Source organism: Triticum urartu, chromosome 3A (genome assembly GCF_056163025.1).
Source record: "Triticum urartu cultivar PI428250 chromosome 3A, HENAU_Tu73, whole genome shotgun sequence".
NCBI lineage: Eukaryota > Viridiplantae > Streptophyta > Magnoliopsida > Poales > Poaceae > Triticum > Triticum urartu.
In genome coordinates this window covers 731,864,530-731,934,581 of record NC_141875.1, presented here as the reverse complement: position 1 = coordinate 731,934,581, position 70,052 = coordinate 731,864,530, and the positions used below count along the sequence as shown (strand labels likewise).

Here is a 70,052-nt window from a genome sequence, read left to right as displayed (position 1 = left end):
AATTACGACCTTTCTGACCAAAATGGTCGCAATGGTTTAGGGTTTGGAGCCCCCCGAACAGCTTTTGACCAATTGGTCTGAAATGGTCATAGATCTATGACCAATTCTTCCAGGGTCACTGACAGAAGGTCATAAGTTGACATATTTCTTGTAGTGGGCGAGGGTGGCCGCCCCGCAGCACCGACGCGTCGGGCCATGGGCGCCAAGGAGGTTCGGCGCTTCCTCTTCTTCCTCCTCTTCACGCTCTTCTTCACACTCCTCCGGCTCTCCGGCGCTGCTCGGCGTCAAGGCCGAGCCCGCGGCGGAGACGCCGCTCGGTCGGCGCACTCGCGGCGCCGGCATCGTCATCAACGAGGGCGGCCGGCGCGCCTCGTCCTCGTCGGCTCCTCCACGCTTTGTCAAGCCAAAGACAGAGCCGGGGCTGGCGCCGGTGAAGACGGAGCCGGGGCTGGCGCCGGTGAAGGCGGAGTTCGACGATGACGACGCGGCCCTCGAATGGGCGCGCCAGGACTCCATTGCGATGGAGAAGGCACGCCGGGAGAAGGAGAAGGAGCGCCAGTGCGCCGCCCTACGCCGCTTCGAGGAGCGCCGATGCGGCTGCGAGGAAGGCGGGGTCGTCGTCTTGTGCGACAGCGACGACGACGACGCGCCGCCGCCTGTTCGCCAAGGCGACGCCGGGCAGGGATCCAGCAGGGGCACCCGCGTCAAGGAGGAGAAGGCCGACGACGACGATGGCGGCGACGGTGGCGACGACTTCAGCCCCTTTCTTTTTTTCTAGATTAGGTTAATGTAATGTTTGGACGAATTTCGCCGAAATTTGCCATGTTTGGCCGAAATTTAACTAGTTTTTATCATAACTTCGCCGAACGGTTTTTTTAATACGCGCCTGGGGGCCGACGGCTGGGGGCCAACTCGCCCCCAGGGCCATTTTTTGCGCCGGCTCACCCCCAGGCGGCGCTTTTAGACGCCCCCTGGGGGGCCAACGGCTGGAGATGCCCTTAGGGATGACCTTATAAGTGGGGTGGCTTCGTCTTGCACATGAGAGGCATCTCACGAACGGAGGATAACACAACGGGACCGGGGACCTGGAGGAAGACTAGCCGGCCGCATGACAGAGAGCGATCTACATCGGCGTCGAGACTCGCGATCGGGGCCCTCGGGGGAATAGGATCGTCGCGGAGCGGCGAACTCGCGATGGGAAGAAGGAAAACAGGGATTTCTTCATGCATGTGCGTCTAGGTCGATGCCTCCTCATGGTCTGGGCCATGGGCTCCTTGCCAACCCTGGAAGGGGCCCCTAGATTTCGGGGGCCCTAGGCGGCCGCCCCCTGCCACCCCCTCAGGGCCGGCCCTGCGAGGGAGCGGGTCGGCCACAGCCTTGGACGCGCCCGAGGCAGGCGGAGCTAGCCGCGACGGCCCCCGTCTTCCCACCGGCCAAGGATACAGCCCCGCGTGGCGCAGCGCGGCTGAAGCGGGCGGAGCTAGCTTGCACGGACCCCATCTTGCCTCCAGTCAAGGCCACTGCCCCACGCGGCGCAGCACGCCGGAGGCGGGGGGCGCTAGCTACGACGGGTCACGGCCCCTGGCGGTGCAGCCAGCCAGAGGCGGGCAGCGCTAGCCGCGACAGCTCCCGTCTGGCCGCCAGCTACGGTGCCGAGTGGCGGACCTCACCTCGTCCTCGTCGGAATCCTCTTCCACGAAGTTGTACAAGGAGTGGCTATGGAGTGTGGAACAGCAGCAAGGCAAGGAAAAAAGATATTCTGTAAATTCGGCATGGCTACGCAGCAGCAGACGGCGCGATTATGTTTCTGATCGAGTTAAAAGCACCAGGAGTCCTAAAACTTGCTCTTAATGTGATAGTTTAGTCCTACAACTTGAAAAAGACCCTACCCAGTCCCTGAACTTGCTCAAGATGTGCAAAACTAGTCCTGGCGAATCAGAGAGCGCCATGTGGACTCGTGGGTGCGCACCCGGTCAGCCCGTGCTCTTTTGCAAAGAACCCCCTGGCGTTGCTCTCAATCAACCCGCACTATCAGCACCAGAGCACACCTGAATTTATTAACCTCATTTAATCTGTCGAGGGGGAACTCCTGTGGCCTATCGCAACTCATTCTTCTCCATCTTTGTCTCTATCGGCGCTTGAGCGGCCGTTGTTGACGTCAACAACAATGGCTGCCTCGCCGGAGCAGTTCGGCGGTGCAGTGCCGCCTCCATCAGCTCATCTGGTCCGGCCGCCTGCAGTCTTTCCTCCAGACTATGGTGAGCTCCTCTTCTCTCCACTTTCTCTCCTGTTCCGTTTCTTGATTGTGCCGGCCACAGTACGGCCTCGTACGGCGGATACGTGCGATTGGGGAAGCTGATTCAAGCTTGTTAGTTGCTTCGATCTAGCCAAGTGGCAATCCTGTCATGAATGCAAGCTAGGGTTATGAGCGATGCATTTAGTCTAGGGTTTACTCTTCATCGTTATGGGTTTGGTGAAGGTGAAGAAGATGGGGTTTTTGCATGAAGCTAGGGTTTTTGCATGTTGTGTTCTGTACATTCGCTTACCATGTTATGGTTTTGGTGAAGTAGATATAATCAATCTGAATTTGTTTTGCATGCAGTACATGTTCAGTTAAGTTTTACTGAATTTTTAACAGAATTTGTGCAGTTCATGTTAAGTTAACTGAATTTTTCATTGAATATATCTACTTTTTGTATGCAGTACATGTTCAGTTAAGTTAACTGCATTTTTAACTAGACTTAGGCAGTTCATGTTCAGTTAACTGAATTTTTTAACTGAATATCTCTCTTTTTGGTATGCAGTGTGTGACTCAGCAATGGGACAGAGTGTTCACACTCCTTTCTTTACACTGGAGCTGGAACATGGTGGTCTTTTCTGCGGATCTATCAGTGCCCCAAAGTATTATAACTCTTCTTTGGAGGTCCTTGACTATATTGATGCTTGCACATTTTCATATGCAGCCTTAGAAGAACACCTAAAATGGTTGGGATATCCTGCCAATGAGCACATTATTTACTGGTGTTTACCTGAGAAAACAATTTCAGATGGGTTGGTGAGAATTAAGGGTGATGAGGATTTGCAGCATCTTATCACAGCTAGTGCTCAGCACCAAGTTCTTGCAATTATGGTTGACCATGCAGACTTCATCAGCAATTTCAGAGAAGATTTGATAATGAAGCTGCCATCTGTTGTAAGCCCAGTCGGAATGGGCAACTCAATTGTTGGTGCAAGCAGTGCATCATGTGGTCAGAGCAATATTTCAATGAATGTTGAAGATCCAATTTCAGAGGTTGCAGTTGATGGGACAACAGAAGATGATGTTCTGACATATTTGCTTAATTCTGTTGCTGACCAAAATTTGCTGACATATTGTGCAGAGCCTGACCTGTTTATAAGTGCAGAGCAAGACCTTCTTAATGGTGCAGAGCCAGACCAGGTTAATGCTGCAGAGACAAATGTGATGGTTGCTGCTGCAGAGCCAAATTTGCAACCTGAAAATGCTGTGCTGTCAGATTCAGAGTTCAGTGACAGTGATTATGACATAGATGATGGAGATGATGATCTTTATGAAGAAAATATTGACTTTGATGTTGATGAAGAGGCTGAGCAAGAGGAGGTAGAGGTTGAGCCTGACTATGTCCTTGAAGATGAAGATCTCAACCTCTCCACACAAGCACAAGATCAACTGAAGTACAAATTCAGAGCTTTCAATTCCAAGGTGGACATGAAAATCCCCTGTATTTAAATTAGGTATGGTATTTGCTGATGTGGTTGAGTTGAGGAAAGCTCTCAAGGCCTATTCAATAAGGAACAGAGTGCAGATCAAGAAGCTTAAGAATGACAAGATCAGATTGGAGGTAGTTTGTCAGGGTGGTGGTTGCCCATGGGTGCTTAAGGCTGGAAATGACAACAGGACTGGAGGTTTTGTCATCAAGGCATACAATGGATTGCATAAGTGCCAGAAGAAGTGGAAGTTAAAGGATATGACAGCAAAATTCCTCTGCAACTTTTTCATTGATGAGTTCAGAGATGACCAGAAGATGTCCATTGGAACATTTTCAAGGAAAATAACAAAGGAATTCAATGTTACTCCTAATAGATGGAAGCTTGCTAGGGCTAGGAAGCAAGCACTTAAGGAGATACATGGTGATGAGGAAGAGCAGTTCAGAAAGCTATGGGATTATGGGCATGAGCTAAGGAGCAAAAACCCTGGGTCTACATTTCTGCTAACAACTACACTTGTCAAAGATACAAAATTTCCAATGGGCAGAAAATGTTTGAAAACATTATATTGGTCATATGATGCTTGTAAGAGAGGATGGCTAAAGGGCTGCAGGCCTATTCTCTTTATTGATGGTTGTCATATGAAAACAAGGTTTAAAGGAGTGCTCCTTAGTGCTATTGGAATTGATCCTAATGACTGCATATTTCCCATTGCAATGGGCTGGGTGGAAGTAGAATGCAAAGGTTCATGGGAGTGGTTTTTGACCACTCTAAAAGATGATCTAAACATTACAAACACAGCTCCTTTCACAGTTATGAGTGACAAGCAGAAAGGGTTAATAAATGTTGTGCACAAGGTTTGGCTAGATGGAGAACACAGGTTTTGTGTGAGGCATATTTACCAAAATTTTAATGAGAAGCACAAAGGAGAGGTACTGAAGCAAGATCTGTGGGCCATTGCAAGATCACCAAACAAGGTGAAATGGAGAGAGAACTGTCAGAAAATGGATGATCACTATCAAGCTGCCTTTCACTGGACTGAGAAGCTTGAGCCAAACACATGGTGCAAGGCATTCTTCAGGGAATTTCCCAAATGCGACATCCTGCTGAACAACAACTCTGAAGTGTTTAACAGCTACATTCTTGATGACAGAGAGATGGCAATGCTTAGTATGCTTAATATATCTTCTACAAGATCATGCACATGCTAGTGAGTAAACAAAGGGAATCTATAGAAAAGTGGGTAGGGCAGAGAATATGCCCAAAGATTCAGAAGAAATTGGATATGAATACAGAGTTTGCTGCAAACTGCCATGTATCTGAAGCTGGCCAACAAATGTTCAAAGTACAGTCTGGTAACAATAGTTGCACAGTGGATCTTGCTATGCACACATGTGATTGCAGAAGATGGCAGTTGTCAGGAGTACCATGTGGTCATTGTATAGCATATTGCAGGGAGGAGAGGATTGACCCAGAGACAATGGTTCATGACTGTTATACAGTTCAGACATATCTCAAGGCATATGGGTACACTCTTGTTCCTCTTGCAGACCCAAAGCATTGGGAGAAACAGAATGGGTACAAGGTGCATCCATCAGTGTTTACTAAATAGTTGGGAAGACCCAAGAAGAATAGGAAGAAAGCACCAGAGGAGAAGATCAAGAATGGTGTTAGGGTTCTGAACAGAAAAGGTGTGACAATGCACTGCTCAATCTGTGGCAGAGCTGATCACAACAGAAAGGGGCACTACAAACGGCAGGAAAGTCTCATTCAAGATGGGATAGAGGTGGTTGATGAAATCTATGATGACCCTACCTTTCTTCAGGTATATGCTACTTAACTGAATTGAACTACATTTGTACTGTACTTATGTCATTGTAGAACTTAACTACATAGCAAACACTTAACTACATAGAACTTAATGTGCTTAAATGAATATGTGCGGAACATTTTCCCAAACAATACAGACCCTCTGTTGGATCCAATTGATTCACCAACAAGTATGGTTTTCACCATGGCTCAAAGGGAAATTGCTACAAGAGCTCCTCAAAGGGCATATGGCCCATTACCACAGCAGTCTGCCGTTGTTGCTGCTGCTGGTGCTGCAATACCTCAGCCAGTGATCACCACAGAGATGCTCATTGGTAGGCAGACAAGGGCAAACACAATAGCTCAAAGAGAAGAAGGAAGATCAAATAAAAGACAAAGAAATGCACCTCCTGTTGCAGACAGAGGAACAGGAGCAGATTCAGCTCCAGGCAAAGGAAGAGGTGCAGCTCCAGCTCCAGGCAGAGGAAGAGGTGCAGCTCCAAATGCAGGCAGAGGAAGAGGTGCAACTCCAGCTCCAGGCAGAGGAAGAGGTGCAGCTCCAAATGCAGGCAGAGGAAGAGGTGCTACTCTAGATGCAGGCAGAGGCAGAGGTGCTGCTCCAGATGCAGGCAGAGGAAGAGGTGCTGCTCCAGTTGCAGGCAGAGAAAGTGTTCCAGGTGAGAGGGCATGGTGGCTGTTGTTTGGAGATCAGATTCAGAGGCAAATACCTGATCTCAATGCACCTGCCAAAGATCTGAATGCACCTGCTCCCTGATTAGCTGGCTGTTGCAAGTGCCATTTTTTTGTAAAGGCCTAGACTGATGTAACTTTAAGACTAGCCTGTTAAGTATGCCAAACTGTGGCATGAAGTGGCAAGATTTTCCTTCTTTTGGTGGCAAAATAGTGGCATTCATTGCCCTTTTTGTAACTTAACTAGTTAATGCCTCAATGTGCTCAATGACCTAGTTAACTGAATTTGCCCTCATTGTGTTGTTCTAGTTATCTGAATTTTAATGCATGTTGTTCTAGTTATCTGAATTTTTTGCCTGCTCTTCTAGTTAACTGAATGTGCATAATGATGTTGTTTAATAAAATAAAATAAAATATTCTTCTACTTATGTGAATGTGCACAATGAGCTAGCTAACTCAATGTGCACAATGATGTAGTTTCAAAAAATTGAAAATATTTTTTTTGCCCGAGGCTCGAACCCAGGACCTCAGGTTTATAACGCTGCGTGTAATGCCAGTGGGATAGAGCTAGTGATTTGTTCTAGTAGCACCTCCGGATATACATATTGTAACTTTTGTGGTCCTGCAGTTATAAGCGTGCGTTACGGCCTCTATCTGACGATCGAGCACACCATAGCGTAGTCGTTTCAGTTTCCTCACTTTAAGACGTGGCAACCTGCCGTTCTCCCTTTCCACTCACCGCTCGCACACCCCACTCCTCCACCACTCCGCCAACCACCCAAAAAACCTCGCACTCACCGTCTCGACGACCACGCCACCGCTGCCGCCATGGAGCAGAGTCTCGGATGGCATAAAGCTGTCGAAGAGCTGGCCGGCGACAACCCGGAGCTTCGCGCGCAATACAGAGAGATCGCGCGGTTGTTCCCAAGTGTTCAGATGATGAAGATCCATGCACGTGGTCTCGTCAAGGTGATGACGGATGCTGAGAAGCGCCGTGCCTTCCCTGGCGGCATCAACGTTCCTCCGGTGACCATCCTCCTCTGGGCAATGCGCGAGGTTCAGCGCTCCCCTGACCCCAGGCAGCGGGCCCGCTGGTGGATGTACCGCTCATCCACTGCGGCACCGGCCCAGCCGGATGCAGAGCGCGTTGTGTCCAGGACCGAGCACGTCCACGACTTCGTGCTTGCCCTGCCGACGCCCGTCAACGCCACCTACTGGGACCGTCAAGGTCCATCTGTCCTCTTCGGGCCTGACGACGACTCCGACGATGAGTCATCTGACGAGGAGGTGCCAGAGGTCATCGTGTTGTCAGACGATGAGCCAGAGGTGTAGATCGTTGCGCCGGTCAGAGCCGCCGTGGATGGTGGCCGCAACGTTCCCATTGAGGTGGACGACCTGCCAGATCTGCCTGAATCCGCTATCATCAAGCATGAGGTTGAGGAGGAGGAGGTGGCGCCGGCTGTTCAGGAGGTTAACAAGAAGAAGAGAGCAGCAGTGAAGAGGGCAGCTGTTGTGGAGGTGCACTGCTCCGAGCGCCTGAAGCTGCTCAAGGACTGAAGAATGATGCGTTTGCAAATGGTGCTGCTTAGGTATATTGTTATACCACAGCATATAAGTTAGAGATATGATGTTGTTTGGTAGGTATGCTGATATATATGACAGCATATAAGTTAGTAAGATGGGGCTGTTAGCTAGTTATGCTGCTATATCATCACAACATATAAGTTAGAACTCTTTTGGACATTCTATGGTTAGGTGTACTACTATATACAGCACATAAGTTATCTGTAATTATCTGAATATGCATGATGTTGGTATGCAACTAGACTGCTTTCAATCTTGCAAATGTGGTGTGCTGCACTGCTATGATGCAAATGTTGCATACAGTATTGCTTTACTTGTTTCTTTCTCTTCTTTCTGCATGTGGAAAAGCTTGATATACCAAATGGAGCACTTACTATAAATAGCAATCTGTACTTACATATGGTACATCATGCAGAAATTCAGGTTTCAGACTCATTTTTTAGTGAAAGTTCAGTTGAGTTTCAGTTCAGTTCAGTTAAGTTAGATTCAGTTTGGTAAAAATTCAGTCTAGTTCAGAGTGTTAGGTTAAAATTCTGTTAAGTTATAATTCCCTTTAGTTAGAGTTCAGTTAATTTAAATTCAGAGTGTTAGTTATAATCTAGTTAAGTTCAAATTCCATTTAGTTAGAATTCAAAGTGTTAGTTATAATTCAGTTAAGTTCAATTTCAGAGTGTTTATTACTTTGGAAACTAACATTTGACTCTAAAATTGGGCCTACCTACCACCATAAATCTACTGCCTACCTACCAGCCACCATTTCTACTATATAAAGCACCCCCATTTGCCACAAACAACAGCCACAATCCCTTCTCCTCCCCCTAGCCGCCAGAGAAAACCCTAGGACAGATAGAGATGGATCTTGGAGAGGTCGTCGATGAAGAAGAACATGTGCCAAGGGTAGCCAGGCGCAGAGAGGCAAGAAGGAGGGAGAGAAGGCACATGGCTCAGCGGATCCTTGCAGCACGCAACCGCAAGGACATGGAGCAGTTCCAGGAGGCATTCCCCCTTGGCTGCAACCCTAGTGATGATGATGTCATCCACTAGGCAAGGAGGAGGGCAAACTTCCATCCCTTTCAGGTCACTAGGATGAGGTGGAGTAGAATTCTATATCCAGATGAATAAGCTGTTATGTGATGCAGTATACAGATTCTCCTGGCTATCTACATGAATTATGTATCCAGATGAATAATTCTGTATCCAGATGAATAAGCTGTTATGTGATGCAATGTAATAAATCCTAGTTCCCCCTTCTATGCTATGTGATGCAATGTATGCAATGTATGAAGTAACTTAATGAAATCCTGGATCTACCATTCTGTGATCCAAAATACCAGTTTATGTAACTTTCAGTTAACTGAACAAAGAACAGTTAACTCACCCATATTTAGTTAACATTGTATAGCAAACTTCAGTTAACTTCAAAAATAGTCTTATACAAAAAAGTTGCTAAAATATTTCATTGTATATATAAAAAACACAGTAAACTGACATAACAAATCAGTAAACTGACATAACAAATCAGTAAACTGAAACCATGTTCAGTTAACCAAAGAAATACTCACTTCACTGAATCTACAGTCAGATAACTGAATAATAGTTAAGTTCAACAGAAAAGCAATTCAGTTAACTGGCAGAGCATTGATAATCCAAATTCACTTAACCAAATTTAGATAACATAGTGCATATTAGGTCATTGCAGCAAATAGTACAGTGCATCTGGATACAGGGCATCAAAGATAACCCAAATTAACTAAACAAGTCCACTGATAATCATTAACTAAACAAGTCCAGATGATCACTCAAATTCATCTAGCAGCTCTCTAACCTTCCTTTTCTTGCACTTGGTGTCGTCTTTATGCTTGAACAGGTCACTAATCATATACTCTAGCTTCTTAATCTCTTTCTTCAACACATCCCTTTCTTCCTTCAATTTGTCCCTCTCTTGCTTCATCTCATCCCTCTCTTTCTCTGCCTTAGCCCTGACCACCTGATGAATGTTGGTCACTGATTTGTCAGCCATTCTCTTCTTCTAAAGTTCTAGCTTTAGGTCAGACAGAGCTAGCCTTGTGTTGCCCAATTCAGTAATTGCCTGCTCTTTGTCAGCCACCATCTTAGCAAAATCAAGTTTAAAAAACCTCAGGTCTTTTTCCATGGCTTCCTTCTCTTTCACAACCCTAACATTTTCTTCGGCCTGAACAATAGCTTCCCTAATCCTGGATGTGACCTCATCTTCATACATGCCCCAGATCCTAGCTAGACTGGTCCTCAATTGTGGAGGCCACTCTGGGTCAACCCAATGCACATAGGGGCATTTAGGCCCATCCTAAAATTGGTGAGGAAATGCATAATTCAGTTAACTGAAGAAAATACAGTAACACTGAATCAAAATGCAGTTAACTGGACAAAACTAAGTAAAACTGAATCAGAATTCAATTAACTCACTGAATCAAAATTCAGTACAGCATGTCTATTTGCACAAAACTACATATTTGGACAACTAAAATAAACTAAATGGCACAGAACTATGAACTATGAACATGGCACAGAATGGCACAACACAGCAAGTTCAATATCAAATGGACCAATCATTTACAACCATGAACTAGTACTAGAGCACTACCATCTCAATCTACAACTACCAACATGTACTAACCTTTTGTGCACAACCCAGAATCTTCTTCCACTGTCAACAGACTCAAATGCAACAAGCTTCTCACACACTGCTTAGTGCTCACACCTATCAGGTAGATCTGCAGCAAGGCCTGCCCAATCGGTGCTCTCAATGGTGCGAGGACCCTAAAACAAAATCTGGTAAGAAATCACATTTTTTCCGAAACCCTAGATGCCCATTTGAAGCTGGACAGGATCTCACCCGACTGGTGACTTCGTCGCCACTTGACGCGTACGAGCTGGATCCGGAATCACTCCATGAAACCATGGCCGCTAGCTTGCTTGGTGGCTGCGGCGGGCTGGACGGCGGCGACGAGCTGCGGCGTCGAGCAGAGGAGCAAAGGAAGAAACAGAGAGGGAAGTGAGCTGCGGGTTGTCTGGATCGGGGGGGCCAGACAGTGGTCTCCTTTAATTAATTCAGGTGAAATGGTGGTAGTGCGGGTTGATTCGAAGCAACGGCAGGGGGGTCTTTGCAAAATGCGACGCGCTGACCAGGTGCGCACCCACGAGTCCACATGGCAAGCTCGGATTCGTCAGGACGTGATTTGCACATCTTGAGCAAGTTCAGGGACTGGGTAGAGTCAATTTTTAAGTTGTAGGACCAAACCATCACTTGAGAGCAAGTCCTAGAACCCCCAGTGCTTTTAACTCTTTCTGATCCTTGGGTCAGGTTCTAATAACGGACCTGATCCACGGCTCGGCTCGTCAAGCGTAACGTGCATTTCAAAAAAACGAGCCCGGGCGCTGGCGTACATCACTGTTCATCCCCGTATGCCGCCAGTCGACATCAATTTCTTCCACACGTATTTCCTGCCACGGACCCACTAGCTCTAATCCCTATAGCTGGACGTACCATCAAGATAACATGTTCAGATGCCGCCCATCTCAGTAACGCTGCTCTCGGGTGCCTAGGCCCTGTCTGTTTATGTTTTCTGTACTCCCTTTCTCTCAGTTTACAGGGCGTGCGCGTACCTGACCAACCTAATACAAGTCATATATTACAAAAAATATACCAATATAAATGTTCTATTTTCAAACCGTATATTTTTTGTGTTATATAGTTTATATTAAAGTGATAAAATTGACAACCTAGATATACGCACAGGACTTGTAAACTGAAACGGAGGGAGTACTAGATATTACTATAAATATGTTTTCCGAAACACACTAGAAAATTTACATTGAGATCCTTGGGGTGCCGAAGCCCTGTCTGTTTTAGCTTCAACAGGCCTTAAATTAGTGTTGGATTACTTCACTTGCAAAGTTGCAGTGGTTGTACTTGCAACGTTTGCCGAACACCCCAGTTGCAGGATTAGCTGCATATTTACTCTCAAACCTATATATGCCAAAGGAGATAGTATATACTCCCTCCGTCTCATAATATAAGAGCGTTTTTACACTAATATAAAGCTACAGCAAGAGGCATTTATTATTCTATTTTATTTTCATAAAAGAGAGGCCACCTTTTCCGATTTCTATTAAAGAAACCAGGGTTCAGAACTGACTGTCAAATACATAAACTGCTCAAACCAAATAAGGAAGGGCAGACCCGAACTAATTAACTTGCGGAAGCTCGAGCTAAAGCACAGATCAACATCAAGACCTGGGGGCGGGGGGGGGGGGGGGGGGGGGGGGGTAGCATAAAGAGAACAATATAAGACTCCAGCTTCATTACAGCAGAAGAGGAAACAGCTAGTCTGTCCACATGAGACATCTACATATCTGAGTTACAACCAGTCTGTTCTTGGCATGTCAATGAATGTAGCTAACTGAAAGCGCGGCAATACATACTTCATAGAAACATGATTCCTACTCCAGGTACCCTGGATGTGCGGAAGCAGCTTCATAAAGGAGCCGCACGCAATCAACAACAGAAGAAATCTCAGAATACGACCCGGCCATATAATCGAATTGAACCTCCTGCTGCTCCTTGGTAGATTCCCAGGGTGATGGTGTCCATATCAACAGCATACTTCTCTCAGCGGAAGGCATTTCTCCATGTCTTGGGCTTCAGAAGACTAGGCTCTGTTTCACAAATGATGTCATGGAAAATTGGTAAGTACTGTATATTAATGCAGCATCAAAGTTTACACTGAAAAAACGTGCACTGAAGAGACGAATAATTTACATACAATTGATATTTACTCCAGTTTTGGGTTGTAGTACTAGTCATGCGGTTATCATTATCTTTGGTGTGTGCTATTACAGTTATCTAAGAACTTGATTAAATATGCTCTCTACTCTAGTGTAGTAGTTAGTGTAAGTGTGCATGAATCAGGACCCCTTAATTATGTAGTAGTAACTAGCTAGAGCAAACAGATCCAGCTCGAGTAGTAGTATATGTGGAAGGATGTCTGAATTTGTTGCTGAGATATCACAAATCAATAGAGAAGCAAACTGGCGCGTGCGTACCTTGATGACGGGCATCTAGAAATTTTGACACAAGGCAGCTTAGCCGTTGCTGCAGGCATGCAGGGAGACTCTTTATGCCAGGGCAGTTTTTAACGGTAAGATATTGGAGGGATGAGTATGCTTGCGGCCCGTCTGGTAGGGATGACAGGGTTTTGCATCGTGCAATGTGAAGGACCTCCAACAATGGCATCTCTCCTGATTGAAATTCTACTGATCTCAACTCACCGCACCCATTAAATATTATTTCCTTGAGGGACGGCGGAAGATTGAGGACCCCTGTTAAGCTGTCACACTCCCGTATGTCTATTTCTTCTAAACATGGAAAGAGAATATGCTCCTCCATGGCCATGGCTGATGACCCTTGAATAATCGACGATGCCGACTCTCCCTGCTGCAGCCTACTGCTGGATATAGACTTGAGCTTGCTGCAACCAGTAATTCTCATTTTCCTCAGGGATGCAGGGACTTCGAAGACCTCTACCATGCTTTTACAACCATATATATTGAGATACTCGAGACGTGGCAGGAGCTCACCCGAGGATTCTGATGCTGTTGGTGGCTCAGCTACAGGAGCTTGTGCATATCCAACCAGTTGTTCACAGGATATAATCTTTAGACTCCTCAAAGATAACAAGCTTCGGAACTCTTTCTCTGGCCAGTGCACAAGCGCAGCAGAATCTTTAATGCATAAGCGCTGAATCTGCACAAAACATGCACATAGCTCAGTTACACCCGACCTAAAGCCAATTAACTCCATATTTGCCAGAGGGAAATCACGACGATTCCATTTTTCCATGACGCCCACCACTTGTGTCAGACTATGATCAGCTGCCACAGAGGTTGTTTCCGAGTCATCATCATGCCTTCGCAGTGTCAGATTGGTCAGTGAAGTCATATGTGTCGCTACCCACAGGAACATTTCTTCCTCACTTCCCAGCATCTCGAATACACTGAGCTTTGGTGATTTAGCTTTTGTTGACAGCTTTGGACAAACATTTTCTTGTTCTGATAATTCTGTCATCTTTTCACAGCCTATAACAGACAACTTCTCAAGCTGAGGAAACATTATCTCATCTTCTTGAGATCCATTGACTGCTCCCCATCTCTCAAAGCTCATTAAATCTCTCAATATGAGAACCTTCAATGCAGGAAATGCTGAGGGTGCCATACCATAATCCCCACCAAACGGTGCTTCCGGTAATGCGGTCAGCAGAGGGCAGTTCTGGATTGTAAGTTCCTCAAGCCTAGGAAATACAATGTGTCCTCTTTGAGTTCCTTCGATTGCCTCCCATCTTCGAAAGCTTTCCAAGTCATCCAAGTAGAGCACTTTCAATGCTGGAAATGCTGACCGTGCCATTGCACCATAAGATTCTGCAAGCAGTGTTGCTTCTGGTAACGCTGTCAGCTTTCCACAGCCAGCAATAGATAACTTCTCAAGCTGAGGAAATGTCATCTCTTCTCCTTGTTCCTCGTTACTTATGTCCCACCAGCTCTCCAGACATTCCAGAGATTTTAGTGTAAACTCCTTCAGATTTGGAAAAGTGAAGGGTCTATCACAACTGAATAACCGTTGCAGTTTTTTACAATGAGAAAGATGGATCTCAACCATGTTTCGCCACAAAGCCATCCATGTCGGAAAGGTGGTGCCTCCGTAGGATTCTATCCTTACAGCTTGCAGACCATCATGAGGTTTGAGACCCTCGAGCACTCTTGCATCATTGATGCAACCAACAGTCCATTTTAATGTGAGTTCTCGGAGTTCCTTCTTCTTTCCGAGATTTGCCGCTTTTGCATCTTCTTCGGTCACATTCTCTAGCTGATGTAGGTCCAGCTGACCACCGAGGTTTAACTGTTGCAACTCTCCAACACTGCTGCACTCAGAGCCAATTGGACCTGCTACAAAACATGTAAATGTCCGTAGGGAAATGAGTTTTCGGAGGTCACTAGGCATGTTCCTCATCTCTGGACAACCATGAGTGTAGAGGTGACGGAGGGCAGTCATATACTTCATTTGTCTTGGAAGCCAACGAAGCTCGCGGCAGAAAGATATGTTCAATGTTTGCAGGTTGTATAGAATGCTTATATCTTCAGGAAGTGATGCGATACCACTTCTTGAGAGATCAAGGTACCTCAGGTGATGCAGATGCTTTGATTTCAAGGGAAATGATCTGCTCCATGTACAGAGCCGTAATGCCTTCAAAGAGCTGTATTTTGATAAATGCTGCAATGGATCTTCCATATAACAATCACACAGAAGTGTCTGCATAGCTGGAGATCTTTTCGCCATAGAATCATTCAAAATAGTTTCTGGTTCTTCACAAGACAAAAGTAAGTGGCGAGCTGTATCTGAAAGCCACTCAATCTGACTTGGTTCCTCGGGTGCATGAGCACATTCTTTTTCCATTGTCGACAGTGCAACATCATGCATAAGATCGTGAATTTTACATGTATGTTGGGAATAACTATCCCCGATGTGCATAGTTTCGTGGAATGAAACTTGGACTTGCTTCACATCCACAAAGAATGACCTTGAGGCTAGCTCACTGAAAATCCGCTTGCCAATGGTTTCAGGACTAACTTCATTTTGGTGCTGAATAAACCCATGTGCGATCCACAGTTGGATCAGCTTGTCCACATCAATCTTGTAATCTTTGGGAAACATAGCACAAAAAGCAAAGCACTGCTTCATCTGCGACGACAAGTCATTGTAGCTGAGCTTGAGTATTGGTAAAATTCCAGATTCCTCAGTGCAAACATTGCTTCTGCTTGATATAGCTTTCCATTCTTCCTCGCTGCTCTTTGTATGGAGCACAGAGCCCAGTGCTGTTGCCGCCAAAGGAGAGCCACAGCATCTCTTGACAATTTCACCAACCATATTAACTAGCACGACAGGCCTTTCTTCTTCTTTCTGCAATCTGAATGCTCTCGTCTCGATAATTTCCTGTATGAAATTATCCTCCAAAGGTGCGAGATTATAGGCTTTAACTGTACCCATTATTTTTGCAACTCCTTCATCACGAGTAGTTGTCAGAACCACACTACCCTTGGCACCATGTGTTAGACGGGCCTTGAGCTTTTCCCACTTATCACTCTCTCGGTTCCACACGTCATCTAATACAAGGAGGAATCTGCGTCCACTTAGTACATCTTGCACTTGGCCTTTGTTGGGACTTGCTGCTTCAGCAATTTTTTTAGCCAGAGAATCAACATTGAAGTTGTCAGAGACACAAACCCAGATCAGCAACTCGAAATGCTTCTGAATTTCAGGTTCATTGTAAATGAGCTGCGTTAAGGTGGTCTTGCCTAGCCCCCCTATTCCAACAATGGGAACAACCATGAGACTTTCATTGCTGACTTGACCAAGTAGTATATCAACAATATTTGAAGTATCTTGGTCTCTTGATCTGCTGATGATTTTCTTTGGATCGAAGATAACAGGATCTGTCTGCCTCCACTGCATGGATGCTGGTACTTGCTGCTGATATTTAAACCCAAAGGCATTCATCTCAGCCACAAGAACCTCAATGGCCTGCACAATGCTGCAGAGCTTCTTCCCCATTTTGTCACGGAATGCAAAACGGTTGTGGGTGGGGAAGAGTTTTACTACCTCGAAGCCGAGCTTGCTGTAGTGCCCATTCTTCTTGGCTTCGCGGCGGAGCGCCTCATACTTGAACTCGTCGAAGATCTCGTTCGCCTCATAAGCCACCCTCTTGACCTCCTCAAGCCAAGCCTTGGCCCCTTCTCTGTGGGACGCCGCCTGCTCAGCATCGGCAACGACGTCCAGGATGGCCAGCAGCTTGCGTTTGAGGATCCTGTGCTGCTGCTCCATACCCTCCATCACCTTGTACTGGTCCAGCAGGTAGCTGGACGCCTTCTCCTTCACAATAGACAGCAGTGGTCCAACTACCATGGTGGCCACCAGCTCTGCCATTGGAGTGCTCAGAGCTCGCGACACACGCAGAGCACAGGGAAATACAATTGCAGTGAGGGTGGAGAAGAGAATGGTGGTGTGAGCAAACTAAGCGTGCAGTACTTGCTTCTGAGCAAAGGAAGCCAGTGCATGTATTGACTTAATGGGGGACAAGTAGATGCGTTTGGTTCTTCCATTAATTACCACAATATAAATTAGCGGTTGCACTTCTTCCGACGAGTAGAGCTTGATCTGCACTCCTTGAAATAATCACAAGTCAACTGTCGAATCTTGCAACAGCTCAGAACTGGGTATTCTTTCTAGGCAATTAGCAGAGCCTAAATAGAAATAAACTAGTCACTGCAGCTGGCAGTACCTCAGCGCAGGGCATTGTTTCTTCGTTGAGGTATAATAATAGGGACAACTAATTGAGCCTTCTGACATAGCACTTTAATAGCGGAGGCATCTTTATTTCTTAACTTGATGATGCCCCGAAGTTGCTGCGGGAATACATGCTACATACCGATGACTTTCTGCAGGCAAACCAAAGAAATGGCTATCAATTAGTGGAAGCAGTAATGTATGAGCACATCAAACCAAAAAAGCACCAAAAACAGTGAAACACAACATTGAAATGGAGTATAGTTGTACCTACAAAATTCTGAGCTAGATATCCTAGAACTACGTCTTCAACAAAAGTAACCCCTACAGCCAAAGTTTTGGGTACCGAATCCCAAAAAAATACCCAGGGGGGGGGGGGGGGGCGGTTACCGTGGTTTCCGTTCGAAATTTTTAAATGAGTTCGAATTCAAATATTTGGGGCAAGTCAATTTATTAACGATCTGAAATTATTCACAAACATGTACATGGCGCAGTGGTTGTTTGCTCAGCTTCAGCTAGATGTCTATTGGTGATCTCGAGTTCGACCACTTTTTTTAAAAAAAAATTCTGCTGCACACATCCATATAATTAGCCAAAAAGAAAACCAAGGGAGAATTCGAACCAGCAACGTTGGGTTGGCGTTGAAGGCCGGACGCGCTAGCCACTGCACCATAGATTTATACATGTGCATTGTCGGACGAAAACATCACACTCACCGTGCTTTTGAGCGAAGTACCAGGCCTCGATTATGAAATCCAACGGTACCACCATGGAGGAACTTTGAGATCCCATGGTTCTGAACCACCTTTCACAGTCCGCTAGAAGGCTCTCGACAGCGAGAAACAGAGCACCCTGAGAGGACAAAGTATCATTGTGTTGCGCCCCCATGTCAGAAGCCGAGCAGCACAGCAGGACCATACCATACACAGACATAACTGAAGCCGAAAGTAAGCAAAATGCATCATCCAACCAAATGACCACAGAGCTCAGGCACTCGAGCTAATTGGTAACATTAGTATGTAGGAGATCGCGAAGCTCCCGGGAGGTTCAAAAGCTGTATTCAAGGTTCAAAAGAAAAACTCTAAACATGCTGATTTCACTGCGATAAGCTACTGACAAGAGGATGGATACCTCCAGCAGCGGCAGGAAGTTGTCGTGGGAGATCGTGAAGCTCGCGGGGGGATCGAAGAGGTACCGGAGGACCTGCACGGCGGCGGCGAGGTCGCAGCTGATCCGCACGTAGCCGCTGCCCGATTCGCTGCAGGCACCGTTCAGAGAAATCGAGCTGACTCGCTTAGTCGCTTGCTTGGGAGATGAATCGTTAGCGCAGGAGCCAGGAGGCTGGGTGTTTGCTGACCTGAAGCTGCCGCCGAGGAGGGCGCGGAAGTAGGAGGAGCTCTCGATTAGCCTGCTCCGGTCGGCGCGGACCGCGAGGACGGTCGGGGACGGGAGGGGGCCGGCGAGGGCGGAGACGGGGATGGGGGGAGGTGGAGGCGTGGAGGATGGGGATGCTGCTGCGTCGGTGATCTCGAGGACCACCGTGCCGGCGGCGGCGGCGGCGGCGGCGGCGCCATCTTCCCCGTCGCCGGCGGCGGACATGCGTGGCTGGATACGGGCCGCTTGTTTCGAGCACGGCGGATTTGAGAGTGAGGATGAGAGAAGTCCACCCCTTGGTAAACACGGGCCGGGCCAAAATCAGTTGGGCTGTAACAACTCATGAGAGAGGGGGCGGTGGTGTTAGATCTTGATTACATCACTGCTTTGCAACGTGTTTCTTTCCTAACTAGATGATACCCCGCGCTTTGCGGCAGGAAAATTTAGGTATACATAAAAAATGAAAAGCAGGTGATGAGCATGAATATTAAGTGACATTTGCACCACATGTGCACAAGTATGCATGCCATGCATTTTCTCAAGTAAACTATCACCAAACGGCCGAAATTGTTAATCTAACCACCCTGAAGGGAACTACATTGTGATTTACTATTAGCAACACTACATTTGTTATTTAAAATAACATAACGATCTTGCAGCTAACTGAGGATATTTTTTTTTCTAGTACATTTTTTTAGCATCTGTGCATTCAGATGATGAATGTAAAATTTATTTGTAAATTGGTAAAATCCAATTATTCTCTCTGGGGACCCATAGAGATACAAAAAAGATACTGCGAGCTCCAATCAAGTTATTATGCCGAGGGCCGAGAGCTAATATTACTCAGAGAAATTAATTAACCGATTAAAAAGGGGGAAATGATGTTAGCTCTCGGCATAAGGAAAATAGCAAACCTGAATGCATCACAGATTTCAAAAGTACTTTTAAGGAACAATTGAACAAATTAGAGTGCCTAGCAATGGCATCTGCTTACATGTGGAATCTGCCTTATCTCTAAAGTCGTGGCTGCAATATAAGAGTGTTCCATGTGTGTCACCACATCTCTGTAGGTTGAGCAGGAAATAGGCTACAGGAAAAAAACACAATTAATAGAATAAAAAGGGAATGGCACACGAATAACCTAGCATCTTTTCTGTTACCGTTGCATACCTAGGTTCTTTGTATGGCGGCAACAGCAAAATCAGACAATCATAAACATAAGTAGAAACAAACATTGATGAACTTCTTATTCAGAAATGCAAGCTAGATGTGAGTTCATATTCAGATTGGGGTTTAAGCCCGAATGAAGAGACAAGGGAATTATGTACCATATTGGGCTAGGTTGCTCCGTGGCAATGGCATCAGCAATATTGGGCAGAGGATTCAACAGTGGCGGCCGCATTTTCCGCTGATTTGTTTTTTTTTTGCAATAAAACAAATCCAAATCGTTCCTGGAAGTTATATTCTGAACATCTAGAATGGCGAGAAACTTGCAAAGCATTCGTTAGTATCTTACCTTCTTGATCTGCTAATGATTTTCTTTGGATCAAAGATAAGAGGATCCATCTGCCGCCAGTGCATGGATGCTGGCGCTCGCTATTGATATTTAAAGTCAAAGGCGTTCATCTCAGCCACAAGGACCTCAATGGTCTGCACAATGCTGCCAAGCGTGTTCCCCATTTTGTCACGGAATGCAAAACGGTTGTGGGTGGGAAAGAGTTTTACTAGATCGAAGCCGAGCTTGTTGTAGTGCCCATTCTTCTTGTCTTCGCGGCAGAACACCTCATACTTGAACTCGTTGAAGATCTCGTTCGCTTCGCAAGCCACCATCTTGACCTCCTCGAGCAAAGCCTTGGCCCCTCCTTTGTGGGACGCGTGTGCTCGTCGTCAGCGATGACGTCCAGAATGGCCTACAGCTTGCACTTGAGAATCTTGTGCTGCTCCTCCATGCCCTCCATCACCTTGTACTGGTCAAGGAGGTAGCTGGACGCCTTCTCCTTCACAGTGGATGGCAGTGGTCCGACCAGAGTACTCTTCCAACCACCATGGTGGCCACTAGCTCCATCATCACTTGAAATCATTTGATAGGTGTAGAATGTTGTTGCCAAAGAAGATGGCTTCAGCCTTATTGGTGTATTCTTTTGTAACGTCTTGGTGAATGGAGTAATTAAAAAATGGTTGTATATATGCATCACCCTGATCTAGAGGCCAGGGTCATCCTCCTTTTTGAATTTGTTTTTGAAATAAGCTACTCGATTACCTTCTTCACATTGTTTTTTTCGTTTGACATAGATTAATAGGGACAACTATTCTGACATTGCACGTTAACAGGTCGGGCATCTTTAGTTCTTATCTCTACTTTTATAAAAAATCGAGTTGGTGATGATGGTGTGCCTGCCATCTTACAGTATAGACCGTCTGATCTATATCTGACGGACAGAAAGCAAACTACAGCAATTTTTCAAAAAGATACGCGCACCTCTCTGCACATTTGCAGATAAGCATTTTCATCATTCATCCTTGTCTCCCACAACCTCATTGTTGAGCAATTAAAAAACGAAGCCTCTGAAACAATCTGGCATGGTGGGCGCTGCCGGCATCGGCCATCCCCATGCCTCCGCTCAGTCTGGCCATCAATCACCACCACGCCCCACTCCTCCTCACCTTATATCTCCTCTTTTTCGAGATATCATTAGTTTCTACACATGGGATTACTCCCGCATGGGTCAATCACAACAAGTGTTTTATAAAAAAATGCATCTTGATGTTCCGTACAATGCACGGGCCACAATATAAACTGATGGTTGTACTTGATAAAATACTCCTACAAACAAATCGAGCTTTGATCTGCACTTCTTCAACCAATGGCAATTTATCGCAACTCAACTACCCAAGCTTGCAACAACTCAGCAATAGTTGTTCCCGCTGTCTGTACCTCAGCAGGTATTGTTAATTTCTGGATTGACGTGTAAAAACAGGGACAGCTAACCAAACCTTCCAAAATGTAATAGCAGGTATTGTTAATTTCTGGATTGACACACTCCAAAATGAACGGTTAAAGGGAGTATCAGCTTACACATGCAGCTGGCGATATAAAATGAGCCTTTGTACAACGGCAGTCTTGACTGATCAACTCAATCAAAGAACGGAAATACCAAAGTCCCTTTCTACACCCGAGCTCTCAAATGAGCTCGGGATGAACAGTAACTCGAAAAACATTTAAGGATGTCCAAAAACTCTGAATTTTTTTATGGAAGACTTTGCCAAATTTTCTAAGGGCTTGCAGAATTTCATTACGAAATCACAATTCTGGAAGTCGTGGCAAACAAAATTTAGTGCTCTGAAATGCTTTCGAAAGTACCATTATCAGATTATCGATTTTGTTTTTTTACCATGATTTTCACAAATGTGATTTCATGATGAAAATTTGCAGGCTCTTAAAACATTTGTCATAAAACAAATTCAGATTTTTTTAAATATTTTTCAATTTTACTGTTCACCCAAGCTCGGTTGCAAAAACTTCATGTCCCGGAAATACTACGACTCTACAAGCAGGGAGGGATGTAATAGTAGTACATGAAAAGTTAAGGGGTAACTATTCTCATCATACGTCTGGTGGAAGGAAATCGGCAGACCAATCATTTGCCGTTGATTCATGTTTCATCCCACGGCTATGATGTCGTTGCAGATATGTTGTAATCTCCCATAAGTATTCCTCTAATTTATCGGCATGTTTTTGCCTCCCCAAGGCTGTTAAGTGCCAACTTATGATTGGGTGATTAGGAGGACGGTGGTATAAGTCCTAGACTTACACGGATTCTCGCATTTGTAGGATTTATTTCAGGACATCCATAAATGTGCGTTCAGTGAGATAAGACGTTCTCGTCGACTATGAAAGCGTCTGTGGTGACTTCGTCGATCTCAAGATGATGTCTCGGCTCATTCTTTTGAAGGTACTCATGGGGTAGGGTGTGTGCCTGTCTTCATAGGATGAGAGTATATGCATATGTATGAGCGTCTGCTTCTGTATTGTGTTAAAAAAGTTATTCGGCTGCTTCCACCTCCCACAATCCTGTATATCTTCAACTAAACCATGTGCACTTGCGGTTGCAGCCTTGCAGCCCATGAACGGCAGCTGCGTTTTGGGCTGAATTACTGGCGGTGGGGGTGGCGGATGCGTTTCTAGGCTCGAGTGACAACGGCGTCGGGCGTGGGGGTTTATAGGAGGATTGAGGGGTGGTAGGCACAATGCGCTGTGGTGGCAGGCGACTCAGCGCAATGGTGGTAGGTGCATGCGGCATGTCACAGCGGAAGCGCGGCAAGCGGCGCAGCAGTGGCGTGTGGTAGGCTAGTGTGGTAGCCAGCACTGCGGTGCGTGCGGCGCAACCATGGCGTGTGACAGGCGGCACTGCCGCTCGCTCGCCTTGTGGGAAACCGCCGCCTCGAGCGATGCGATTGACTCGCTAATTGCGTATGTGCCATTTTTTTCATGATAATATGTGTCTCATTCATATCATAAAGAATCACGTAAAGACCGACATGACAAAACTAAAAAGATAGTAGAACATCTCTGAGCTTGACACCAACGCTCGTCAACTGCTTCTGGCACCACCACAGCAGCCACCGAAGAAAAGAATGACGAATCACCACCTCACCCGAGCTCGACGCGGCTCCATCGCTGATATGCAGCTTTGCGGACCTCCAAAGTGGCTCACCAAAAGTGAAGCCCTTGCCGTTGAACGAATCAGACCAGGGCAACACCCCGGACACGCCATCGAACTCCAGATCTGGCACCCCACCACGACTAAGACGCTGAAGGAGGAAACCATACCTGCCATCCACAAACCATGAGCCCAGCAGATATTCCGTCTTCCAGATGTTGTCGATGCAGACCACAATCTGCATCCGCTCCTGGACTACCTCCCAAGCTCCGCGTCGACGCTGGAGCAAACGTCGTCGCAACGGCGGAGCCCGAGGACACAGGTCCACCACGAGGATGCCGCCGCCGCCACACCATCCTTGCTTGAACAGACTGGTTTCCAAATCCATCCCTAACCATAGGACCGATGGCCTCGTCAGGGAAGGATTCGAAGATTCATTATTCAGCGCCGCCATCGTCATCACCGAAGCAAAGACGATGAACAACCTAAAAACCTAAACTATAAAGGAGAAAAATCGATCCACACGCGTGGATCCGGCGGCCCCCCTCACCACCGACGACCGAGGTCGCCGGCGGAGGGGAGCCGCCGGAGAACGGCGTTGGGAGATTGGCCCTGGCGGCGGCTAGGGTTGCAGCCGCCAGGGACGCGAGGCTGGGGCGCTGAGCGAGGCGGTTGGTTAGCTAATTGCGTATGTGCCATGCACACCGGGTCGCTATGTGCGGTACGTACACAGAACGCGTATCGATATGGCCGGACGGGCGACCAATTTTTTTAGAAAATAGACCATCGTGCCATTTATTATAAACGGATGTGGACAGATCTTCGCCGTCGATGTGTTTGTACTGAAGCAGAAGTGAAGCAATATACCTAGGAAATAGTTTAGTTGGGATTTGTGAGAGAGGCCGAGAGGGGTCTATCTTTACTAATTTTTAAATCACGATTTGTGTTGGATCCATATAACAACAGCGATACGATTGCCTTCATCCTACTGTGCATAGTTTCCCAATGTTGTATAATCCCACAAAGGTTCTCTGTGTGCAAGCCACAAACCTTGCATCTTAATCCATTTTGAGGACCTCTTTGATTCGCAGGGTTTGTAAAAAGCAGGACAAGCAAAAACGCACGAATATGTTGTCATGTCATCATCAATATTATAGGATGGCACAAACGAGAGGGGTCACATAATAAGGTAAAGCGATTGTTTGTTGTGATGAGCAAGGTGAGTTGTCTTTATCGACATACGAGGTAGAGCGATTGTTTGTTGTGATGAGCAAGGTGAGTTGTCTTTGTCGACATACGGCTCAGGTGGGCAGTTGTGCCTTGATTGGGACATGGTCGTATCGACGTAAGGGCTGCTGCCGGCCAGTTTGTGTACGAGGTGAGTTGTCTTCGTCTACAATCGTACTACGTAACAACCAGTAGTTAGTACCCAATTAACAAGAGGAGGAGACTATAGCAGCACACATCAAAGCATGGTTAATAGTATAACACCAAGAGCCGGCAATATAAAGTTGTCATGTCATTTATAAATAATCTAATAGCTCATCCATCATAGCATTAATACGTGCCCAATCTTTTTCTCTCACAAAGATTGTTGGGTCTCGTACTATAGCCGATGGTATAAGCTTGTAGCCCGCTTCTCTATCCCCTCGCCTTTCTTCTTCAAATAGGTATAAATTTTATGTGACATCTCTTGTAGCCGTCTTATACTTGCTCTAATGGGGGCGACCAAACATAACACGTGATGCTAAGCAAATAGTACAACGTAGTACTGGAGTAGTAGTACCCCATTAACACCACTGCTGTCCGCCGTGCACCCAAGCCGCGCACGCCATAAATACCTCCTACGCTGCGTGCTCCGCCCAGACACCACAAACGCACGCCCCAACGCGCATCAGCAGCAAGCCAGCAACATCAGCCAGGAGGAGGAGGAGGGCGATGGCGGCGGCGAACGGGGGAGGCGAGGCAGACCACCTGGCAGGTGAGAGGGCCACGGCGCAGTTCGACGTGGACGGCATGAAGGTCGCCTGGGCCGGCTCCCGCCACGCCCTCGAGGTCGCCGACCGCATGGCCTGCCTCGTCGCCTCAGACCCCGTGAGCACCCTTCCCGACATGATTTTCTTCCCCAAACGAATTCGACTTGTTTTGGCACTGGCAGTGCAGCGCACAAGAATTGTCTATAGCTTTAGCTTGTTTATCTGCCGGCCGAACTGACTGTCAACTTCAGCCACCATCGCGCACAGCTTTTGAGGAATAATATGTTCAACTCCATGCACCACGAATATGCTCAACTGTTGGTTTTAGAACACTACAAAAAATCACCCAGAAGCTTTACACGTACTCCCTCCGTCCTAAAAAATCACCCAGAATATTATTTTGTATGTATGCACGCAAGTACTATATATTATTATCTCCATCCCAAAATTGCTGTCTATCGTATGTAGACAAATCTCAAACAAGAATTTTGGAATGGAAGGAGTATGTGTGTAAATTATATTAGATTGCAAAAATTTGCATTATTATATGTATACTAGTCATCAACCCGTGCGGATGCACGGGCTAGTATATTTTTGGAACACATCAAGATATTAACAATAAATTGGGTACAATTTTTTTTACATATTTAAAATATACAAATTAAGAAATTCACCTATAAATCATTAGTATTGAAATCATCAAACATTTGCTTTACTGTAAGGCAAAATGTGTGTAATAGGTTATCTTAGAGAAGTAATAAGTTAATCGCAGATGAAATTCTGAAAAATAATCAAGGTTAGGATATATACTACATATAAAACGTATTTACGTGTCATGCTAAAAGATGTCAGAGGAAATACATTCTCATCTACTGTTGCAAAGTGACATAAATATATTGACAAAGAATTTCACTCTCTCATTTTTTGTCAACTACTGCACTCTCTAATGTATTGCAAGAGCCTTAACTTTAATGGACTATGATCTTTACCGAACTCCATGAGCCACAAATCAAAAATCTCCGGAAAATTAGCCACAAAAAAGGAGAATCATCATGATAGGAAAATTATCTGGCGACTCCACATGTTCATTTGTTTACCATCTGAAATATATCAAATATAAGCAAAAGGGTCTGCAGAAAAGCGAAGGAGACATTAGTTTATATCAGCACAAATAAGATAGCTATGCACCTATAGAATCTAGATGTTCATAGCCGATACAACCTCATGAATTTACAGCATTTAAAAATATCTCAATAACTATATTAGGCAATTACTATCTCTAGATACTTATGAATTTCAATCAGTTTGACTGGTTATTATTATCAAGTAAAATATCCACAAAAAGGTATTAAAAATCAATCGTCTATCAAAACAAAATTTCAAAGGGCCATCTCTGAAACAAAATGTAAATAAGTACATTAGCAATGCATCAACATTAGAAACCATTGTCTTACAAAGTAGTACACCACATATAGGACCCGACAATGAATATGTAAGTTAGATAAAGAAATATACCTATAGTCAGATTAATTGACAAAAGAACCATCTCCCTATAATTATATTTCAGTGCACCCAAGCATGAAATAAAATAGAGCTATAGGAACAATTTTATTTAGGAACATGTAGCTAAGCATACATGCAGTTCTGTAATCCAAAATGGAATTAAATGACAAAGAAACATGATAATTATTGGGAAATACAAAAATACCAAGTGATATACCATATAATAATCGAAGCTAATACGTAGAAGGTGTAGCTGAAAATGTTAGCTTTAGCATTAGATAGCATAACTTGGGCAGGGAGTTCCTTCCTACGTCCAGCACGTAGACATTTGCCATGTACCTATTTTAATTATAGATATAACCTTCTAAGATGATTCCCTTGCTTGTTAGGATAGTGAAATTGTATCATTCAGAGCTATGAACAATATGCAAGTTAGAGTCACATCCGGTTTATTTGAACATCTTATTAAGAAGGACGTAATACGTACATGCAACAACTGCAAACAGAAATTGTACCTCAGGCAAAAGTGACTAGCTCCTGATTTATGAATGTGTACTATATGTTTGCAAAAGGTGAAAATCAAGTGGAAGCATAGCACATCATTGTTCCAAAAGATTAAAAAATTAAGAGCACATCTTAATCCATGGGAGGCTACTGCTCAACACTCGCTCGGTGGCACATATACATCTGGTGCTACAATTGTTTCCAAATATGCTTTGACATGTCGTGGAGAGCATATGTGAACAGAACCTTTGTATTCTAAGTGATGACAATTCTCCATATTCTTGTGTATACAGTTATTGGATAAGCTGCGCAGACTGGTACAGTTCATCTGCTTAACTGATGACAAAGCTAGTAAAAGGTAAGGAGAAAACCAAGTGGAGCAATAGTCAGTAGATACTAATAGGCCAGAATACTAAGGGATGTTGAGCAATGTGATTATTCATAGAGCAGCCTGAAGCCTACAAATATCTCAATGCAGCAGGCAAAAAGTAAACCAATGAATATAGTATGTGTGTCGTAGTTATTTTGCATCATTGTCCGTAATGCATATATATATAAACAACAAAGTACACTTCCTTTACGAATTATTTTATTTAAATAGATGAATTCGGAGCTAAATTACTGAAATAAACTCATTTGTATTCTAAAGAGTACATATAATTAATCAAAATCTCACTTTGGCATGGTTCCAAATTATCATCTAAATGTCTGTTAATTGAACAGTACATAACATTAAAACTAAAGGAGATATTTTGAAAAGATAAGTATTTTCTTCAGGTTTTCATCTATACAAAGAATCAATGTATGGCACATACGTATCAGACCTCTGGAAAAGCAGGAAGTAACCAAAAGGAAAGAAGACACAGAATGGTAGAATTTACAGAACAACAAAAGTGAACAGTCACCTGGCTATTGTACAGGTTTGCTACCGAGGCTCCTTCGGTCCTTCCTGACAAAATCAATCCACCTGCCTGCTTGCACGGCTAGCTTGTGTAACTGTACGTGTTGCAGCCTGACAAAAGCATCGGCCATCAACTAATTCTTGGATCAAGCCTTGCTACTTACGTGTGCAAGTTTTGCAGAGGGCAAGTATTGGACAGGGTGTTCCTGGTCCTATAGTAATCGGGAAGGGCAACAATATATGCTTCAAGTCAGCTACATGGCTGCACCAAACTAATTGTTAAAAAGGAACAGAAGCCATAAGATATAAGATCTTCGTTCTGAATTTTAGACGCATTTACCAATGTATGTTTTCTATATCTTGACATGAAACTGAGTTCTCTTTCTATTGTTTATCTGTCCAATGTAGGGATGATTTGATTAAGTGAAGATTATATGCTCCTATTTTAGCCACTGTAACATGATAGATATCACGCACATATGGTTTGCTGTGCAGAGATTCCAGATATTAATCGCAAGTGTCACGCACTCATGCACAAAATCTACTACAGAATCATGTATTTCAGTGCGACAGCACAACTACATCCTATTAGTTCTACACATAAGTATTATTTCTTACAGATCTAAGGACACCACACGTATGATAAAATTTCTCTTTGGGAGATTAGGCTGCATGCAGTTTTTTGTCAACACAAACGCATCTAATCTGCCCCAACCAATGGTAGGGTGTAGGGTATAGGCATGTTCAAAACATTCTCATTCGAGTAAATATATAGCAAACTAACTTGACAAAAATGCACAATACATCAGATTCTTACCCAACCAAGACATACATACTTGTTGGTCGCTGTGTCCATCATTGGCCTGTGCTGGCTACGGCCAGAAGTGACAGCGCATGAAGAGTTGACGGAGACCTTGACCAAGAGCATAGCAAACCTAGACTGGTTACGAAGAGAGGTGATAGACACAGGGAAGAGGCGACGGAGACCTCGGCCAGAAGCACGGCCAGCGGGACGGAGCCCTTTCATAGGGGCCAAGAAAGCAGCGGGGTAGGCAGAGGCGATCTCTCAAGGAGTAGATGAACGTGGATATAGGGTAGGGAAAATAGAAATTAACGATCCTATAGATACAATGCGACCGATCGGATGAATCTGATTTAACTTGGGAAGAGGCTGTCCAGCGTATGAAGAAAGGAGACCGTGGAGGGAGTTTTTACTTATATTTTCAAAACTGAGAAAAGAGACCAAGGACTTGTAGATAGATTGAGAGGTAGGAGTTTTCTTTTAGGATTCTGATTCCACGAACGACCAAGAAAGGATTTGACTTTTTCTATGACTCAATCTACACCATAATAATTTGACTTTTTCTATGACTCAATCTACACCGTAATAATTCGGTCCCACCAGATGAACGGTTAGTAATTTCTGATTAACGTGGTAATTACTTGGGAGTCTGTAATTAGTATAGGTAGGTATAGGTATAGAGGTATAGATATAGATAGATTTGCTGCATATTAGAAAAAGTTTTTTGTTTCATTAAGAGTAATACCAATGCCACTAATTTATTCTCTCTTTGACAATTTTATTTTTGTATTATCTTTTAGTTTTTATTTCATTTTATTTTATAGGAACAATACCAATGCTACTAATTCATTCCTTGTTTTAAAACTTTTTTATGTAAATTTCACTACTATGTGTAAGTTGTCTGCAAATTTTATCATTTTTTTCAATTTTTTCTTAAAGGGTAGTACCAATGCCACTATACTTCAATTCTTCTTACAAAATGTTTTTTTTTCTGTTTGTAAGTAAGTAGTATACACGCAAGTACATAAACCATGTGTGAAATTATATTAGAGGGAAAGTTTGTAATATATATGCTTATTTTTTTACAAATTACAAAAAAGTGCAGTTTCATGGCAAACTTGTGTGCATTTTTTTTTCATTTTGTGTTCTTCTTAAAGGGTTTCGTTCTTCCCTAGAAAACTTCATTATTTTGTTATTTTTCTTTCTTCTTAAAGGGTTTTATTCTTCCCTAGAAAACTTCATTATTTTTTCTTCCTAGTTTTAGTACTTCTATTTTCTTTCTGCTTAGAGGATTTCATTCTTCCCTAGAAAACTTCATTGTTTTTAATGGGTTTCATTCTTTCCTAGAAAACTATATTATTTAGCTATTTATTTTTTTATATTATTTCAGTTTTTTCTTTAAGGGTAATACCAATATCATTCCACTGTTATATGGTTCTGCTTGCATATTAGGAAGAGCATTTTATGTGTAAAATGTGTGCAATATTTTTATTTGTTATCATTATTTTCATCATCTTCTTCTTAAAGGGCAATACCAATGTCAATAATTCAGTCTTTCTTCTTCTTCCTCCTGCTCCTAAGGCTGTGTTCGGTTGATAGGGTTGTGAAGGGGTTTTGGCAGGGATTGAGATGGATTTAATCCCCTACAAGTCACCCCACCCCCAAAAAAATCCCATCCAATCCTCTTCACAATGGGTGTAACCGAAGAAGGTCTAAAGGGCAATATCAATGGCACAAATTCATTTTTCTTTCAAAAACTTCATTATTATTTTTATGTCCATACAATTACTAAAGATTTATACAAACGTGTGCGTGCCTTTATGACTCATGTATGTACTCATATCCATCAAACCTAAAAGGTTCAACTAAGAATGGTGATGTACGTGCGACGCATCCTCACCCACTTCAAACCTATGGCCTTATGGTTCGGAGGTCGGGTTATCAAAGTCCAAGTGTCATTGCTCTTAATCGCCTTTATCTCCTCATCGATGGTGTGTGTCTAGTTAGGACTCTTGCTCGCCTTTATGAAGTACGCCTATTCCTCAACTCCAAGTAAACACAGTCCGAAGTACTTGAGCATAACAAGGTTTGCATACTTGTAGACTTTCTTGAGGGTCGTTTAGCGATGAGGCCCGGAGGAGTCCGTTGTAGTTTGTGAATGAGACGGCACAAATTCTTTCGGCGTCGATACACTTGAGGAAGTCGACAGAGTCCCGGGCGTGGTAGATGCCGGGTCGACGGCATCATCGTCGTGACCATGACCATCATCTTGATTGCCATCATCACTATGCGCCCCGTTGTCAATGTCTTCACCGAGATCTCCACCCGTGTCATGCGCGTCATTGTCTCTATCACTTTGCGACCCATGCTCGTCGTCATTGGTGTCGGCGCCGTGGTGATTGCTGACACCATGGTCACCTTAGTTGGTCATCTTGCCATCCACCTGGATGTCCTCCCCTATATCATCATCACTTGGAAATTCAACCATGAATATGTTACTGTTTGGAGCGTCGTCGGCTGCCATCTTGGTGTCACATGAACGATCGAGTTTCTTCAAACACAATCACGTGAAACTTGTAGACGTTTGATTCGTGGGTCATAGAATAGGTATGCCTTGGTGTCAGAACTTCTCTCGCATCTGATAAACACCATCTTGGTGCTGCTATCGGCAAGCTTTGAGTGATGAGGCTCCGTTGTCTTCACATGCGCCACACACTACATCTTCCGTAGATTAGAAAAATTTGGCCTACGTCCGTAATTTCTTCATATAGAGTTGCCGATCACAGGACATTGGCGCCGCTCGTTCCTCCACCATTGGTCTCTGATTTCTCTCCCTTCTTCACCTTGTCGCCGTTCTTGTTCATTGTATCAGTAGCTTTTGTGAGCATGTTCATCCTGTTACTAGGATACTCAAGCTCTGCTTCTCCTGTTCCAAGCTTGATGATAGTCCGCCCATTGTATGGTGACCAATGGTCAGATAGCCCGCAAGAATCATCTGTAGCATGTGTTTTTTTTTAGCAAAACCGTCTGTCAACATCAATCAAACATGATCGCTCCCAGGCTTCAACACTCCACCTTCCTCATACAGTGCCTCTACTTCTTCAGTCTTCCCCCTTGTGCTTGGCTTGCTCGCTCCTTGACCTCTTCTTCAGAATGCTCCGAATACTGTACTAGTAGCTCTTATAAATTTGTTTGTTAGATTACCCTGTTGTGTATGCTATGTTTTTCCAGCTTGAAAACCGGTAGTCCACCCATTGTATAAGCAGCAGTGAGGCAGTTTCTAATGGCTGTTCTAGCAGTAGCATTTGGTTTTGTATTGAATTTTGTGTCGATGAAATATGTTTTGCTCAAGTAACCTGTGGTGACAATTAAGTATGAAATTCCCCTCGTTGAAAAGGGGTCACTTACTCTGTTACTTTTCGATCTAGGTGTTCCGCAAGGATACCAGGACGATGCTCTCCAGGAAGGAGCTGTTCAAGGATACGCTGAAGAAAGCGGCACATGCGTGGAAGCGCACCGTCGAGCTGCATCTCACAGGTTGCCCAACACAAACCCCATGCTTTCTCCAGCGTTTATTTGTTCTATGTCTGTACTGTTCACTGAGATACGTCCATGTTCTTTTTTGTGGATTAACAGAGGAGGAAGCAAACTTGCTGAGGCTGTACATCGACCAACCTGGTTATGTTGATCTCCATTGGGTATTTCTTACTTTTTCAAGAATACGCACAAGCATGAAATATATAGAAGAAATGGAAAGACACCCAACCATGCCAAGTTTAAAACATGGGCTGCAAAGAGATCTACGGCATGGACTACTCGCGAGCCAACCACCTATACAACTCCCGCAAGAAAACTGTCAACTCCCCTCTAAACAAGCCAGCCTTGGACCATGCCTTACTCTCCGCGCTGAAATCCTACCCAAAACATACCTCATTGTTTTTTTAACCCTACATACCACATTGGTCAACAGATAGATTCTCTTTGTGCAGGTTTCATCCACACTATTGAACTCTGATAAGTTTATCCTCGGTGTGCTTCAATGATATTTGATTTTTTTAGTCACTTGCAACTAAGAATATAAATCATTTTATCAAATTTTAAGCAACACTTAATGCAATAATCCTTGTGTAGGTCATGTTTGTTCCTTCCATAAAAGGGCAAGGAACGGAAGAGCAGCAGAAGAAGTGGTTAACGATGGCGTACAAGTTCCAAATAATTGGAACCTATGCCCAGACTGAACTTGGTCATGGTTCAAATGTTCAGGGTCTTGAGACAACTGCCACATTTGATCCAAGTACCGATGAGTTTATTATGCACAGCCCGACTCTGACCTCTAGCAAGGTAATATTTTGTTAAATTTACTTATTTATTCTAGGACTTTGCTTTCTTAGTTATATTTCCTTGGTGATTTAAAATTCATCAATGGCTTTTTTTCTTGGTTCATGATTTCCCCTCCCCTTGTGCAGTGGTGGCCTGGTGGCTTGGGAAAAACTTCGACTCATGCAGTCGTCTATGCTCGTCTCATAACGGAAGGAAAAGACTATGGCATACATGGTAAAGCCTTGTGCATCGCGGTGAGGTGACGCTTAAGTGGGCTTTTCCTTTGCGAACTGTAACTTATGTGCATCCGTATTTCAGGTTTCATTATGCAGTTGCGAAGCTTAGATGACCACTCTCCGCTCCTTGGCATTACTATCGGTGATATTGGTGGAAAATTTGGCAGCGGGGCATATAACAGTATGGATAATGGTGTTATGCGCTTGGACCATGTGCGCATCCCAAGGGATCAAATGTTGATGAGGTTGGTCCATTGGCATGCCTTGTTTTCTGCCACTTCATTTATGTGTTCACCGAATATATCTTGTTAATTTGATGTAATCCTCCTAAAGTATGCCATGCTTATTTCTTCTAGGCTTTCCCAAGTTACAAGGGAGGGAAAGTATGTGCACTCAGACGTGCCGAAGCAGCTGCTATACGGGACAATGGTTTATGTCCGTCAGACAATTGTCGCAGATTCTGCCAGGGCTTCGTCCCGTGCTGTTTGCATTGCTGTAAGGTATAGTGCTATCCGGAAGCAGTTCGGTTCAAAAGCTGGTGGCCCTGAGATTCAGGTACCATACTACAGTCCGCCTTTCTAATCGTCATTCTCAAGTAATCTGTTACTCTGGCCACACTCGAAACTACTTCCTCCGTTCCTAAATATTTGTCTTTCTAGAGATTTCAACAAGTGACTAAATACGGAAAAAAAATGAGTGAGTCTGCACTCTAAAATATGTCTATATACATCCGTATGTGGTAGTCCATTTGAAATCTCTAAAAAGACAAATATTTAGGAACGGAGGGAGTAGAAGTAAAGAAGTTGGATAAGATGTCAAGACAATTTCTTAGTGATGTTTCCTTAGCTATCTCACCACCAACAAGTGGGTAATGTATTTTACACTGCCTACAGGTCCTCAATTACAAGACTCAACAGAGCAGGCTGTTTCCTTTGCTGGCTTCAGCTTATGCATTTAGATTTGTGGGTCAGTGGCTTAAGTGGCTATACACGGATGTCACACAAAAACTGGAAGCTAAGGATTTCTCAACGCTGCCCGAGGCTCATGCCTGTACTGCTGGGCTCAAGTCCGTGACAACATCTGCAACAGCTGTACGTATATAATCAACTAATCCAGCAATGCCTTCAACAAAATACTCCCTCCATCCCATAATATAAGACGTTATTGCATCCAATATGTGAGTATATTGAATATAATAACGTTTTATATTATGGGACAGAGGGATTACTCGTTTACTGGTTTATCACCTGCATGGTCAAGCCAGTTTATATAATGGATGCATTTCACATTGAATTTTTCTGTAATATTAAAGCTAGCCTCTCTGTTATGCAGGATGCGATTGAAGAATGTCAGAAGCTCTGTGGTGGACATGGTTACTTGAACAGCAGTGGGCTTCCTGAATTGTTTGCGGTCAATCTTCCTGCCTGCACTTATGAAGGAGACAATGTCGTTTTGCTCTTGCAGGTCAGTTTGTTGTTTCATCATAGTTCCAATGCAACGCAGCTGGTCCATTTTAACCTGTTTTTTGTACTCCCACCGATCCATATTGCTTGTTGATCAAACGGACGTATCTGTATTTCATTGCTAGATACATCCGTTTGAGAGACAAGTATTATGGATCGGAGTGAGAACATTGGTTCAGTAAAGTAGTATAACTATGACCACAACCTCTGGTGCTCTCTACAGGTTGCAAGGTTTTTGATGAAGACTATTTCTCAGGTGGCCAGTGGAAAGCAGCCTGTGGGCACAACAGCTTACATGGGCAACATACAGCACTTGATGCAATGCAAAAGCGTTGTAAAGACAGGTATATCTTCAGGCAGGCTTTTTATATGATAGTAACTTCCAAACTGTATGAGACATTTTGTCTGGAGCTACTTTTTGGTTAAGCGATTGACCTTATGATCGATTGTCGTACTGATTCATGCATTTATTTATCATTCTCTATAGTGGAAGACTGGCTTAGCCCTGCTGCCATAAAGGAGGTGTTTGAAGCTAGGGCCCTGAGGATGGCGGTGAACTGTGCCCAGAACATCAGCAAGGCACCAAGCCAAGAAGAAGGTTCGTATTGCACATACTGAAATTTTTTTAAGAACCACATCACGAGGGCAGGAGGTTCCTACATTTCATTAAGAAGAAGAGAGAGATTGTCCAGTTTATAAGGGAAACCGGACGAAAAACCTAACATTTCCGGGCCGGGTTAATAATTAGGGAAAACCGAGTGAAAACCGAAAAACAGGAAAACAAAGACACTAGAGCTTGGGGTAGGCAAAAAAACATAGATGCAACATCAGGGACATCGAGCCAAACACGAGAGCACCAAGGCCCAAAGCCAGTTGGCGTGGCTCCAGTGCAACCGAACTGACCACCACACGCTCAATATAGCTCATCCATAACGAACCTCGCAACCGCCTACTGAATTAGAATTTAGAAACATCAAAGTGTACGTGGGTGCAACCTTGCAAGTGGCATCGTATTGGTGAATTACTAGGTGCACTCGGTTATATTGAATGATCTCGTGTGCCTTGTAGGTTTCTCCGAGCTTTCCCCAGATCTACTCGAGGCTGCTGTGGCTCACGTTCAGCTCATCATTGTGACCAAGTAAGCTGAACTTTGCTCTGGAGCCTGTATTTCCATATTTCGGAGCAACCAAGTACTCATCCATCTTTGTTCGCCCTATGCATATGTGTGCCAGGTTCATAGAGAAGCTGCAGGAGGACATCCCTGGGCATGGGGTGAAGGAGCAGCTTCAGAAGCTGTGCGGCATCTACGCGCTCCACCTGATCCACAAGCACCTGGGTGACTTCCTGTCGACGGGGTGCGTCACCGCCAGGCAGGGCGCGCTGGCCAATGAGCAGCTCGGGAAGCTCTACGCGCAGGTAATAAGAAGAATCAAGGCCAATCGATCTATGTTGGTAGGTAACAACACCTCCGGCAGAGACAGCAGATGACTCAAGTGAATGTTGTGGCGGTTGCAGGTTCGTCCGAACGTGGTGGCGCTGGTGGACGCGTTCGACTACACGGACCACTACCTGGGGTCGGCGCTGGGGCGGTACGACGGGGACGTGTACTCGGCGCTTTACAAGGAGGCGTGGAAGGACCCCCTGAACGAGACGGTGGTGCCGGACGGGTACCAGGAGCACCTCCGGCCGCTGCTCAAGCAGCAGCTCAAGCTCTCCAGGCTATGATATAATGAATCAATGAATCATCCTTCCCGAATCTTTCTCCCCAGTCTACGAGTACAAGGATTCATGTCGGAGTCCGTAATAATTTGATTTGATTGTTCACCTGGCAATGCAAAGGGAGCCACTGTTGTTAGCACAGCTATATTGTGAGAGCATCATTTTTAAGCCGCAAACTCTACATTATTTTATGTATGAATATGTTTCTAATGTTAAAGATCAAAAATGAAATAAGGTAAACATATTATTTTGTTTTTAATGGTTTCAACATCATATTTATACATTTGTTTTCAAGTTAGAGATATTATACTGCAGATAAAAGATATATTTCCAATGATATTTAATACTCCCATCGTAATTAAATATAAGACGTTTTTGCCGGTCGAATATTTAGTTTATGGGCGTCACATGACGCCGCGTGGCAAGGTGGACCCATCGTCGCGTCAGCCTAACCTGTCACATCGTGTGGTGGTCAGCTGTTTGACCGTGTGGATCATGTCGGGCCGCGTTTCCGGTCCAGAGTCCAGACATGCATTGGGCGCATCGCTTTGACCCGTCGAGTCTGTCTAACCACGACTTGGCGTGTGGACGACAGTTGGGCACCGCGAGACGACTATTGCCGACTCCGGAGGCCACCATTGATGGTGCCTTGTTGGCTTCTGAGGCTACCATTGATGTTGGGTCTCGTCGACCACCGGCCTCCCCGGTTTGCCCGGCCATAAATAGCCTGAGTACGCCGTGCTGCCGATGCACCCCTGCCCTCAACTGCCTTTAGCCAAATCTACTTCCCTCCTCGCCTCTGAAGAACTTGCATGGACCCGACTATGATGTCGGCCAGCGGCAGCGCCGACAGCAGCTGTAGGCGCGGAGCAGCGCCGGCGGGGTTCTAGCCATTCTCGCTGACAGTGGGTCAGGCCAACGACCCCACGCCATAAAACATCTTCGTGCCGCCCGCCTCCCGCCTGCAGTTGTGCTGGCATATCGGCGGCATCGGCTACGTGGTCGAGGGACCCGCCGTCCGCCGCGCTCAGCAGCGGCTTAGCCTTAGCGGCTGGTTCAACACGCCGGGCTGCCGCGAGTTCTGGGACGGCAGGAACTCTGACAAGGTCATCGTCATCTAGCTGCCCACCTCCTCCGGCGCCGCCCGCGGTCGTCTCCCCAACAGCAGCGCCGGAGATCCCACCCGAGCTGGTGGCCGTTTGAGAACCCGCCGACCCCGAGGACATGCCGGGGCATTCTTTTGCCGTCCGCGGGACCTCGATGGCCCCGGGATGGGTTCTGCCGCGCGCGCCCAACGACCTGAAGGACATTTCGCGACTGGGCGAGACGTGTCTGTCCGTGGCGGTGCCGGCGGGTGATGGCTTCGACTTCATCGGCACAGGCTGCAGCGTCGACAACGAAGATGGCGTGGGCTCCGTCGACGCCAGCGAGGTGGATTTCATCGTGCTCGCCGCCGCAAGCGGCGACGATTAGATTAGGTCATTTTATGGTTTAGTCAAAATTTTGATCGAACCTCTGTAAAAAAAATTCTAAATATGAATAAATTTTTTTACAGTTCGTCCATATTTTGTTTGAATTCGATTGGAAAAATATATTAGAAAGGACCGCCAGAGCGGTCCATAATCTATGTCAATTCTTTGAATAAACTTAAAAATATTGGAAATATGCCCTAGAGGCAATAATAAAGTTGTGATTATCATATTTCCTTATTCTTGATTAGTGTTTATTCTCCATGCTACAAATGTATTAACCGGAAGCTCAAATACATGTGTGGATACATAAACAAACATTGTGTCCTGGTGAGCCTCTAATAGACTAGCTCGTTGATTAAACATGGTTAAGGTTTCCTAACCATAGACACAGTAATATCCCTGGTGAGCCTCTACAAGCAATTACCAAAATTGAATATATATAACTTTATCTTTACTTTTTTCTTTCAGAAGATGATTTGGTTTAAATATTTTTTAAAGGTGCAAAATAAGAAAACTAGTATAGCTTTTGTAATGCCAATATACTTGATGTGGTTGTGATTCAACAAAATTATAAAGGTTTAGTATAATTGAAAATATTGAATTTTATGAGAAATGTTTAGTATAAGTAGTAGTATTTAATTTTAATTGCCAAAAATAATATTCATCATCGCAGCACAACAAACCAAAGCCACAAATGAATGTAATTCACAAAGTTCCACCACTTGTCCCAAAATAGGGAAGGACCACTTCAGATTCGTCCTCACATTTAGTATGTATATCTGGATGAAATATGTCATCATTGGGTTATTTAGTGCATAGGAATTTGTTGTGGCGTATCAGTTCCACGATTGATACTGCAGTAGCGAAGGAGGGGCGTCTGCCTTGAAAAAGGACAATGCTTACAAGGCTGTTAAATATGAAGCTTATGAACACTCAAGACCAATTTCAAGGATTCATTGTTGTGTTGAACTGCGTCGCCAAGAAGATGGAGACCACAAAGTCATAGAATTTCTTTAAATAGCCATCATGTGGCCCCACTATTTTTCCTTTCTCCAATGTGAAAATAAGATTTTCCACCATTGATTTTGAGATGGAAATTTTACGAATCAAGTCATGGACATGGCAGGAGTCGATTCCTTTCATACTATACATTGACTGTTGAGATGGCAGAAGCATGCTCCTGCCAATGAGTTCTATGAAGTAATATTCCAAAACTTCCTCCATAGACTTGCCATGCACCTAACTTGAGTAACCCTCTGCAATCCACCGATGCAATAAAAGCCAGTTCTTTTGAATTGTGGCTTATGCATAAGTTCATGCGAAAATAAGCCCCAGATAAGATCCTATGAAATAAAACCCCTGAAAATAAGCCTGCGAGATTTTTTCAGTTCATCTCCCTCCATCATAATTTTGATATTCAAATTGAAAAGTCGGCAATGCACTTGGTTTGTAATTCGTTCTGATATTGAGTTGTGTTTTAGCGTTTTATCGCCCATATGAACATAAAAAATTGAATTTTTTTCAAACATCATTGTCTCACATAGAGATATCATAAAAAAATATTGTCTCGCATAAGAGTACTGCAGATAAAGGCATGAATAGGACGATCTTCAAAGTATTACATGTTCTTCCAACAAAAACATAAGCAAAGGGATAAGAATACTTATTTCATGAGCATAAGATCCATTCTCCTCATTGAGCGCATTAAAGAAATCATGATGTTGCTTCTTTGTGAAGATATTTAGAGCATGGAAATACACTTCACTTCTAGGTAGAGTTCCACTTTCACCACGATGTCCTTCATCTCTTTGATCTCATCCCTCATAGCATCCTCATTCATTTCAGATGTCACTGAATTGTGACTAGTCTCCCTCTTTTCCCAGAGGTCAGCAATACGGTTGAATGCAATCTTTGCACCATAGCAGGACTAGGTGAATATGGACACGATCTTTTTCTCCGACCATTAGCTTTGGTAGGTGTGACATGGGTAGCATCTAATCACAGCCTGAGCCATCCACGTCATCATCATCATCATTGTGAATTTGAGAGCCCCCAAATTCAGACTAGGGAAGTGGCGCACTCACATAATTATTTGTCAACACTAACATCATCAAATATCATACTCATTTTCTCCTCATTCTCTAGTGACAGGTCCACACAACTTGAGAAGAAGTCCATGACATGTCCACACAATTTTCTTAGTTTCATTATTTTTTCCTTTATGTTTTCTTTTTAAATTTTGTTAATATATCGAAATATTCTAAATAAAATATATGTAAAAAATGATTTAATTTAAATTTTATAAAAAATTTCACTGTGCGTTTCATGAAATGTAAAACAATTCACACAGTTTTCAAAAATATTAATACCATTTAAAAAATTGTGACATTTAAAGACATTTCACACGTAAAAACTATGTACATGATTTAAATATTTATGATTTTTATAAAGTGTAATTTGTAAAAAAATATCTGTGAAAAACATGTTACATAAAGTTTTGCAATAAACAATTAGGGAAAATTGTTCTCGCAATTTTGGAAAATGTTCGTAAACTAGAGTTTTTTTAACATGCTCCCTCTTACCTCTCCTTTTCACATGCGAGGTAAGTGTATAAAATAGATCTGAGCTGTTAATTGTATTAAGTAGTGAGTTTGATTAACTCTTAGCTTCTTACCTCTCATGTGAAAAGAGAGGGTAAGAGGGAGCATGTTAAAATTGCTCAATAAACTATAAAACAATCATTGTATCATTAAAAAAAAGTTATGAGATTTAAGAAATGTTTGCATGTAAATATTAAATGCGTGTTTAAAAATGTTCACTTATATTTTTTAAATGTCCACTCTATATTTTTAAAAAATTCAATGCACATTTCACGAATGGTCAACATGTATTCGACTAATGTTCAACGTGTAATGACAAAAATATTCGACATGTATATAGAAAAAGTTCAACCTATATTCAGTAAAAACTTGACATGTATTTGAAAAAAATAAAGAAAAAAAGAAACCAAAATGGAGATAACGAAAAACTTAGAAAAGAAAAAGGGAAAAAAATGCATGTAACCTTCCGAAAACCAGACAAAACTAGGTGAAGGGTTCTGCAAACCGGACGTTAGAAGCTTCTCGAAAGCGCTTCTGGGGCCGGCGCACTACAGTGATCCTGGTTAGCGCTGGTGCATTTCGCTGTAAGCGAAAGATAACACTCTTGTTTTTTTTTTGTAGCTGCTGAAAGGATATCCCTCTCTACTCATACACCTTTCGTAATTTATATTTGCAACAAAGACATAGTTCTAATTTTTGTGTGTAGTTGCACACATTTTTTCCATTTCTCCCACTTCCTTTTTTTAGGAAAGTGAGATTTCATTCAATCAGAGTTGTCCAACTTGGATGAATCAACAGAACTCCCTATTGTCAGCCATCAGGTGTGTAAGAAACTTTAAAAAAGAACAATATTCGGAGCTGATTTTTTTGTATGAGTTCCTCAGATGTCGAAACACCACGAAACTTGCATGCGCCTTGCACGCATGAGCATCTTGAATTCCTAAATTTTTAGATCTTTTATGTTTTTTTTTTAATTTACTGTTCGTCGGGTGTATATGAGCCTTGGCACCGTTTTGAATTATCAGGATACACCTAATATTATTGTGCGTGCTTCATTCCTTTTCTTCAGAAACTAAGGGAAAGTTGTAGCTATGTGGCCATGTAGCTACACCTCTTATCTAGGTCACACTCACTAACTAATTAACTGAGCACACCATTGCAAGGCTAGCTGACCACACCATTGCAAGGCTAGCTGACCACCGAGTCCAGGATGCAGCTGACAACCATGAGTGTTTCAGTAGGTTCTGTAAATGCTTTCTCTCACTGAAACCATATTATAAAGGTCTCACACAAGTGTTCCAAATCAGAGGCCAACACGCATATGTTCATGCCATAACTTGGTAGTACATTCTTTGGGACAGGAAATACAGTGACATGCCCAAATCAAATGTCAAAGAATTCTTGGCATATGAATGTTGGCAAACGATATCGCGACAATACATACTCTTTTCAAACATGATCTCTACTCTATCCAGGCTGTATGGACAGAAACAGTTCTGCGAAAAGGCAGAGCCGTGCACAATCAACACCAGCAGAAGATATCCCAAAATATAGCGATGGCCCATGCATATAATCAAATCTTTTGCTTGACTGCTGCAGCTTGGTAGCTTCCCATGGTGATTTTTTTTTCCGATCAAAGTAGGCCACATGGCCCCCATTTTCATTGAGAAAATGGAGTCTTGAAACAAGTAGCAAACCATAACACAAAGCGGGGCGAAAGCCTTTTTCGGTATAACACAAAGCCTACCAACAATGCTTCCCATGGTAATGGTGTTGCATACCGACAGCTCACTAATCTCTGCGGATGGCATTTCTCCACGTCTTGGGCTTCAGTAGTCTGGGCCCTGATCAATGATCACAAATGGTGTCACATACAGTAAATTTGTAAATGATAATCTAGCATCAAAGTTGACACTGTAAAAGCATGCATCGAAGGAACAGAGACTATAGGTAAAAGGAATATTCACTTCCAATTGTGGGTGTCGGGTTGTAGTACAAGTCACGCTGTTACTGTTATCTTTGATTCCTTGGTGTGTGCTGTTATCCTTGACATCAATATAAACTCTACTGTAGTAAGTAATAACTATTAAGTGTACATGTTTCCTGTTACACCCCCAAAAAATATTCAAGACCCTCCTCATTTAATTATGTACTATCTACGGAGTATTAGTTAGAACAACTCTGCTCAAGCAGTAATATATCTGGAAGGATTCTGAATTTGTTGCTGAAATGTGACAAATTAATCTGATATTTCAGCTCGAGACTGCTTAGAGATTGCTGCAGGCATGTAGAGAACCTAAGGGCAGTTTCTAACAAAATTCTAACAAAAAACAGAATTTGCTAGAAGGATGTCTGAATTTGTTGCTGAGTGTGAAAGATTAACAGACAGCCGGACTGACATGCGTACATACCTTCAAGATGGGCATCTAGACATTTCTTCTCGATGCTGCTCATACGCTGCTGCAGGCATGTAGATGTAGGGAGCCTCTTCATACCAGGACAGTTTCCAATGTAAAGAGCTTGGAGAGACGAGCATGCTTGCAGCCCATCTGGTAGGGATGACAGGGTTTCACATCCTCCGATCTCGAGTTTCTCCAACAACGATGGCATCTCTCCCGAGTGAGATTCCACTGATCTCGACTCACGGCACTAACAAACAGTAATTTCAATTTCATTGTGCGACGGCAGAAGATCAAGGATCCCTGTTAAGCTATGACACCCCCGTATGTATATAGATTCTAAACATGGAAAGAGAGAATGCTCCGCCCTGGATACAGCTGATGATGACGACAACTCCGAACATACAGGTGATCGCCCTTGAAGATTCGATGATGATCCCTGTTCCAGTTGCAGCCTCCTACTGAATATGGACTTGAGCTTAGAACAATCAAGAATTTCCATTTTCCTCAGGGATGCAGGGAGTTTGAAGATCTCTACCATGCTTTCACACTGAAATATCTTGAGATACTCGAGGCTTGGCAGGAGCTGAATCGAGGAATCTAATGTTGCTGATGGCTCAGCTGCAGGAGCTTGTGCGTATCCAACCAGTTGCTTGCAGTACGAAATCTCTAGATTCCTCAAGGATACCAAGCCTTGGAACTCTTTCTCTGGCCAGTGGACAAGCGCAGCACAATCATTGATGCACAACCATTCAAGCCGTACAAAACATGCACATAGCTCAGTTACACCCGACTTAAAGCCACTCAAGTGCATAATTGCCATAGGGAAATCATCTTGATTCCATTTTTCCATGGCGTCCACCACTTGTGTCAAACTATGATCAGCCGCCTCCAAGGCTGATTGCGTGTCTTCAAGGTTCTTCAGTTTCAGATTGGTCAATGATGTCATATGTCTAGGTACCCACAGGAACATCTCTTCCTCATTTCCCTCCATGTGTAACATGCTGAGCTTTGGTGATTTAGCTTTTGTTGTCAGCTTTGGACAAAACTCGATACGGATCTCCTGAAGGCTAGGGAAGGTCCGTTGTCCACATAAAGTTGTCATATTTTCACAGTGTATGACAACCAATTGCTCAAGCTGAGGAAACATTAAGTTTTCTCCTTTATATCCTTCGACTGCATGCCAACTCTCGAATCTGCTCAAGCATTTCAATTTCAGAACTTTCAATGCAGGAAACGCTGACTGTGCCATACTATAATCTCCATCAGCCGGTGTTTCCGGTAATGCTGTCAGGATAGAACAATTCATAATTGTAAGTTTCTCAAGCTTAGGAAATACCATGTGTCCTCTCTGTGTTCCCTCGGTTGCCTCCCATTTCCAAAAGTTGTCCAAGAAATCCAAGTAGAGTTCCTTCAATGCTGGAAATGCTGACCGTGCCATTGTATCGTGAGGTTCTCCAAGCAGTGTTGTGTCCGGCAACGCTGTTAACTTTGCACAGCTAACAATAGATAACTTCTCAAGCCGAGGAAACATTATCTCTTGTCCTTGTACCTCATTACTTGTTTCCCACCATCTGTCCAAACAATGCAGATCTTGTAGTGTAAGCTCCTTCATATTTGGAAAAGTGAAGGTGGTATCACAACCGAATAGCCATTGCAGTTTTTCACACTGGAAAAGTTGGATCTCAACCATGTTTCTCGACATAGCCATCCATGTCGGAAAGGTGGTGCCTCCGTAGGATTCTATCCTTACACCCAGCAGTCCGTCATGAGGTTTGAGACTCTTGAGCACTCTAGCATCATCAGCACAACCAACACTCCATTTTAATGTCAAGCCTCGCAGTTCCTTCTTATTGCCGATATTTGCCGCTTTTGCATCTTCTTCTGTCACATTCTCTAGTTGAGTTAGCTCTAGCTGACCACCAAGGTTTAAATGTTGCAACTCTCCAATGGCACTGCACTTAGAGCCAGTAGGACCTGCTATAAAACATGCAAGTGTCTGCAGGGACATGAGTTTTTGGAGACCACCAGGCATGCTCCTCAACTTCGGACAACAATGAGTGTATAGGTGACGGAGGGCGGTCAAATACTTCATTTGTCTTGGAAGCCGACGAAGTGAGTAGCAGCAAGATATGTTCAATGTTTGCAGGCTATATAAAATGCTTATATCTTCAGGAAGTGATTCGATATAACTTCTTGAGAGATCAAGGTACCTTAGCTGATGCAGATGCTTTGGTTTCAAATGGAATTGTCCGCCCCAATTTAAAAGGAACCGTAATGCCTTCAAAGAGTTGTATTTTGATAAATGCTGCAACCGAACTCCCATTTCTATATAACAATCACACATAAGTGTCTGGATAGCCAGAGATCTTTTCGCCACAGATCCATTCAAAATAGTTTCTGGTTGTCCACAAGACAAAAATAAGTGGCGAGCTGTATCTGGAAGCCACTCAATCTGACGTGGTTCCCTAGGTGCAAGAGCACATTCTTTTTCCATTGTAGAGAATGCAACATCATGCATAAGATCTTGAATTTTACATGTATGTTTGGGATAATCACCCACCACCGGGCGCGCATATTCATACCGTGAGACTCGGACTTTCTTCACATCCACAAAGAATAACCTTGAGGTCAGCTCATTGAAAATCCATTTGCCAATGGTTTCAGGACTAACTTCTTTTTGGTCCATGATAAAGCCATGTGCGATCCATAGTTGGATCAGTTTGTCCACGTCAATCTCGTAATCCTTGGGAAACACAGCACAGAAAGAAAAGCATTGCTTCATCTGTGATGACATGTCATTGTAGCTGAGCTTCAGTATTGGTAAAATTCCAGACTCCTCGGTGCAAATGTTGCTTCTTCTCGATATAGCCTTCCATTCTTCTTTGCTGGTCTTTGTACGCAGCATAGATCCCAGTGCGGCTGCAGCCAAAGGAGAGCCACGACATCTCTTCGCGATCTCACCAACCATATTAACTAGCATGACCGGCCTTTCTTCTTCCTTCTGCAGACTGAATGCTCTTGACTCGATAATTTCCTCAATAAAGTTATCCTCCAAAGCTGCGAGATTATAGGCCTTAACTGTACCCATTATTTTTGTGACTCCTTCATCACGAGTAGTTGCCAAAACCACACTGCCCTTAGCACCATGTGTAAGGCGGACCTCGAGCTTTTTCCACTTATCGCTCTCTCGGTTCCGTACATCATCCAAGACAAGGAGGTATCTACGCCCGCTTAGTACAATTTGGAGGCTATCCAATGGGCCCTTCTTAAAAGGTGCTTTAATTATACTATTTTTAAGATGAAAGTCAACAATTCTTCGAGCCAAGGAATCCACATCAAAGCTGTCAGAGACACAAACCCATATCAGCAACTCGAAATGCTTCTGAACTTCAGGTTCATTGTAAATGAGTTGCGCCAAGGTTGTCTTGCCTAGCCCCCCTATCCCAACAATGGGAACAACTGTGAGATTTGCATTGCTAGCCTGACAAAATAGTGTATCAACAATATTCTTAGTATCTTGGCTTCTCGATCTGCTAATGTGTAGAAAAGAACGTTGTGCAAGCACTTTGTTTCTTTCAGAAAGTAATTACGACAATAGCTGTACACATCATGCAGGAATCAATTGCAAGGCTACGTGGAGGTAAATCCTGGACTAGCAAGTCCAAGATAAAGGAGTTGCATATATACTGAAGATTAAGTAATACTACATAGCACACAAATATGAACATTCCAGGCCAGTTCTATACATACTTGCTCTGACTGAAACAATACTGAAGGAGACGTATAAACGTCATGGAAAACTTATTTAGAACAAGAATGCAGAGACATACCTAAACCAAGTGTCACGGAATTCTTGCCATAAAGCATGAAATACTCCAACTTTATCCAGACATGAGTCCTACTCTACCTAGGTTGTGTGTGAGCAAACAGTTCCACCATGCACAACCGACATCAGGAGATAGCTCTCCGTTTTAAAAAAAAGGAGATAACTCAAAATATATGTATAGCTTCACATGGTGATGGTGTCACACACACGTCGACAGCTCAACTATCCTCTACAGATGCCATTTATCCATGTCTTGGGCTTCGACAGAATAGGTCCTGGTCACAAATGATATCATGAGAAAATTTCTAAGTATTAATGTAGCATCAAAGTTTACAATGAAATTAAAGTGTGTGCTGGAGGAACAAAGGATTTACACGAGAAAGACATCTGCTCTGATTTTGGGTTTTGCAGTACTTATTACCATTCATATCTAAACTACTCAATTAAATGATACTCACTTGTACATGCCTTCGCAACGCGTGTTTGCTGTTACATGGAAAAATTGAGACACGATTCTTTTAATTAGGTATCTCGCTAGCTGGAGCACTAAATCCAGCTCTAGCAGTAGCGGACTAGCGGTAATCTGGAAGGAATTAAGAAAAAAGGGGTATATCTGGAAGCAAGGGATGTCTGAATTTATTGCTGAAATGCAGCAGCTAAAATAGAGGAGGACACTAACCTTGATGATGGGCATCTAGAGTTACCCCCTCGAGGCTACCTATCTGTTGCTGCAGGCAAGCAGGGAGCTTCTTCATACCAGGACAGTCGTAGACCTTGAGCACTCTGAGAGACGGGTACGCTCGTGGGCCATCCGGTAGGGATGACAGGGTCTCGCAGAGCCCGACGGAGAGGCCCTCCAGCGACGGGAACTCTCCCGAGTGAGATTCCACTGACCTCAACCCGCCGCACCGATAAACGCTGATGTGCTTGAGGGATGGGGGAAGATCAAGGGCCCCTGTTAATCCGTCGCAGCCACGTATGTCTATCTCTTCTAAGCATGGGAGCACCTCTGAATATACAGGTGGTGAGCCTTGAACGATAGATGATGCTGATGGTTGTCCCTGCTGCTGCAGCCTCCTGCTGAATATGGACCTGAGCTTCGCGCAATCACGAATCGTCATCTTCCTCAGGGACGCGGGGAGTCTGAAGACCTCTACCATGCTCGTACAGCCATATATCTTGAGAGACTCCAGGCATGGCAGGAGCTGGCTCGAGGATTCTGATGTTGTTGTTGATGGCTCGGCTGCGTATCCAACCAGTTGTTCGCAGGACATAATGTTTAGACTCCTCAAGGATACCAAGCTTTGGAACTCTTTCTCTGGCCAGTGGACAAATGCGGCACAATCATTGATGCACAAGCGTTGGAGCTGTACAAAGCTTGCACATAGCTCTGTTACGCCTGACTTAAAGCCAATTAACTCCATATCTGCCAGAGGGAAATCGTGATGTTTCCAATTCTCCATGGCGCTCATCGCTTGTGTCAAACTATTATCAGCCGCTGCTGCCGAGGTTGTTTCCGAGCCTTCACAGTTCTGCAGCTTCAGATTGGTCAGTGAAGTCACATGTCTAGCTATCCACAGGAACATCTCTTCCTCACTGCTCTGCATCTCTAAAACACGGAGCTTCCGTGATTCAGCTTTTGTTGTCAGCTTTGGACAAACCTTTTGTTGTCCTGATGATGCTTTGATCTTTCCACAGTGTGCAACATACAACTCCTCAAGCTGAGGAAACATTATCTCTGCTCCTTGAGGTCCATCGACAGCATCCCATCTCTCAAAGCTCCTCAAGTATCTCAATTCAAGAACCTTCAACGTAGGAAATGCTGACCGTTCCATCCTACCGTAAGATTCTCCAAGCAGTGTTGCTGGTAATGTTGTCAGCTTTGCACAGTCAAGAATATGCAACTTCTCAAGCTGAGGAAATATTACCTCTTTTCCTTGTTCCTCATTACTTGATTCCCACCATCCCTCCAAACATTCCAGACCTCGAAGTGTAAACTCCTTCAGATTTGGAAAACTGAAGGATGCACTAGAACTGAATAGCCATTGTAGGTTTTTACAATAGGAAAGATGGATTTCAACCATGTTTCGCGACATAGCCATCCATGTTGGGAATGTGGTGCCTCCGTAGGATTCTATCCTTAGAGACTGCAGGTCATCATGAGGCTTGAGACACTCAAGCACCCTTGCATCATCCCTAGAACCAATAGTCCATTTTAATGTCAGTTCTCGGAGTTCCTTCTTCTTTCCGAGATTTGCTGCTTTTGCATCTTCTTCTGTCACATTCTCTAGCTGATTTAGCTCTAGCTGACCACCAAGATTTAAATGCTGCAACTCTCCAACATTGCTGCACTCAGAGCTAGTACGGCCTGCTACAAAACACGTAAGCGTCTGAAGGGACATGAGTTTCCGGAGGTCACCAGGCATGCCGCTCATCTTTGGACAATCATGACTGTAGAGGTGACGGAGGGCAGTCATATACTTCATTTGTCTTGGAAGCCGACGCAGTTCTTGACAGCCAAAGATTTTCAATGTTTGCAGGTTATATAGAATGCTTATATCTTCAGGAAGTGCTTCAAAATCACTTCTTGAGAGATCAAGGTACCTTAGGTGATGAAGATGCTTTGATTTTAAGGGGAATGAACTTCTCCGCGTATGGAGCTGTAGTGCCTTCAAGGTGCTATATTTTGACAAATGCTGCAGTGGGTGTTCCATATAACTATCACACAGAAGTGTCTGAATAGCTGGAGATTTTCTTGCCAGAGAATCATTCAAAACAATTTCTGGTTTTTCACAAGACAAAAGTAAGTGGCGGGCTGTATCTGGAAGCCACTCTATCCGATTTGGTTCCTCGGGTGCAAAACCACATTCATTCTCCATTGTAGACAGCGCAACATCATGCATAAGATCATGGATTTTACATGTACGTTTGTAATAACTACCCCCCACCATGCGTTCATAGGATGTGGCTTTTCCTTGCTTCACATCCACAAAGAATGAACTTGAGGCCAACTCGCTGAAAATCCGGTTGCCAATGGTTTCAGGACTAACTTCTTTGTGGTCCTGGATGAAGCCATGTGCGATCCATAGTTGGATCAGTTTGTCTACATCAATCTCGTAATCCTTGGGGAAAACAGCACAGAAAGCAAAGCACTGATTCATCTGTGATGACAAGTCATTGTAGCTGAGCTTGAGTATTGGTAAAATTCCAGACTCCTCGGTGCAAATGTTGCTTCTACTTGATATAGCCTTCCATTCTTCTTCACTTGTCTTTGTACGCAGCACAGAGCCCAGCGCTGTTGTGGCCAAAGGAGAGCCACGACATCTCTTCACGATCTCATCAACCATATTAACTAGCACAGAAGGCCTTTCCTCTTCCTTCTGCAAACTGAATGCTCTTGTCTCAATAATTTCCTTTATGAAGTTATCCTCCAAAGCTGCAAGATTATAGGGTTTAACTGTACCCATTATTTTTGCGACTCCTTCATCACGAGTAGTTGTCAGAACCACACTGCCGTTGGCACCATGTGTAAGGCGGACCTTGAGCTTTTCCCACTTATCACTTTCTCGGTTCCAGACGTCATCCAATACAAGGAGGTACCTATGCCCGTTTAGTACGTCTTGAAGACTATCCAGTGGGCTTTTCTTGGAAGCTGCTGCTTCAACTACATCTTTTTCTAGATGAAATGGAACTATTCTTTTAGCCAGGGAATCCACATCAAAGCTGTCAGAGACACAAACCCAGATCAGCAACTCGAAATGCTTCTGAATTTCAGGTTCATTGTAAATTAGCTGCGCCAAGGTGGTCTTGCCTAGGCCCCCTACTCCAACGATGGGAAAGACCGAGAGATCCGCATTGTTGGCTTGACCAAGTAGTGTACCAACAACATTCTTAGTATCTTGGCTTCTCGATCTGCTGATGATTTTCTTCGGATCGAAGATAACATGGTCCATCTGCCTCCACCGCATGGACTCTGGTGCTTGCTGCTGATACTTAAACCCAAAGGCGTTCATCTCAGCCACAAGGACTTCGATGGCCTGCACAATCCTGCACAGCTTCTTCCCATCCTGTCGCGGAATGAAAAACGATTGTGGGTGGTGAGGAGCTTTACTGCATTGAAGCCAAGCTCGCCATAGTGCCCGTTCTTCCTGGCCTTGCGGCGGAGCGCCTCGTAGTTGAACTCGTCGAAGAGCCCGTTAGCCTCGTAGGCCACCCTCTTGACCTCCTCGAGCCAAGCCTTGGCCCCTGCTCTGTGGGATGCAGTCTGCTCAGCGTCATCGATGACGTCCAGGATGGCCGGCAGCTTGCGCTTGAGCACCCTGTGCTGCTCCTCCATGCCCTCCATCACCTTGTACTGGTCAAGCATGTAGCTGGACATCTTGTCCTTCACGACTGAGAGCAGTGGCCCGACCACCATGGTGGCCACCAGCTCTGCCATCTGAGCTCGCAACACACAACTGCAGTCCAAGGTGGAGGAGAAAAAAATGGTGGTGTGAGATCCCTGATCCACTGAAATACTCTATTGCATATCTTGATCGCCCGGGTCTGCAAAACATATGTACTCAAAGTAAGATTACCAGGATGTTACTATAAATGATGCATTAATAGCATCGCTTGGAATGTAGCAGATTTACTGCCTGTGGATTAAAAGGCTGCATTCAGCTCAAAACCCTGGGTTATCCAGCAAAGTAGAACTGCAAACCAAAGGGGGATCCTGGGCGTAAATAGCATGGTATTGTAACACATAGGAAAATAGCATGGTGCCTGAGCCCTGAGCTAGTAAATTCCAGAACATCTCCAACTCCAAAGGCAGTTCCTGGGCGTAAATGACACATAACAACCCATGCAGCAAGCAATGCCTTATCTGGTGCCTCATAGGCATGTGAACAGAACGATGAAACCGACACTTGTCTAGTTCTCTGATGGTCCTATACTTTGCATTAACTGGTTTCAGTTCAACGGTACAGTCTGATGGTTGTAGTTCTATACTGGCACTTCTCTGATGGTTGTAGTTCTATACTTTGCATTAACTGGTTTCGGTTAAACGCACAAATGAACAGCATACGCCTGGGACAAATGTACTGTCTCTGATCTAACAAAGTAATTGCGACACATGTGGAAACAGAAAATAGCATGACACTTGAGCTGGAAAAATTCGAGAATATTCAGAGTGAAGGTACTCCTGGGAGGTCAATGCCATGGAACCACAACAACTGCAGCAAGCAATGAAATATGTGGTGCGGTGCCTCATAGCACTTAGCAGTTTGTATCCCTACAGGTATGTGTCTATGTGAACAGAGTTGATGGTACTACTTCTCTGATGGTCCTAGGCCTTTGCACATTAAGTGGTTTCAGTTCAACGGAAAATAGAACAGCATACTGCACATTTCCTTGTATCTGTAAACACACAAACCCCGGTTCTACAGAAAAGATACAGGCTATTATTTCCCTGCATTTAGAGGCTGCATTTAGCTCAAAATCCTGGGTTATCTAGCAAAATAGAAATGCAAAAAAAAGGGAGATCATGTAACAACATGGTAACTGTAAGACTGTAAGAGTGTAACAGATAGGCAAATGGCATGGTGTCCGAGCTAGTAAATTCAAGAACATCTCCAAAGGTAGTTCCTGGGCGTAAAGCGCCAGAAAACAACGAATGCAGCAGGCAATGACTTGTATGGTGCCACATTACAGCTAGCAGTTTGTATCCCTACTTCTCTGATGATTGTAGCTGTATACTTTGCATTAACTGGTTACAGCTCAACGATACAGTCTGATGGTTGTAGTTCTATACTTGCACTTCTCTGATGGTTGTAGTTCCATACTTTGCATTAACTGGTTTCGGTTAAACGCACAAATGAACAGCATACACCTGGGACATATGGACTGTCTCTGATGTAACAAAGTAATTGCGACACATGTGCAAACAGAAAATAGCATGACACTTGAGCTGGAAAAATTCGAGAATATTCAGAGTGAAGGTACTCCTGGGAGGTCAATGCCATGGAGCCACAACAACTGCCGCAAGCAATGAAACATCTGGTGCCTCATAAAAGGTAGTAGCAGTTTGTAAGTTTAAAGATATGTGTCTATTCGAACAGAATGGATGGTACTACTGATTCTCTGATGGTCCTAGGTCTTTGCACATTAAGTGGATTCAGACTTTCAGTTCAACGGAAAATAGAACAGCATACTGTGCAATTTGCCTGTATTTGTAAACATTCAAAAACCGGTCCTATAGAAGAAGATACAATACAAGCCATCCCCAGCATAGTATACGCCCCTCTGGTTTCAGAACAGTTCCACAGCACTGTGCTTGTAGAAGTTGAGATCGCACAATTGCGTCGTGTGAATAAGAAAAAAAATGTGTGAGGCTTGGAATCACATGGCAACTACTCCCTCCGTTCGGAATTACTCGTCCAAGAAATGAATGTATCTAGATGTATTTTAGTTGTAGATACAACCATTTTTGTGACAAGTAATTCCGAACGGAGGGAGTAGAATAAAAGGTTACAATTTCATCGCCCTCGAAGCTAGAACATGCCATTAAATGGCCACACTTTCGTAGGGTCCAGATTCTAGTTCAACCATATTCCCAGGCACCAACATATACCAGTGTTAATACGGTTCAATCTGTCTTGATTATTCTGTGAATTCAGTTCATAGAGCCCTTTGTTTTCAGTGAAATGATTTCATGAGAAGATATCGGGATCCCATCCCAGTGGCATCTTATCAGTGAATAATTGGTTATGATTGCTTCTGAAGAAAAATGGAAGCAGAGGATAGTACCTTCGCGCACCCAACGGTGAGAACCTTGGCGCTGAACCTGGAAATGGGGTGGGAGAGGCCCGCCCCCGCGCCCGGCGGCCGTCTCGTGCCGAACCCGGGGGCGCTCCAGGGGCTAGGTGAGGTCCGGGTGTGGACACTGTCGAGGAGGTCGGAGGCTTGCTCCGTACCCGGCGGCGCCGCGCTCCGATTCGTCCGGCGGCGCAGCACAGCACGGGCTAGGGGATTCAGATTCTTGGAGGGGGATTTTTGTGTGGGAAGCACCATATCCATCCACGTATGTTTCCAAGCTGATAACATTATTTATTTTGGACCCCTTAGCCAGAGAGAGCGGCATTTGCCACTGATTCCCGGGCAGTTTTCTTAACACACTAAAATTGAAGCTCACATACACGAGCATACACTCATCTCTATGAACACATGCACGTATATCGTACCTCTATGAGCACCTCGAAGAGACTGCGTCGGCATAGCATATTGAGATTTTACGAAGTCACCATAGATGCCTCGCAGTCAATGGAAACGTGTCCTCTCACTGAACGAACATCGCCAGAAGTCTGGAATAAACCCAGGAATAACCATGTGAACTCTGGTTTGCTGGGATACCACTGTCCTCCTAACCAACCAATCACAAGTTGCTTCTCGATTCCGTGGCGGTTTTAGTTGAGGGGGTGGGGAGAGGTGGCAGTTTCTTCAGGCGACATGGCAATTTCTCCCCGAGAAGGCAAATCTTCGTTTAAAATCTACCGTCGTTTGGTCTCGTTTTACAACTAAAACTGCCAACAAAGATGGTCCGCTTACCATCTCCCCTGCAACGAACATTCGCCCGGTACAATTACCATATTTAGAAAAAAATTATGAGCATGTTTGGTTACCTGCATCTTTTTTGCTCCTTGCATACTTGTCCTAGTTGGGCATCAGACAACTAATCATGATCTGCACATCGTTTGGTTACATGCATTGCGGGAGCGAATTTTGCCTGGCGTTTGGTTGCCTGGGTTGGCTGGGTTGATACAAATACATGGTGTCTGATTGTATACATTGGACATGATTAAGGGTTAACGCCACATGACACAGCTACATTAGAGTGCCTCGACAACTGCGCTGGATGGTGGCCGCGGCTTCACGTCCAACGCGACGAGCACAGATCAGTCTTGTCATTGGCGCGGTCGCTTCCGCAGAGAAAAGGGACGAATAGGAGGACACTCTTGTAAAGGATGAGGAAGAGAAATTCAGTGTGATCATCCCAACGTTTTCTAGGCACGACGGTTACAAGGCGAGTAAGATGACGAGGCTTGGTCTGCTGTTCGGTAGTTCATGGTCTCTCTATGTTGTGAGGGGAATGCGGTTCTTCTTCTACGGCCACAACTCCTTCAACCTCCAGCTCCAGGCCCTTCTATGGGTCAAAAGGAGGCCTTTGTTGCGGCCTTGTGGGCACATCTCTACATCTTTGGTGGTGACCAGAGATGTGCTTTGTTGATGGCTCTTCTGACCTGGGTCAATGGCGGTGGAGAGCATTCGTCTTCGACCCAATGGGAGGCCGTGTGACTCCCCTCGCTGCTTATTGTGACGCTTGTTCTAAGATGCTTAGAGTATGTAATTATTATTTTCATGGAGCTCCTTGTGCTGCTCATTCAGACCTGGTGGCCGAGATTTCTTACTGCACAGATCAGACGACCATGATGAGGTTGAGTGAGAATGAGCCGAGAGCACAACATTCTAAGCGGCGGGTGAGTTTAGTTCCTATATAGGCCGGCCCATGTAGATTTTGGGGGAAGGTTCCATTGGTTTTTCTAGGGCGGTTTTCCTCTGCGCTTTTTCAGGTTGGTCTTTGTTTGTTTCCTTTTTCTTTTTCCTATTTTAAAGACGAACTTTCTGAAAATCCCAATCTTACTGTTTAGCTTTGTGAATTTGTCTATTGTGGAATTTTATTCAATTCACCCAAAAAATCAAATTCATGGACATTTTTTAAAGCTGTTTACACTTTTCATCTTCATGATTTCTTTCAAATTCATGAACTTTTTCTCAATTCAGAGAACATGTTTCAAGTTTGTGATTTTTTCCAAGTTCATGAGCATTTTTCAAATTCATGTTTTTTTTCTAAAAAACTTATAGTTTATTTAAAGTCAATTCTCTACTATTTCTTAAAAAAATTCCACCAAAACCTAGGAAAATCTAGGCAACAGCTGAATAAAAATCCCAAATACGTGTCGAGAAAAGGAAAACAAACCCGTGCTCCCGCGTGGTGCGCTGGCGTGCAACACATGTCGGCGTTGGGGGTGTGCCACATGGGTGCACTGGGAGCGATGGTAGTGCCAGGAATTGCTCACTGCGTGGGGTTAGGGCATCTCTAGCCGCGCCTCCAAGAAGGTCCCTCAGGCGTTTTTTCGTCCGCCAGCGCCAAAAAATCGGCCCAGTCGCGCCCCCAAGAGCCCAGTTTTCGCCGGCTCGGGCTGAAATTGGCGTCGACGGACCCAGCCCGAACCCGGCGCGCTGGGAGTCGCTCGGGGGCGCCGGGCGAATCGTTTTTGGCGCGAAGAGCCGCGGGCCCGCCACGTCAGCGACTCTACTCTCTTCTCGCCCCTTCGTCGTCCTCATCGCCTCGTTTCCCGCGGCGAATCAATGCCAAAGCTGCCGCGTGCTGCCGCGCCGGTCAGCCTCCATTGATGCCTCACGGGCGGCGCAGTGAAGGCTGGGCGACGTGTCCCTCGGCCGCCACGCAATCACGCCACGCGTAACGCGCCGGCCAAGCCTACCACGCGGCGTCTCCGCCTATAAAAGCCGACTGCAAGCGCGCCAGAGAGACTCACCCCGATCATCCACCGACGACGCGCTCATTTCTCCCCCTTTCCTCCTCTCGCCGTCACCAATTGAGAAAAGCATGGTCGAGCGTTTCCCAGGCGACGGCGAACGGGTTCGGGCGCCGTCATCTGCACGAGGACGAGGCTCGCCTCCTTTTCGAGGCCGAGTACCCGGTCCCGCCGGACATGCGGGTGCCGGGGCGTGGAGGATCAGCGCTGGCGGTGTGCCGGTGCCCCCGGTACCCACCGGCGCGGCGCGGCGTGCGGAGATCGCACGCATCCGCTCGTCCCTGCCGCGTGCGGCGAGAGAGGGGCCCCGGTACGTCCCCGACAGCCCAATCTGGGAGCCGTACTTCCGCCGCCGGCACGACGAGCAGCTCGAGGCCACCAACGGCGTCGTGCCCTCCGGCAGGTTCAACGCCGCCGGCCGGCGGCGGTGGTGGGGCGTGCCCGGGCGCACGTTGGAGTCCGTCCTCGAGTACATCGAGGGTGGCAACACGCCGCGCCTCGAGTACCCCGCTCCCCCGTCCTTCTCACGCCGCCGGGGAAGCTCCTGGACGCCGAGGCGCATGGAGACCGGGGTGTCCTCCTCCTCGTCCGACGGCTCTCCCTGCCTCCACCTCCGCCCCGTCAAGCGGGAGCCCCAGGACACGCCTATCAGCGCGCGTACCCGCAGCTCCGGCGGCTCTCCCTGCCTGCACCTCCGCCCCGTCAAGCCGGAGCCCCAGGACACGCCTGTCAGCGCGCGTACCCGCAGCTCCGGCGCCCTCGTCGAGCCCAAGGTGGAGTCCAGCCTCCCCCAGGAGTACGAGGAGATAGCCCGATGCGGCTTCTCCGACGAGGACGCCATGCGGTGGTCGCGCGACGACTACGTGGGCGGGCGGCGAGGCGGGCGGCGGGGTAGCCCGCGGTAGTTTTTTTTTCTTTTTTTTGTAAAATATGTTTAAATTTGAACGAACTTGCCCGTGTTTGCGTTGTGTTTGCGCCGAATTTGAACATTTTAAAAACCAGTGGGGGGCCGTGACTGGGGGCATCACGCCCCCAATGCGCGGTTTAGCGCCGGTGCGCCCTCAGGGGACGATTTTTTGTCCCTCCTGAAAGGCCAACGGCTGAAGATGCCCTTATCCACTCGTTAGTGGCTCCAGTGTTGCTTTTTTATAGATGAGACTCCAATGTTGCTGAGCGAGCAAGTAACAGGAGGCTATCGGGCCGCAACCCATGTAGCCGTGTGCGAGCGCCAGGCAAGGCACTGGGGGAAGGTCTCGAAGCCCACTCATTTTCACATTCGATTAGGCTGGTGTCTCACACTACCACATTCAGGCCCAAGCCCAACTATGATCAGTGGTACATTTTTTTTCCTAGAAAACTTTCTGATCTATTTATCATGCCATTTCAGTACAAAGAACACAGAAAAAAAATACGTCCATATCCGTAGACCACCTAGCGACGACTACGAACACTGAAGCGAGCCGAAGGCGCGCCGCCGTCATCACACCTCCCTCATTGGAGTCGGGCCAAACTTATAGTAGTAGATAGTCGGGAAGTCGCCGTGCTAAGGCCCCACAGGACCAGCACACCAGAACAACAACTCCCGTCGATGAAGTGAAGTACTCCCTCCGTAAACTAATATAAGAGCGTTTAGAATACTAAAGTAGTGATCTAAACGCTCTTATATTAGTTTACAGAGGGAGTATAGATTAAAAGCATCCAACCTGTAGACACATGAATAAAGACGAACAAAGACTGGATCCAAGTGGATCCATCGAAGACCAGCACAGATCAAATACTACGAAATATGGCGGAGATACACCTCAACACACCCTCCAATGATGTTAGGCGCACCACTGGAACGGGAGCCGGGTGGGGAAAATGTTATTCCACCATCAAGGAGTCGTTGCCTCATCTTGCTGAGTAGGACATAAACTTTAAACAAACTCACGAAAACACCAAAAAACGGAGCAAGATCTCTCCCACCGGCAAGGGCTGGGGTCCACCTCACCTCCATGGCCCTAGGGCTACTAGAGACGAGGCGAGCGGCGGCGGCACCTATGGGGGTCAGAGGAACCCTAAGTTCTTTCCTCGAGGGGAGGAGGCGTGCGGCGGCTTCATCCGCGCACATATGTAATCTCTTATCAATCAGTGGTACATTGTGCAAGCTCGGCAAGGCTCAAGGTTGTCTTAAAACAAAACAAAAAAGGCAAGGCTCAGCGGATATTGCTTTTGGCTCTAGGAAGGTACTATGTAAGCACGATGCTTCTTTTCTTAAAAAATGTGAAGTTACTAACATGGTATACACTTTGCTTCAATTATTGACTTGAAACTTATTTCACAACCTTAATCGTGTGAGATGCACACATATATACTCCACAACAACATGATGGAGATGATTGCACTCCCTTCCGGTTGATATTTGTTTATTTCTCGTGTAGGATCCATGAACCAATGGTTTATGAGGCGAACGTCTCGATGGCCGCGTCACCGTTACGGTGGAACCGGGAGACGGCGCAGTCTGTGGAGAAGAGGCTGGCCGAGAGGTACTTGGGTGCGCCGCCCATGATGGGCATCTTGGCCGTGACGTTGACCTTGCTGATGTAGTCGGAGCGGTAGGTCTGGCCGAGCACACCGTCCACGCCATTAGTAATGGTGTGGAACTTGAACCCGAGGTCAAGGTGCACGAGGCTGTCCTTCTCGGTCTTCCCATAGTTGTGGATCCGGGAGTCCTCATCAGTGATGGGCACGGCGTTGGCCGAGATGCTGAACACGCCGTCGAGCTCCACGACGACGGTGTTCACCGTGTCAGTGCGAGTGACGGAGAGCCCCGGCATGGCCCTAGAGACCCATTGGGCATTCTTGCCGGCCTCCACCTCCACGGGCACCCCGTCGAGGGTGATCTGAACATGGTCCTCCTCCTCGTCCCACTCGACGACCTTCTTGGCACCTACGTAGAGGCGGTGGTCGGCGCCGCCGTGGACGAAGGTGACACCGAGGGCCTGCACCCACGTGAAGTCACGCTTCATATCGGGGTTGTGGTTGCCAATGAAGTGCGCGTTGATGTGGATGTCCTTGTCAGAGACGACGCAGAAGTCCTGGTCTTTCTTGCCGTGGAAGTAGAAGGTGTTGCCGTCGCCGCCCGTGAAGCGTGGGTCCCCGCACGACGTGCCCGGGAACATGTCGCACACTGCATGATATTGCCGTAGTTTCGTTAATTAGATTCATCGGATGATAGTCTATTATTGATGCGGTAGATATTAGTAGCATGTTCTTCTTTCTTTCTGTCGATATAGGTTAGATAATATGTATACTCATACACTGGTTGCTATAACATGTTATGTTATTGGATAGAAGGAGTAGAAGTTAGACTTGGAACAATTTAAAGGGAAAGGAAAAGAGCGTCGTAAGCACGTACTGCAGAAGGTCATGCAGTACTCGCAGAAGGCGAGGCACTTGTTGGGGCAGGTCTTGGGGCAGGAGACGACGCAGGGCGGGCCACGGTTGTCGGTGCAGGCCACCTCGTACTTGCGCTTGTTGTTCTTGGCGAACGTCACCGTCTCGAACTTGCCCGGCGGCACCTTCACCTTGCCTTTCCTTCCCGACCCGCCCACTCCGGGCTGCGCCGACGCCACCGCCAGCGTCACTACCAGAACGACGGCCAGCAAGCACCAGCCTGCCTGCCGCTTCGCCGCCATCGCCGGCGAGAGCTAGCTAGCTGTGGATGGAGCCAATTGTATGCTCGATCTACCTGTGGGTGGATCAGATGATGATGTATCTGTGGGTTGTGTGTGGGAGCTAGCTAGGTGGAGTTGTGGGATTCTTATGGGAGATGGAAGGGTGGACTTTGGGGCCGGGATGGCCGGGGATAGTCGGAAGTGAAGTGGAGGTGAAGTGGCGTAGGGGGACACAAAGGTGGCCGACAACATAGCTACGTTAATTTTCTACTAGACAGAAGAGCATGCACACGTATAAAGATACGTTATTAGTTTGATTTTCTTTGCTGCATGTGACCGTGCACTGCATTTTACGCATCGTCCTAGCTGCTAGCTACCTGTAGAGCTTTGAGCCCAGGGGGCCGGCCGGGCCACGTGGGTCATTGGTTCCGGTTCATCTGGACCTTTTGGTCCCGGTTGGTGGGATAAACCGGGACCAATGGGCCTCGCTCCTGGCCCATCATCATTGGTCCCGGTTGGTGGCTTGAACCGGGACCAAAGGCTCCCCTTTAGTCCCGGTTCATGCCACCAACCAGGATCAATGAAGTGCCTATATATACCCCCTCGCGCAAGAGCAAAGCACAGTGCTCTGTTTTTTCTGGCCGAGAGGGAGAGGGCTTTGTGGTGCTCTAGCTCACCTCCTATGCACATGAGGTGTTCGATGGAATGCCCGAGCCACACTACTTAAGCTTTCTTCTCTCGAAGCTCGACCTCCAAGCTCCATTTTCCTCGAGATTTGTCTAGATTTAGCGGTCCGTCACGCCCCGTCCCCGTCTTCACCGCCGTCGATCACCCGCGCCGATCTCATCACCGACACCACCGTGGTGAGCCTCCTTTTCTTATCTTCTTTCTGAAAGAAAAAATATTCTTACTTGTATGTTTAGATAGATACTTGTATCATTTTCTTACATTTATTATTGCATCTTATATAGTGCGATGGTTTTGGTATCCGCCCCCGTCGGCCCTCGTCCTGTCTATGATTCGGATGTGGTATGTATATTATCTTTATAACTATTGGTTCATTTATTGTTTATGAAAATTATGCCGACCAACGTGACATAGATTTTATTTATCTAGGATGTATGTGAATCGGAAATGCCAACCGACCCTATTGTCGAGAGGTTAAATTTAGTTGAAGAAGAAAACAATTTGTTGAAGGAAAAAATTAAAAAAATTGAGGAGGAGAAGATGATATTGGAGTTGCATGTTGCGGATGTCGTTGATAATCACAAGATCAAGATGGATGCAATGCGCTTGAAGATTACAAAGATTAGAAAATATGCCATTCATACCGAGGCTTGGTATCATTATGCCGTTGGATCAATTGTTACCTTGGTTGCGATTATGATCGCATTTTTTTTCGCATTGAAATGTTTTACATAGTTTCAATGTATGGTTTAATTAATTAGATGCTCTGGAGAGCTATATGTTGTTAGATGAGAACTATGTATGCACTTTGGTTTTAATGTGATGATGAACTTCTATTAATTTGGACACTTAATTATATATAATGCACGCAGATGAACCAGCAATCACTAGTAAAAAAGGGCCTTCAGTCCCAGTTCATAAGGGCCTTTAGTCCCGGTTCTGGATTGAATCGGGACTAAAGGGAGAGGCATTAGTACCATTTGTTTTCGCATTGAAATGTTTTACATAGTTTCAATGTATGGTTTAATTAATTAGATGCTCTGGAGAGCTATATGTTGTTAGATGAGAACTATGTATGCACTTTGGTTTTAATGTGATGATGAACTTCTATTAATTTGGACACTTAATTATATATAATGCACGCAGATGAACCAGCAATCACTAGTAAAAAAGGGCCTTCAGTCCCAGTTCATAAGGGCCTTTAGTCCCGGTTCTGGAACCGGGACTAAAATGTCGGTACTAATGCCTCTCCCTTTAGTCCCGATTCAATCCAGAACCGGGACTAAAGGGCGCGGCCACGTGGAGCTCCACCTTTAGTCCCGGTTGGTAACACCACAACAACCGGGACTAAAGGAAATTTTATAGTTTTTTTTTTGAAAAAAATTTTTGAATTTTTTTTTATTTTCAAATTTCTAAATTATTTTAACCTCTAGTCTGTAATCACCACCCCTCATCATTCCAAATCATCTAACTTCCCGAACGGTCACCCATCCTCCCACTCCCCCAGCCTGAGCACGCTTAACTTCCGGGTTCTATTCTCCCTCGCTCCAAGTCTGCACTTGTTGTTTTCCTGACAATACTAAGATGTCAATCCTATTAACCTTCAGGAATTTTGCTTGAGCATGAAGTGACACATTTCATAGTTTTATTTTGAAACTATTGTTTTAAAAAACAATAATTATTTAGTAACACTAATATTTCTTGAATAATTAGTTTGACCATTGTTTGACCACAGTTTGACCAGATTTGACCAAAATTGAAATAACTGAAATAATTATTTAGTAACAATAATATTCTAGATTAATTAGTTTGACCATTGTTTGACCACAGTTTGCCCACTGTTTGAATTTTTTTCGATTTTTTTCACTCTAGATCTTAAAAGCCCCGTAACTATTTTTCTATTAGGTTTTTCAGGATTTTGAAAATGTTTAACGGGGTTCCCCCAGTTAAATTCGGATGTAACTTTTCGAGTAGATGATTTTTCATATAAAAAACTTTTTCATCCGAGTTAGTATGCAAAAGTTATGCCCATTTTTACAAATTTCAGAGAGATTTTGCAAATAAAGTCAAAATTCACATTTGCAAATTTTCCCAACAACTAGACCACATATCACATGGGAAACTTATTTTCTTTTATTTTTTTTGACATTTCCATCATTTTCTTTTATTTTTTTTAAACTAAAAAGGCGATCCACGGGGGGGGGGGGGGGGGTAGAGTTTGAAAATGGGACCTTTAGTACCGGTTCGTGGCACGAACCGGGACTAAAGGTCTCATCCCCATTAGTCCCGGTTCGTGCCTCAAACCGGGACTAAAGGTCTAATCTTTAGTCCCGGTTTGAGGCACGAACCGGGACCAATGGTTGTGGGCCAGGAGCGAGGCCCATTGGTCCCGGTTCATCCCACCAACCGGGACCAAAAGGTCCAGATGAACCGGGACCAATGGCCCACGTGGCCCAGCCGGCCCCCTGGGCTCACGAATAGGGACCAATGCCCCCATTGGTCCCGGTTCTAGACTGAACCGGGACTAATGGGATTACCCGGCCTGGACCAAAGCCCCCTTTTCTACTAGTGAATGGATGTACGATGACAGACACACCCGCGAGTACATTAAGGGCGTGCATGAGTTTCTCGATGCGGTTGAGGCAAACAAGCAGAATGGTTTTATGTGTTGTCCATGCACTGAATGTGGGAATACGAGGTCTTACTCTAACCGGAAAATCCTTCACTCCCACCTGCTTTACAAGGGTTTCATGCAACACTATAATGTTTGGACGAGGCACGGAGAGATAGGGGTTATGATGGAAGACGGCAAAGAAGAAGAGTACGATGACAACTATGTGCCTCCTGAATACGGTGATGCTGCAACGGGGGGAGCTGGTGAAGATCAAGAGGAACCAGACGATGTGCCCAATGATGCTGCCACGGGTGAAGCTGCTGAAGATCAAGAGGAACCAGACGATGTGCCCAATGATGATGATCTCCACCGGGTCATTGTCGATGCAAGGACGCAATGCATTAGTCAAAAGGAGAAGCTGAAGTTCGATCGCATGTTAGAGGATCACAAAAAAGGGTTATACCCCAATTGCGAAGATGGCAACACAAAGCTCGGTACCGTACTGGAATTGCTGCAGTGGAAGGCAGAGAATGCTGTGGCTGACAAAGGATTTGAGGAGCTACTGAAAATATTGAAGAAGAAGCTTCCAAAGGATAACGAATTGCCCGACAGTACATACGCAACAAAGAAGGTCGTATGCCCTCTAGGATTGGAGGTGGAGAAGATACATGCATGCCCTAATGACTGCATCCTCTACCGCGGATGCATACATGGATCTGAACGCATGCCCGGTATGCGATGCATTGCGGTATAAGATCAGATGAGATGACCCTGGTGATGTTGACGGCGAGCCCCCCAGGAAGAGGGTTCCTGCGAAGGTGATGTGGTATGCTCCTATAATACCACGGTTGAAACGTCTGTTCAAAAACGAAGAGCTTGCCAAGTTGATGCGATGGCATAGTGAGAACCGAAAAAAAGATGGGAAGTTGAGAGCACCCGCTGACGGGTCGCAGTGGAGAAAAATCGAGAGAAAGTACTGGGATGAGTTTGCAAAGGACCCAAGGAATGTATGGTTTGCTTTAAGCGCGGATGGCATTAATCCTTTCGGGGAGCAGAGCAGCAATCACAGCACCTGGCCCGTGACTCTATGTATGTATAACCTTCCTCCTTGGATGTGCATGAAGCGGAAGTTCATTATGATGCCAGTTCTCATCCAAGGCCCTAAGCAACCCGGCAACGACATTGATGTGTACCTAAGGCCATTAGTTGAAGAACTTTTACAGCTTTGGAATGGAAACGGTGTACGTACGTGGGATGAGCACAGACAGGAGGAATTTAACCTTAAGGCGTTGCTGTTCGTGACCATCAACGATTGGCCCGCTCTCAGTAACCTTTCAGGACAGACAAACAAAGGATACCACGCATGCACGCACTGTTTAGATGACACTGAAAGTATATACTTGGACAAATGCAGGAAGAATGTGTACCTGGGCCATCGTCGATTTCTTCCGACCAACCATCAATGTCGAAAGAAAGGCAAGCATTTCAAAGGCGAGGCAGATCACCGAAAGAAGCCCGCCATGCGCACCGGTGATCACGTGCTTGCTATGGTCAATGATTTACACTACGTAATCTTTGGAAAGGGTCCCGGTGGACTAGCTGTTCCGAATGACGCTGAGGGACACGCACCCATGTGGAAGAAGAAATATATATTTTGGGACCTACCCTACTGGAAAGACCTAGAGGTCCGCTCCTCAATCGACGTGATGCACGTGAAGAAGAACCTTTTCGTGAACCTGCTAGGCTTCTTGGGCGTGTATGGGAAGACAAAAGATACACCTGAGGCACGGGAGGACCTGCAACGTTTGCACGAAAAAGACGGCATGCCTCCGAAGCAGTATAAAGGTCCTGCCAGCTACGCTCTTACGAAAGAAGAGAAAGAAATCTTCTTTGAATGCCTGCTCAGTATGAAGGTCACGACTGGCTTCTCGTCGAATATAAAGGGAATAATAAATATGCCAGAGAAAAAGTTTCAGAACGTAAAGTCTCATGACTGCCACGTGATTATGACGCAACTGCTTTCGGTTGCATTGAGGGGGCTTCTACCGAAAAACGTCCGATTAGCCATTGTGAAGCTATGTGCATTCCTCAATGCAATCTCTCAGAAGGTGATCGATCCAGAAATCGTACCAAGGCTAAGGAGTGATGTGGCGCAATGTCTTGTCAGTTTCGAGCTGATGTTCCCACCATCCTTCTTCAATATCATGACGCACGTCCTAGTTCATCTAGTCGACGAGATTGTCATCCTGGGGCCCATATTTCTACACAATATGTTCCCCTTTGAGAGGTTCATGGGAGTCCTAAAGAAATATGTCCGTAACCACGCTAGGCCAGAAGGAAGCATCTCCATGGGCCATCAAACAGAGGATGTTATCGGGTTTTGTGTTGACTTCATTCCTGGCCTTAACAAGATAGGTCTCCCTAAATCGCGGTATGAGGGGAGACTGACTGGAAAAGGCACTCTTGGAAGAGACTCAATAATATGCAGGGACGGATATTCTTGGTCTCAAGCACACTACAAAGTTCTACAGAACTCTACCTTGGTGACCCCATATGTCGATGAACACAAGAATAGTCTGCGCTCCAAACACCCGGAGCAGTGCGACGATTGGATTACATGTGAACACATCAGGACTTTCAGCAGTTGGTTGGAAACACGTCTCAGAGGTGACAACACTGTTTGTGATGAGTTGTACTTGTTGTCCAAGGGACCATCTTTGACTGTATTGACTTACAAAGGATACGAGATAAATGGGAATACATTTTACACGATCGCCCAAGATCAAAAGAGCACCAACCAAAACAGTGGTGTCCGCTTTGATGCAGCAACCGAGAGCGGAAAGGGCACATATTATGGTTACATAATGGACATATGAGAACTTGACTACGGACCTGATTTTAAGGTCCCTTTGTTTAAGTGCAAATGGGTCAATCTGTTAGGCGGCGGGGTACAGGTAGACCCACAGTACGGAATGACAACAGTGGATCTGAAAAATCTTGGGTACACTGACGAACCGTTCGTCCTAGCCAATGATGTGGCACAGGTTATCTATGTGAAGGACATGTCTACCAAACCGAGAAAAATAAAAGATAAGGAAGCGAAGATAAGGAAGCGAATACATCATACGATGAGCCAAAGCGCCACATAGTTCTTTCAGGAAAAAGGGACATCCTGGGAGTGGACGGCAAGACAGACATGTCTGAAGATTATGAAAAGTTTCATGAAATTCCTCCCTTCAATGTCAAAGCTGACCCAAGCATCCTGATAAACAATGAAGATTATCCATGGTTACGGCGCAATAAGCAAATGACACAAGCGAAGAAAAAGTGAAGACTTTCTCCCGCAACTATTATGATGATACCATGCCAAATTTGTAACAGACGAACATGCTACCATTGTCCGTTTTGTACATGCACATGCTATGTGGGTGAAATTATGATACCATCCCAACTTTCAATTTTTTCAGAGTTCATTTGAAATGCTTTCATGTCTTATGGTTCGAGGTTTTATGTGTTGAGGCAAATGGATCAATATGTCAGGAGGCGGGGTACAGGTAGACCCACAGTACGGTATGACAACGGTGGATCTAAACAATCTTGGGTACACAGACGAACCATTCGTCCTAGCCAATGATGTGGCGCAGTTATTGTCTGAAACTTTGATACTTCGAAAGTGATTGTTCATTTTGTACACGAAGTGCATCAAGTTTTTGTCGTAACCCTCTCTACTTTTTGGAACATGCTATGTGGGTGAAATGATGATACCATGCCAACTTTCAACCTTTTCAGAGTTCATTTTTAAATGCTTTCCAATTTCAGAGTCATTTAGCTCAAAGAATGAATTAATAGCAAACAGAATGAACTACAAAACTTTTATGAAAATAAAAACAATCAATTAAAATATTATGTTATGATCAACTAAAATAAAACTATAATATTCTTCAATAGCAAAAAGAATATAATTTTTGTGACCTAAAATCAAACTATAAGTATTTAATTGTAAGTATAAATAAAAAATAAATAGCAAAAAAGAAAAAAATCTATAAAATTTAAACTATAAATAAAAAATAACTATAAAAATAAATAAAAAATAATTGTAAGTATAAATAAAAAATAAATAGCAAAAAACAAATTTAAACTATTCAAAATTTTAAAACTAATGGCACTAACAGAAAGTTTATAATTTTTGTGACCTAAAATCAAAAAGAAATCACTAAAAACTATAAGTATTTAGTTGTAAGTATAAATAAAAAATAAATAGAAAAAAAATTCTATTTTTATAGTAAAGTTATTCATAAACTAGTGATTCACACAAATTTTTAAAAATTCAAATTTAAACTATTCAAAATTTAAAACTAATGGCACTAACAGAAAGTTTATAATTTTTGTGACCTAAAAGCAAAAAAAAATCACTAAAAAACTATAAGTATTTAGTTTTAAGTAGAAATAAAAAAATAAAAAACCAAAATAAATGTAGAAATAAAAAAGAAAAAGCCAAAAAATGCCACCTACTGGGCCTCCACGGCCTGAATACGACTAGAAACCCTACATGGGCCAGGATTCAGGCCCGCAGAAGGCCCAATAGGCCCACAAGCAGTAGCAAGTTTAGGCCCGAAAGCCTGCATTAGAGAGGAGCTCGAATGGGGAGGCACACCAGCGCTTATAAACAAGTGCCGGCGCCCTTCAGCTAGCGATGTGGGACTAAACTTTTGGGCGCGGGCAGCACAAGGCCATTGGTCCCGGTTGGTGGCACCAACCGGGACTAAAGGGAGGCATTGGTCACGGTTCGTCACCAACCGTGACCAATGCCCCCCTTTAGTCCCGGTTGGTGCCACCAACCGGGACCAAAGGCGCGGCGGCCTTTGGTCCCGGTTGGTGGCACCAACCGGGACTAATGCCCACCTTTAGTCCCGGGTTGTGCCACGAACCGGGACTAAAGGCTTTGCCATATATGTTCACACTTTGGAAATTTTCACTCTCGTCTCTCGCAGTTGCCGCCCCGACGCCGACGCCGCCAGGCTGCCCCGCCGTCGCCGTCGCCTCGCCCGCGCCCGCGCTCTCGCCGTCGCCCGCGCCCTCGCCGTCGCCCGCGCCCTCGCCGTCGCTTGCCGTCGCCCGGGCCCCTGCCCCGGCCCCGACGCGCGCCGCCCCGGCCCGCCCCCGTCGCCGTCGCCCGCGCGCCGCCCCGGCCCGCCCTCGCTGTCGCCCGCGCCCCTGCCCCGACGCCATCCTCGCTGCCGACCTCTCCTTAGCTTGGTCCGGCCGCCGGCGCCCTCCCTTTGCAAATTTTTTAAGGTTATTTTCATTTGTAGAAATTTTTTATGTATCTAGGAATATTTTTGTTCATAGATGATAGATGATCAAATGATGTTTTTTCTGTTCATAGATGATAATATGATTTTTTTTAGGTTATTTTCATTTGTAGAAATTTTTTATGTATCTAGGGATATTTTTGTTCATAGATGATAGATGATCAAATGATGAATATTTTTGTTCATAGATGATAGATGATGAAATGATGATTTTTTTGTTCATAGATGATAGATGATCAAATGATGTTTTTTTGTTCATAGATGATCATATGATTTTTTTAGGTTATTTTCATTTGTAGAAATTTTTTATGTATCTAGGAATATTTTTGTTCATAGATGATAGATGATCAAATGATGAATTTTTTGTTCATAGATGATAGATGATCAAATGATGTTTTTTTTTTGTTCATAGATGATCATATGATTTTTTTAGGTTATTTTCATTTGTAGAAATTTTTGTTCATATATGGATATTTAGGGGGTCGAGGGTCGAGAACTAGTTTAGGGGGTCGAGGGTCGAGAACTAGTTTAGGGGGTCGAGGGTCAAGAACGTCGGACATTCATGAGAGAGGCGGGGAAGAAGGGGAAGAAGAGGGAGAAGAAGAGGAGAGGAAGAAGAGGATAAAAAAAGATCCCCTCTATTCTTTCTTCTTCTTCCTCTTATTTTTTTATCGGGAACGAGGGTCGTTGAGGGGTCGAGGGGGGGGGGACGGCGAACATTCATGAGAGAGGAGGGGAAGAGGGAGAAGAAGAAGAGAGGAAGAAGAGGAAAAAAAGAAGAGGAAGAAGAAGAATAAAAAGAGGAGAAGAAAGAATAGAGGAGAAGAAGTTCTTCTCCTCTATTCTTTCTTCTCTTCTTTTTTCTTCTTCTTCTTTTTTTATCGGGAACGAGGGCATGTCGAGAGTGTCGTCGAGCGGTCGAGGGTCGGGAAACTAGGGCTTACCCGAAGAAGGAGAAGAAGAGAAGAGGAAGAAGAGGAGAAAAAAAGAAAAGGAAAAAAGAGGAAGAAGAAGAAAAAAAAAGAGGAGAAGAAGAAGGAATAGAGGAGAAGACTTTGTCAGTTCTTCTTCTCCTCTAGCTATTCCTTTCTTCTTCTCCTCTTTTTTCTTCTTCTTCTTCTTCTTCTTCTTCTTCTTCTTCTTCTTCTTAATTTTTATCGGGGGTTCGAGGGTTCGAGGGGTCGAGGATCGCCGAGGGGTCAAGAGAGGTTTCCTAGTGTCAAAGTATTGAAGAAATCCATGCCTTCAT

The 70,052-nt window shown here is 44.9% G+C and overlaps 6 protein-coding genes and 3 pseudogenes across 11 annotated transcripts; 2 read left to right on the top strand and 7 right to left on the bottom strand.

Moving 5' to 3' along the window:
* Positions 1–2,167: 2,167 nt before the first annotated feature.
* LOC147982357 (uncharacterized) lies at positions 2,168–6,310 on the top strand (annotated as a pseudogene).
* Positions 6,311–12,124: 5,814 nt separating this feature from the next.
* LOC125546289 (disease resistance protein RGA2-like) lies at positions 12,125–16,822 on the bottom strand (annotated as a pseudogene). The gene is made up of 2 exons (XR_015599177.1): positions 12,892–16,822; positions 12,125–12,504 (listed from the first exon to the last, which is right to left on the bottom strand). The product of XR_015599177.1 is annotated as a disease resistance protein RGA2-like (transcript).
* Positions 16,823–16,916: 94 nt separating this feature from the next.
* On the bottom strand, positions 16,917–18,860 carry LOC125546292 (BTB/POZ domain-containing protein FBL11). Of its 3 annotated transcripts, none has more exons than XM_048710507.2 (5): positions 18,540–18,860; positions 18,314–18,440; positions 17,899–18,034; positions 17,178–17,334; positions 16,917–17,053 (listed from the first exon to the last, which is right to left on the bottom strand). In XM_048710507.2, the coding sequence occupies exons 1-4, from the start codon at positions 18,779–18,781 to the stop codon at positions 17,270–17,272; spliced, it is 570 nt and encodes a 189-aa protein (XP_048566464.1). In that variant the 5' UTR covers positions 18,782–18,860; the 3' UTR covers positions 16,917–17,053; positions 17,178–17,269. The 3 variants fall into 3 exon arrangements, with proteins under 3 accessions (XP_048566464.1, XP_048566465.1, XP_048566467.1); XM_048710508.2 differs by having other exon boundaries at positions 16,929–17,061; XM_048710510.2 differs by lacking the exons at positions 16,917–17,053; positions 17,178–17,334 and having other exon boundaries at positions 17,901–18,236; positions 18,540–18,858.
* A 749-nt stretch (positions 18,861–19,609) lies between these two features.
* LOC125547361 (uncharacterized) lies at positions 19,610–20,748 on the bottom strand (annotated as a pseudogene).
* A 4,407-nt stretch (positions 20,749–25,155) lies between these two features.
* Positions 25,156–36,652, top strand: LOC125546291 (peroxisomal acyl-coenzyme A oxidase 1-like). The gene is made up of 14 exons (XM_087517319.1): positions 25,156–25,311; positions 32,332–32,440; positions 32,540–32,601; positions 33,035–33,244; positions 33,370–33,457; positions 33,542–33,704; positions 33,816–34,014; positions 34,353–34,550; positions 34,792–34,923; positions 35,146–35,266; positions 35,410–35,520; positions 35,991–36,060; positions 36,155–36,338; positions 36,438–36,652. The coding sequence occupies exons 1-14, from the start codon at positions 25,156–25,158 to the stop codon at positions 36,645–36,647; spliced, it is 2,013 nt and encodes a 670-aa protein (XP_087373445.1). The 3' UTR covers positions 36,648–36,652.
* Positions 36,653–42,037: 5,385 nt separating this feature from the next.
* LOC125547360 (putative disease resistance protein RGA4) lies at positions 42,038–46,695 on the bottom strand (the record flags this gene model as incomplete). Its single annotated transcript, XM_087514337.1, has 2 exons — positions 42,038–42,557; positions 43,125–46,695. A coding segment is annotated over one exon (3,333 nt), but the record flags the coding sequence as incomplete, so codon positions are not given.
* On the bottom strand, positions 42,038–53,987 carry LOC125546290 (putative disease resistance protein RGA4). 3 transcript variants are annotated; one of them, XM_087514335.1, is made up of 4 exons: positions 53,728–53,987; positions 47,621–51,486; positions 46,946–47,216; positions 42,038–42,557 (listed from the first exon to the last, which is right to left on the bottom strand). In XM_087514335.1, the coding sequence occupies exons 2-3, from the start codon at positions 50,952–50,954 to the stop codon at positions 47,164–47,166; spliced, it is 3,387 nt and encodes a 1,128-aa protein (XP_087370461.1). In that variant the 5' UTR covers positions 50,955–51,486; positions 53,728–53,987; the 3' UTR covers positions 42,038–42,557; positions 46,946–47,163. The 3 variants fall into 3 exon arrangements, with proteins under 3 accessions (XP_087370461.1, XP_087370462.1, XP_087370460.1); XM_087514336.1 differs by lacking the exon at positions 42,038–42,557 and adding an exon at positions 46,332–46,456; XM_087514334.1 differs by lacking the exon at positions 42,038–42,557 and adding an exon at positions 46,462–46,596.
* Positions 50,956–51,379, bottom strand: LOC147982356 (uncharacterized). The gene is made up of 2 exons (XM_087516283.1): positions 51,073–51,379; positions 50,956–51,008 (listed from the first exon to the last, which is right to left on the bottom strand). The coding sequence occupies exons 1-2, from the start codon at positions 51,377–51,379 to the stop codon at positions 50,956–50,958; spliced, it is 360 nt and encodes a 119-aa protein (XP_087372409.1).
* A 4,773-nt stretch (positions 53,988–58,760) lies between the features above and the next one.
* Positions 58,761–60,325, bottom strand: LOC125549515 (uncharacterized). The gene is made up of 2 exons (XM_048712918.2): positions 59,932–60,325; positions 58,761–59,703 (listed from the first exon to the last, which is right to left on the bottom strand). The coding sequence occupies exons 1-2, from the start codon at positions 60,209–60,211 to the stop codon at positions 58,973–58,975; spliced, it is 1,011 nt and encodes a 336-aa protein (XP_048568875.1). The 5' UTR covers positions 60,212–60,325; the 3' UTR covers positions 58,761–58,972.
* Positions 60,326–70,052: the final 9,727 nt, after the last annotated feature.

Bases quoted from the DNA above. Each gene is read 5' to 3' on its own strand.
- LOC125546292 (XM_048710507.2), bottom strand. From the start codon at position 18,781: ATGTCCGCCGCCGGCGACGGGGAAGATGGCGCCGCCGCCGCCGCCGCC. The intron at 18,441-18,539 runs GTCAGCAAACAC...CGGTGCCTGCAG, and splicing joins CTCCTCGGCGGCAGCTTCAG to CGAATCGGGCAGCGGCTACG. The intron at 17,335-17,898 runs GTGAGTGTGATG...GTTTGCCTGCAG, and splicing joins GTACTTCGCTCAAAAGCACG to AAAGTCATCGGTATGTAGCA.
- LOC125546291 (XM_087517319.1), top strand. From the start codon at position 25,156: ATGGCGGCGGCGAACGGGGGAGGCGAGGCAGACCACCTGGCAGGTGAG. The intron at 32,441-32,539 runs GTTGCCCAACAC...GTGGATTAACAG, and splicing joins CGTCGAGCTGCATCTCACAG to AGGAGGAAGCAAACTTGCTG. The intron at 33,458-33,541 runs GTAAAGCCTTGT...TCCGTATTTCAG, and splicing joins AAAAGACTATGGCATACATG to GTTTCATTATGCAGTTGCGA.
- LOC125546290 (XM_087514335.1), bottom strand. From the start codon at position 50,954: ATGAACGCCTTTGGGTTTAAGTATCAGCAGCAAGCACCAGAGTCCATG. The intron at 47,217-47,620 runs GTTAGTGTCCTC...ATTTGTGACCAG, and splicing joins TCTAGATGCCCATCATCAAG to GACCTATTCTGTCGAAGCCC.
- LOC147982356 (XM_087516283.1), bottom strand. From the start codon at position 51,379: ATGGCAGAGCTGGTGGCCACCATGGTGGTCGGGCCACTGCTCTCAGTC. The intron at 51,009-51,072 runs GCGAGCTTGGCT...ATTCCGCGACAG, and splicing joins CAGGAAGAACGGGCACTATG to GATGGGAAGAAGCTGTGCAG.
- LOC125549515 (XM_048712918.2), bottom strand. From the start codon at position 60,211: ATGGCGGCGAAGCGGCAGGCAGGCTGGTGCTTGCTGGCCGTCGTTCTG. The intron at 59,704-59,931 runs GTACGTGCTTAC...AATATCATGCAG, and splicing joins GTACTGCATGACCTTCTGCA to TGTGCGACATGTTCCCGGGC.